This window comes from Heterodontus francisci, unplaced genomic scaffold, assembly GCF_036365525.1.
Source record: "Heterodontus francisci isolate sHetFra1 unplaced genomic scaffold, sHetFra1.hap1 HAP1_SCAFFOLD_58, whole genome shotgun sequence".
In the NCBI taxonomy this organism is placed as follows: Eukaryota; Metazoa; Chordata; class Chondrichthyes; order Heterodontiformes; family Heterodontidae; genus Heterodontus; species Heterodontus francisci.
In genome coordinates this window covers 418,556-490,644 of record NW_027142006.1, presented here as the reverse complement: position 1 = coordinate 490,644, position 72,089 = coordinate 418,556, and the positions used below count along the sequence as shown (strand labels likewise).

Below are 72,089 nucleotides of genomic sequence, written 5' to 3'. Positions count from 1 at the left end.
GATGTCATCGACGGGGCACTTGCTTTGCAATAACCTGTTCAGTGACGCTCAGTTGGGTTCCGCCAGGGCCATTCAGCTCCTGACCTCATTACAGCCTTGGTTCAAACAAGGACAAAAGAGCTGAACTCAAGAGTTGAGGTGAGAGTGTCTGCCCTTGACATCAAGGTAGCATTTGACTGAGTATGGCATCAAGGAGCCAGAGCAAAACTGGAGTCAATGGGAATCAAGAGGAAAACTCTCCACTGGTTGGAATCGTACCTAGCACAAAGGAAAATGGTTGTGATTGTTGGAGGTCAGTCATCTCAGCTCCAGGACATTACTGCTGGAGTTCCTCAGGGTAGTATCCTCGGCCCAACCTTCTTCACTACTTCATCAGTGACCTTCCTTCAATCATAAGGTCAGAAGTGGGGATGTTCACTGATGATTGCAAAATTTAGCACCATTCGCGACTCCTCAGATAGTGAAGCAGTCCATGTAGAAATGCAGCAAGACCTGGACAATATCCAGGCTTGGGCTGATAAGTGGCAAGTAACATTCGCGCCACACAAGTGCCAGGCAATGACCATCTCGAACAAGAGAGAATCTAACGATCTCCCATTGACATTCAACGGCATTACGATCACTGAATCCCCCACTATCAACTTCCTGGGGGTTCCCATTGACCAGAAACTGAACTGGAGTAGCCTTATAAATAGTGTGACTACATGAGCTGGTCAGAGGATAGGAATCATGCGGTGAGTAACTAACCTCCTGACTCCCCATTTACAAGGCACAAGTCTGGAGTGTGATGGAATACTATCCACTTGCCCGGATGGGTGCAGCTCCAACAACATTCAAGAAGCTCGACACCATCCAGGACAAAGCAACACGCTTGATTGGCACCCCGTCCACAACATTCACTCCCTTCACCACTGACGTACAGTGGCAGCAGTGTGTACCATCTACAAGATGCACTGCAACAATGCACCAAGGCTACTCAGGCAGCACCTTCCAAACCTGCATCCTCTACTGCCTAGAAGGACAAGGGCAGCAGATGCATGGGAATACCACCACCTGAAAGTTCTCCTCCAAGCTACACATCATCCTGACTTGGAACTATATCGCCATTCCTTCCTTCACTGTCGCTGGGTAAAAATCCTGGAACTCCCTTCCTAATAGCACTGTGGGTGTACCTACCCCACATGGACTTTAGTGGTTCAAGAAGGAAGCTCACCACCACCTTCTCATGGGCAATTAGGGATGGACAATTAATGCTGGCCTGGCTGGCGACGTCCACATCCCATGAAACAAATAAGTAAATACAATAACAGCTCATCTCAATTCCTAGTATTTCTAAATCGCACCAGTCCAACATAAGCTGAACAATTATTGCATGTTGTGATTGACGGTCTGGTCTGTAAACTGCACTGTATCACAGATTGCTGACATTTGCTAACTGGAAGTGAGAACTGCAAAATCGGGACAGTAGTTCACATAGTCTGTCAGTGTGAAAGAATCAGGCAATGTGAGGTAATAGAATTTGTCTGTAAATGTTACACTCATATTGCTTTATATTTTTATATTGAAAATAAAAGTAATCATTTCGTGAAAATAGTGACATGTTGTCCAAACTTTGGTAGCCAGTTGTTTTCGTCTTGCACTCAGCAGGGCAATCCACAAGAATATCAATTTAAGGGAAAACAACAACTTTCTTCTGTATGAGAAGAGAGTGCTGATTGGTTGGCAAGTGAACTCTGATTGGTCGAGGCATTGCCATTCAGAATGCATCAGTTTATGGTAACTGACAGATAACTGCCCAGCTTTGTTTGAAATTTAAACCAGGCAGCTTGACTCTGATTGGTCAAGCCATTGCCCTGTGGAATGAGCCAGTGAATGGCTATCACTTATTTTGTTTAGCTGAAACTGGCACAACATGTGTGCATGTTCTTTCTGTCTGCAAAGAACAGGGCCCTGTGTATTAATACATGTAGTTTACAGTACACACCAGTGCACCACACTGCGAGCCCTCCTGACAGTCTTAAATTGGTTGTCAGTGTAATTCTTAGCACACTGAGAATTATTTAGCAAATGTTGTCCTATTGTGGAATCACATCTCATGTTGGATACTGTGTTTTGAGTTTTGCAAGCACGGGTTGGTTGGGTAGGGCCCATTGCGAACAGCGGAAGGGACATGTTATTTGATACAATCCACCAGTTTTGGGATGTACGGTCTAGAAACCTAGCATCACACTGGTATTAAAATTCATATATCACGTTACTTCTTTGTGTGATAGGCAGGACGTCTCTTTTGCTTGACAGCAGCATCCTGTTAGTGGCGAACACCACACTTGTTGCTCCTGCATAGTAACAGCAGGAAACAGCTCGCTTCACCTGTTACTCAAATACTGGGGATATATTACCCTTCCAGGGTAATTTGAGGGAGACTGGGCACTTTTCAGGGCTCAAAATGACGTCCTTCAGCCCGTTTATAGGTTTGTGCGATACACAGTGAGAAATGATCTGATCAGTGTAGCCATTGTAATGCAGGATGTCTTTGATTCACCCTATTTCAGCATCAAGCTTGCATGGTGAGCAAATGGCTCAGCTCTATTTATGAGGTTGTCGATAAGACCAATCTTATAGCGTGTGGAACTGAAATAATCCCAACGCGTGTATTGACCAGTGAAGGTAGGTTTGCGGTAGACCGTGGTAGAAAACCCCTTAGCAGATTTCTCAACTAGTACATCAAGGAAAGGGAACTCATTTGACAGCTCCATTCCAAAGGTGAATTTGAGTGTCGGATGGAGCCCATGAAGACGTGCAAGGAAATTATTTCATGCAGCTGCGGATTCAAATTTAGCAAACGTATCATCTACATATTGGAAATATGCAAGAGGTCGGAGGTTAGGTGTCATTACCTTAAAAACAGGTTTGTCATGGAATCCAACAAAGATGTTTGTGAGAGCTGGGCCTAGAGGTGATCCCATGGCAACACCAGCGATACATGGTGTCAATAAAACTGAACCCAACTGTGCAAGTTGCCGAGTTCATAAGTTCAATGAATACTGATTCACACAATGGTGACGGGTCTAGATCACCATGATATAGCACTGCAGTGCAAATATCTATGGCTTCCTGAAGTGGTACATTGGTGAATAGGCTAGCAATGTCAAATGACACATGGACACGGCATTGCTATCGATATGCAAGTCCTGTATGGTCTTCGCAAATGTGAAGGAATCCTTCACTGTGCATGTGGAGAACTTGCTCAAAAACTGGTTGTAACAATTTGCCCAACCATTTGGCAAATTCATTTCAGGATACTATTTACATTACTTCAAATAAAGGAAACACAACGACACCAGGGATTGTGCACAACGCTGAAAGTTTCACAGCAAATAGTCAAGTGGGAAATGGATGAAATACAGAAAGAAAAAGCCTAAAATACTGAAAACACTCAGCCAGTCCGGAAACAACTGTGGAGAAGAGAAGCTCGGGGTAATGGTCCAGTTCTGTGACCCTTCTATAGACCTGAAACATTGCTCCTACCTTCCTCTCTACACAGATACAGCTGGAACTGCTGAGTGTTTCCAGAATCTTCTGTTATTATTCAGATTTCCAGTGTGTGCAGTATTTCTCTTTTTGAAAATAAAATATTCCCTGAGAGGAATGGAACGTTACATAAAAAATAGGAGTGGGCCATTCGGCCCATCGAAATAGCTCTGCCATTCAATAAGATCACAGCTGATTTTCTACATCAACTCCATCTTACCACACTAGCACAGATCCCTTGATTCCCTTAGTATCCAAAAACCTATCGATCTCTCTCTTGGATATACCCAACGAGCATCCACATCTCCAGAGTCACAGAGAGATACAGCACTGAAAAAGGCCCTTTGGCCCACCGAGTCTGTGCCGACCAACAACCACCCATTTATACTAATCCGACACGAATGCCATATTCCTACCACATCCCCACCGACCCTATATTTCCCTCCCACCTACCTAAACCAGGGACAATTTATCATGGCCAGTTTACCTACCAACAAGTCTTTTGGCTTGTGGGAAGAAACCGGAGCACCTGGAGAAAACCCACACAGACACAGGGAGAACTTGCAAACCCAACCGAGGCAGTACCCAGAATTGAACCCGGGTTGCTGGAGCTGTGAGGCTGCGGTGCTAACCACTGCGCCACTGTGCTGCCCATAATGTGTGATCTCAACAAGGCTCTGTCTAATTGCAGTCAAACTTCTTTATTCATATAAAAACTCTTCACAATGTTGAACGCAACTATTAACTGCCATTCTGCTCTAAGAAGAAGGACCCCAGCTTCACACACCCCAGACCCCTATTCTTTCCACATTAGCTGAATTCCTGCATTTCTGATACCATTCCAGTAAATCTCCTCTGCACCCTCTCTGAGGCCTTGACATTCCTGCTAAAGTGTGGAGCATGGAATTAGACACTGCGCTCCAACTGAGGCCTATAACCAATGAGATTTCTAAAGGTCCAGCGTAAATTCCTTGTCTGTGTCCCGTACTCCCATTTATGGTTTCTGACTCAATGTCGGCTCTGAGCTGTTGAAACTGCCTGAATAAATATTTCCACCCAACAAAGCGCTCGGAATGTGAGAAGGGACAAAGTGAGTGACCAAGTACATCAACTCCAAGGAAAACTCCACCATGTAGTGAAAACACTCGAAACACAACAGCTCTTTTAAGAGCCACCCACAATCGCTCTGAAAAAACTGCACCAACATCTCTCTAGAATTGGTTTATTTCATTGGTTTTAATGCTCAGTAACTCTCTGGAACTTTCTCACTGTCTTTGTGTTTTCTGTTTCAATCTGGTATGGTGATTCTGGGAAGATGAGTTTCACTGCCTGGGAGGATCGTTGTGGTTTTCCTGCAGAAACACAAAACAAAGTCTCTTTTCAGAGTCACCCACCGCCTCATAGGGACAGCAGTGACATGGGAACGGGAGCTGGGGTGTGTTTTATGCCGGAAATATCAGTTAATGATTTATGTTGTGCTCTCCTTATGTTCCAATCTCTGAATTGAGCCTTTCCACCGCACCAGGGTTATGGGGAGAGTTTTCATCGTTTCTTTTCTAAACGTACAGACGATGTTATAAAGTTGCTGATTTACCCAGATGGCGGATTCTCCCCTCACAGTGAAAAGTAACATCGCACCTTCACATCTGCCCATTGTTTTATAATTGAATAATTAGTCAAATTGAATTATTTGTGATGTTATTTCCCCCGAGACGGTGTTTCCTGCAGTGAAACTGATCAGTTTCAGCTCAGTCATTTCGGGACCTGGAATTCCTGCAGTTTGAACCCGCTGTAACCCCAGCCCACTTTTGATTGTTCACCCTCTTCTCAAAAAGGCAGAGACAGCACATGAGGAGGCCATTCGCCCCATTAAGTCCATGTCGTGTTTCCAATCTGTTCAGTCCCCGACTCAATCCCCAAATTCCTGCATAATCCCTTTGGGTCAAAATGACCGCGGCAGGACTCGAACCTGCAATCTTCTGATAACATCATAGAATATACCGAAGTCAGACGCCTTATCCATTAGGCCACACAGAAATTAGCTTAAACGAATGATTCAATCAGAGAATCTCGAAGCACAAAATACAAAAAATCATTGGTTCAACCTGTCAACCTGGGAGAATATTTGAATTTGTGAAAGCCGCCAATTTCACTGTGGAAAAGAAGTGATCGACTGGAAAAGTACATAAAAATCTATTTTCCCGTAGCGGTTTAAATAAACTTTTAAAACACAATTTTGCTTTTACCGACTCAAATTGCTGGTGCTATTTTATGAACAGCTTTATTTTGCCAATTTTTGTCAACTTCTTATCCGTAACTGACAGTAAAAGACTCCGTTCAGCAATCTTTCACGCGACAAATAACTCAAACTCGGTGTGGAAGCAATAAATTACAGACTATTGGTAATTCCCCTTCACACAGGCTTCAGGGGAACTGTGAGAAGCCACTGAAATAGTTGCTTCATCCTTTTAAAAGGTTCCCATTCTGTCCTGTTACTGACATGTTGGAATCAGATTTGTATTTAACAAGATATTTCTGTGAAAACAAAATCCTCAACAGACCAGCTGGGAATCTGGGAATCACTGTAGTAAAATAAAAGGCTTTTGATTGAGAAGACGGGACCTTCTCACCAGCAGCCGGGTTACATTCCCCTCACATCCTTACACAGTGAGCAGCTCTTTCCCTCGAGAAATGGACAGCAGCAGTTGGAAGTTCAGTAAAAGGATCGGTTCATTGAGACAAGTTTCTGACTGACATGTGGTGCTGAATATTAATACAAGAAGGTCCTGGAATGGGAAACAAGTGTCCAGAGTGGGGTCTGAAATCAGGACAGGGAAATGGCCAGCACTGACACAGATCATTTCATTATTACATTGATATCTGACTGTCTATAAGGAGAAGCGAGTTAAACACATGATGGTGAAAGGAATGGAAGATATCACTGGTTGTTCTGGATGAAGAGGGATAGACAGAGGTGTGGGTACAGCAGACTTCAGACAGTAATCAGCCCTTTCAGATACTGTGGGTGGATCTGAAAAGAGCCTTTGGGATAGGGAAAAAAGCTCTTTGTTTAAAAACACTCAAATAGCTACCTTGTAATTGGTCAGGTTACTAATGTTTTAGTTAGTGTAATTTATGAATAATTACTAATGAGAAAGTGCTGTTTGGACAGAGTGTAAAGCTGTGAGTTGATGTGTGAGGGACTTCACTGACTAGGGGAAAGAGGTGCTCTTTGGTCTCTTCTGCCTTTTCAGCCTCCATGGGACAGGGGAAGAAGCTGATCGGTGAGTAACTGGTAAATTATTCTACTTATTACACTTATTACACGAGCAATAATGAGTTTGTAAAGCTTAGTAATGGCAGGGCAGCTCGAAAAGTAAAAGTTCTAAATTGGGGGAAGGCAAATTTTACAAAACTGAGAGGTGATTTGGTGGATGTGGACTGGATACAACTACTTGAAGGAAACCCAAGGATGTTTTATCAGTCCATTAAGAGCAAGAGGATAACTAAGGAAAGGGTATGGCCTATCAGAGATGTACAAGGGAACTTCTGTGTGGATCCAGAAGATGTGGGCGGGGTTCTTAATGAGTTTTTTGTCTCTGCCTTCACAAAGGAGAGGGATGATGCAGACATTGTCGTAAAAGAAGAGGAGTGTGAAATATTAGATACGATAAGCATAATGAGAGTGGAAGTACTAGAGGGTCTGACATCCTTGAAAATGAATAAATCACCAGGGCCAGATGGTTTGCATCTGAGGTTGTTAAAGGAAGCCAGGGAGTAAATAGTGGATGCGCTGAGGATCATCTTCAAATCCTCACTGGATATGGGGGAGGTGCCGGAGGATTGGAGGTCTGCGAACGTTGTACTATTATTTTAAAAGGATGTGGTAAGTCTGACCTCAGTGGTGGGTAAATTATTCGAATCAATTCTGAGGGACAGGATAAAATACCACTTCGAAAGGCACGGATTAATCAGGGATAGTCAGCATGGATTTGTTAAGGGAAGGTCATGTCTCACTAACTTTATTGAGTTTTTTGAGGAAGTAACAAGGAACATTTATGAGGATAGTGCGCTGGATGTGGTTTACATGGATTTTAGTAAGGCATTTGATAAGGTCCACATGGCAGTCTGGTCAATAAAATGAAAGGCCATGGGATACAGGGGAATGTGGCAGGTTGGATCCAAAATTGACTCAGTGACAGGAAACAAAGGAGAGTAGTCAACGGATGTTTTTGCGAATGGAAAGCAGTTTTTAGTGGCGTTCCACAGGGCTCAGTGTTGGGTCCCTTGCTGTTTGTGGTGTATATTACCACACGGGCAGCACAGTGGCGCAGCGGTTAGCACCGCAGCCTCACAGCTCCAGCGACCCGGGTTCAATTCTGGGCACTGCCTGTGTGGAGTATGCAAGTTCTCCCTGTGTCTGTGTGGGTTTCCTCTGGGTGCTCTAGTTTCCTCCCACATGCCAAAGACTTGCTGGTTGATAGGTTAATTGGCCATTATAAATTGTTCCGACGAAGGTGGGAGGGAAATATAGGGACTGGTGGGGATGTGGTAGGAAAATGGAATTAGTGTAGGATTAGTATAACATGGATGGTTGATGGTCGGCACAAACTCGATGGGCCGAAGGGCCTGTTTCAGTGCTGTATCTCTTAAAAAAAAATTAATTATTTGGAATTAAATGTGGGAGCTATGATTGGGAAATTTGCTGATGACACAAAAATTGGCCGTGGAATTGTTGGTGAGGAGGATGGCTGTGGACTTCAGAATGATATGAATGGTTTAATTGAGTGGGCGGAAAAGTGGCAAATGGAATTCAATCTGGAGAAGTGTGAGGTAATGCATTTGGGGAGGGCAAACAAAGCAAGGGAATACACAATAAACGGGAAGATATTGAGATGGGTCGAAGAAGTGAGAGACTTTGGAGTGCATGTCCACAGGTCCCTGAAAGTGACAGGATCGGTAGATAGAGTGGTGAAGAAGGCATATGGAATGCTTTCCTTTCTTGGTCGACAAAAGCAGGGATGTAATGCGAGAACTGTTTAAAACGGTGGTTTGGCCACAGCTGGAGGATTGCGTACAGTTCTGTTCATCACATGACAGAAAGGACATAATTGCTGTGTAGAGAGTACAGAGGAGATTTACAAGAATGATGCTGTGGGTGGCTCTGAAAAGAACCTTTGGGTATTTGATAAAATCCTGGCAGATTGCCTTGCTTTTTGTGCCCGGAGCGCTGGTTTTCTTGGGCAGCAGCATGGCCTAGATATTAGGCAGCACCCAGCCCTGAGTGATGGTCACCCCTCCCAGCAGCTTGGTGAGCTCCTCGTCATTCTGGACAGCCAGCTGTAGGTGTCTGAGGATGTTGCGGGTCTTCCTGTTGTCCTGGGCCGCGTTACTGGCCAACTCGAGGATTTCAGCGGTCAGATACTCGAGCACAGCAGCCAGATAGACCGGGGCTCCGGCACCCACACGCTCAGCAAAGGTGCCCTTTCTCAGGAGCCTGTGAACACGGCCCACCGGGAACTGCAGTCCAGCCCGGGAGGAGCGAGACTTGGCCTTAGACCGAGCTTTCCCGCCGGTCTTTCCTTTTCCAGACTTTTCTTTTCCAAAAATATACTTGAGGACATTCCGTGCAGACCACTGCCTGATGGATTGGTGGTCAAAGGTGTTTTTCCACACAAACATTTCCACGAACGCACAGTCCAACTGGATGGAGCGTTCCGTGGCAATGTGACCAGATCCATCCTTCGCAACACCGGGGTCAGATAGAACCTCAGCACATAGTGACAGTTGGTGTTTGCATACTGGGGCTCTACGCACAGCTTGATGCAGCCACATACTAAGGCGGCCATCAGGTTGAGGGCGATGTTGAGTACATTTTTTCGCCTTCATCCAGAGGTTTGAACATCGTGTCCCTCCGGACCCTGTCCATTTTGCGTCTTCAGATAAAGCGGGAAATGGCTCGGGTGATCGCCACAGCACAGGAGTGAGGTATGGGCCAGACCTGTGCCACTTACAGCAACAACGTGAGCACCTTGCACCTGATGACCAGGTTCTTACCCATAATAGAGAGAGATCGCTGCTCCCACTTGCTCAGTTTATGTTGTACCCTGGCTGCTCGCTCCTCCCAGGTTTTGGTGCACGTCCCGGCCCTGACAAAGCATATCACCAGCACCTTCAGGTAGTCTGACCTGACGGTGAAGGGGACAAAGGATCGGTCAGCCCAGTTTCCAAGGAACATGGCCTCGCTTTTGTCATGGTTAACATTGGCTCCCGAATCCAGTTCGAACTGGTTGCAGATGCTCATCAGTCTGTGAATGGACAGCGGATCCGATCAGAATACTGCAACATCATCTATGTACAGGGAGGCTTTGACCTGAGTGACTCCACTGCCTGGGATTGTCACTCCTCTTATGCCCGCATCCTTCCAAATAGACTCAGCAAAGTGTTCGATACAGCAAACACACAAGGCAGGGGAAAGAGGACAGCCCTGTCTGACTCCAGATTTGATTGGAAACTTTCTGATTCCCACCCAATTGTTTGGACTGTACTACTGATGTTTGTGCAGAGCAGTTTGATCCAATTGCAGATTCCCTCCCCAAACCCCATTTTGGAGAGCACATCCATCATGTATGTGTGCGATATCCTGTCAAAAGCCTTCTCCTGGTCCAGGCTGATGAGGCAGGTGTCCACCCTCCTGACCCATACATAGGCGATCGTATCCCTGAGTAGCACGACACTATCAGAGATCTTCCTGCTGGGTACAGTACAGGTCTGATCAGGGTGAATCACCAACTCCAGAGCAGTCTTGACTCGACTGGCGATGACTTTGGACAGAATTTTGTAGTCTACATGAAGCAGTGAGATGGGCCGCCAATTTCTGATTTCTGCCTTCTCCCCCTTCTGCTTGTAGATGAGGGTGATGATGCCTTTCCTCATGGATTCTGACATGCTGCCGGCCAGGAGCGTACTCTCGTACACTTCCAGCAGGTCTGGGCTGACCCAGTCCCACAGGGCCGAATACAACTCAACTGGTAAGCCGTCGCTTCCGGGAGTTTTCTTCGTCTCAAATGACTTGATGGCCTTTGTCAGCTTGTCCAGAGTTAGCGGTTTGTCCAGATTCTCCTGCATGCTGTCATCTAAGACCTCTGTGATAGATGACAGGAAGGACTGGGAGGACGTGCTGTCCATAGACTTCACGTCTTACAGCCCAGCATTCAAGGATTTGCTAATCCTTAGTATGTCGGAGTGTGAAGTTGTGACCGAGCCATCCTCTTCCTTCAGGCTGCTGATCACAGAGCTCTCTCTGTGTACCTTTTGGAAGAAGAAACGCAAGCACGTCTCATCCTGCTCAATGGAGCAGACTCTGGACCGGAAGATGATCTTGGAGGCCTCCGTGGCAAAGAGCGAGGCCTGCTGGCTCTTCACCTCTTGGAGCACCTCCTTGACCTCGACACCCATCGACTGCAGCCGGAGCAGATTTTGCATTCTTTTCTGGAGTGCGGACATTTCCCTCTGTCTCTCTTACCCTCTGAACACCTTTGGAGATAAAGAACCTCTTGATGTTCTCCTTGATCGCTTCCCACCAGTGCACCGGATACTCAAAGAGGGTCTCACTGTTCTCCAACTTTTTCAATCTCTTTTGAGTTCCACAATGTTCTCTGGGGTTAGCAGTGTAGCATTGAGCTTCCATGTCCCCCTGCTAACCCGCTGGTCATCCTGTAAGTGACAGTCAACCAGTAAGAGGCAGTGGTCGGAGAAGAACACCGGCCTGACGTCGGTGGATCTGACCGTGAAAGCAGGGGACACATACAGGAAGTCAATCCTGGAACGGGCAGACCCGTCCGATCTTGACCAGGTGTATCTACGCTGCGCTCCGTCTGCAGGTTTGCTGAAGACATTGTGCAGTTTGGCATTTTATACTGTTTCCTTTAAGAATCTGGGGGTAGCGTCCAGTTTTCTGTCGTCACTGCCAGATCGTCCAGCTGCATCAATGATGCAGTTGAAGTCACCTCCAAGAATGACCGGCCTGGATGTCGCCAGCAGCAGTGGGAGTTGCTGGAGGATGGTCAGCGTCTCGCTGCATTGGACCGGGGCATATACGTTGCTTAACTGGAGCGGAGCATTGTTGTACATTACATCTGCTACGAGAAGGCGACCTCCCACCAGCATCTTAACTTCAGAGATGGTTAAATTGCCTCCCCACAGCAGAATACCCAGGCCGGAGGAACAGGAATCATTTCCTCTGGACCAGATCGATGGCCCGTGAGACCATTGCCTGTAAGTGCTGCGGTGCAGGATTCCACACTCCTGACAAAACAGTACGCCGGCTTTGACCTTTGCGAAGTCATCCAAGGTTGAAACACATCACGTGGTGGATTTAACACAATGCATGTTCATCGAAGCATTCTTTACATCCACTATCAAGTTGGGTGTTGCTTACCACACCAGGTGTCCTTGCTAGTCCCAGTCCTTGAGTATGTTCCTGCATTCCCATCGTGTCCGCAAGCTGTTTCACATTCGTTGAGCCCAGAAACCCCTCATGGTTATTCATGAGGGTTTTGTTCCACTGGGGTGACATCGGCAGTTGGGGGACGGGTCTTGTAGGCAGCAAGGCTTGGGTTGTCCTCTGCTGTTGGTGTCTTTCCCCTCGTTCCCTCCTCGAAGACATCACTGTTCCTGACTTCCCGGAGCTGGAGCTGGAGTGCGCAGGACACTTCGCTGCTCTCGGTCTCCCGGAGCTGGGGTGCACTGAGCATCTCCTTGGGTTCCATGCTTTTGGTTTGGGGTGCGCTGGGCGTGTCACAGCTTCCAGTGCCCCGGAGCTGGGGGGCTTTATCTTCCAGCTCCTTTGAGTTCTGCTGCTTCTTTTGGAGGTGCCATCGTTCCGGCCCTTCCTCGTGCAGTGAGGAGGAGCTGCTGTAGTCTGTCTCAGACGGTAGCCTCCTCTTGCCATTGGTTTGGGTGGTGACCTGTTCTTTTTTTGGAGCTTTTTACTTTGTGTTCTTCCTTTGTACCACCTGCCACTGACCTGTTTGTCCATCTGCTGCCTCCCCCTCCATTAATTCTGTCTGTGGAGGAGGAGTTTCCAGGCACGGAGTAGGTGTTGGGTCACTGGTTGCAGCTGCCTCCCCTTTCTTCTCTTTCTCAGATAGACTTTCATCGCTGTGGGGAGGATTGCTTGTTTCCCTCCCAGCACCAGACGTGTTCACCGTTCCTTAACCCAGACTTTCCTTGGTCCTTGCTGCCTGAGCATAACTGAGGCAGCGTTTGGGCAGGTTTTGTAGAGGTGGCCTGCCCCACCTCACAGGTTGCAGCACTTACTCTGTTTACAGTCCTTGGTGTGATGGCCTTCCTTCTTGCAGTTCTTGCAGACGACTGTGCTGCAGTTAGCTGCCACAAGACCAGATTTGCTGCAGGTACGACAAACTCTGGGCTGCTCCGCATAGACCATGAAGCCTCGACTTCCCCCGAAAGTGAAGCTGGAGGGAGGATGGATGATGGCTCCGTTGGCATTGACCTTCAAGGTCACCTTGACCTGCCGCTAACTGGTCCAATTCCCAAATGGGTCCTTGACATCAGTGCTGCTGCCGGCCACCTCGACATACCTGGTGAGGAAGGTGAGTACATCCACGACAGGAACATGGGGGTTGTAGAGGTGGCTTCTCACCACACGGTCACGTTGCGATGGCAGTGTGAAGAGCGGCTCCATTGTGAGGATCGACAGCGGCGCCTGGTTTCCCTTCTCCTTGAACACCTTCAGGAACTTGATGCATCCGCCATGTTCTTGGACGTCACGTCAAAATATCCACTGCTGGGGAAGTCCTGCAGGCAGAAGATGTTCGCAGCTTGGAATCCACAGCAATCAATAAGGATTTTCTTAATGAAGAAGGTACGATCAACCGGTGCATCTCCATCAATATCCTTCACTACCACCCGAACGGTGTTACACACTCCCTGGCCTGAAGTTACAGAATTGATTGCAGCCATTTTACTCAAAAACTTACCTGAGACAGGATCATGGTCTCTCCCCTGCTCCTCTTCCAGACATTTCCACAATCTCACAAATAATTTCACAAAGAGTGAAGAATTCCTCCTGCACTTCCCTGCTTTACCTTCTGGAGGAATGCAGTCCGGCTACTTCTGATTGATTACTGTCTGCTGAAGCTCATTGGCTGGTTCATGTCACCAATCAGGTAGCTGCTATTTCGCCGATCATCAAAGGGCAATGAGAAAATGGGGTGGAGATTGACAGCGGCAAATTGTCAGAGCTGAAACCCATTCAGAAATTTGAAAAGCCTGCCAAAATATTTGTGAAACAAGGAACAGCTGAAATATAATAAATAATATCGTCTGAAGAGTAAAATGTATTTCACTCTCTCCTGATATTGTGTTTCTCCTCATTGTCCGTCACAGATACCAGACTTACTTTCCTTCCGGGGGCGGAGCGGAGAGGAGTGGACCTGTGGGGAGAACACCGAGAGTGGAGCCGATAAATTGAACCCAAGGATTGCGGCCCAGTCACTCACCTTCCAGGAGAGGAGCGGACCTGTGGGGAGAACACCGAGAGTGGAGCCGATAAATTGAGCCTGAGGATCGCGGCCCAGTCACTCACCTTCCGGGAGAGGAGCGGAGAGCAGTCCAGGCACGCCGGAGTTTGAAAACAAAGTGAGCAGTGATGTCACAGGAAGGCTGCAAGGTGATTGGTTGGTGAGTGTCTGCTGTTAGGGAGTTACTCTAAATAGCTGGGTAAGTAACTAAAAGTAAAGGGAAAGGTCTACAGTTTTTTCAATAAAGGAGGTCGTGTTTTTTGGGGGAGAATCAAGGTCCCTAGTGTAAATAATTTAATTTTTGGGTAATTTAAGGGGATAAATTGAGGGTAAGTCATGGCAGGGCAGCTCAGCAATGTGGAGTGATCCTCCTGTGCAATGTGGGAAGTCAGGGAGACTTCCAGTATCCAGGGCGAACACGTGTGCAGGATGTGTCTCCAGCTGCAGCTACTCGAAATCCACGTTTCGGATCTGGAGCGGCGGCTGGAAATACTGTGGAGCATCTGCGAGGCTGAGATCATCATGGATAGCACGAAGAGGGAGGTGGTCACACCGCAGGTAAAGACTGCTCAGGTAGAAAGGGAATGGGTCACCACCAGGCAGAGTAGAAGAACTAGGCAGGTAGTGAAGGAGTCCCCTGGATCCATCTCCCTTTCAAACAGATTTTCCACTTTGAATACTGTTGGGGGAGATAGCTTCTCAGGGGAATGCAGCAAGAACCAAGTCTGTGGCACCACAGGTGGATCAGCTGCACAGGAGGGGCGGAAAAGGAGTAGAAGAGCTATAGTGATAGGGGATTCTATCGTAAGAGGTACAGATAGGCATTTCTGTGGCTGCAAACGTGAATCCAGGATGATATGTTGCCTCCCTGGTGCTAGGGTCAAGGATGTCACAAAGAGTGGCTGCAGGACAAGGGGGAGGGTGAACAGTCAGAGGTCATGGTACACATTGGCACCAATGACATAGGTAGAAAGAGGGATGAGGTCCTGCAACCAGAATTTAGGGAGCTAGATAGCAGATTAAAAAGCAGGACCTCAAAGGTTGTAATCTCTGGATTACTCCCAATGCCACATGCTAATGAGTATAGGAGTAAGAGGGTAGAGCAGATGAATGCTTGGCTGAGGATATGGTGCAGGAGGGAGGGCCTTAATTTCCTCGACCACTGGGTCTGTTTCTTATTCCTATCACAGAGACATGGTTGAGGGAGGGGCTGGATGGCAGCTCAGTATTCCAGGGTACAGAATCTACAGGCAAGACAGGTGAAGGGGTAAAAGAGGAGGTGGCATTGCACTGTTGATCAAGGAGTCAATTACTGCAGTAAGGAAGGATGATATCTTAGAAATTCCTCAAATGAGGCCATATGGGTAGAACTTAAAAACAAAAAGGGGACAATCACTTGGCTGGGAGTGTACTACAGGCCTCGAAACAGACAGGAAGAGATAGAGGAGAAAATATGTCGGCAAATCTCAGAGAGGTGTAAGAATCTTCTTCTTCTTTGGCCTCCTTGTCTCGAGAAACAATGGGTAAGCACCTGGAGGTGGTCAGTGGTTTGTGAAGCAGCGTCTGGAGTGGCTATAAAGGCCAATTCTGGAGTGATAGACTCTTCCACAGGTGCTGCAGATAAAATTGGTTGTCAGGGCTGTTACGCAGTTGGCTCCACCCTTGCGCTTCTGTCTTTTTTCCTGCCAACTGCGAAGTCTCTTCGACTCGCCACACTTTAGCCCCACCTTTATGGCTGCTCGCCAGCTCTGGCGATCACTGGCAACTGACTCCCACGACTTGTGATCAATGTCACAGGACTTCATATTGCGTTTGCAGACGTCTTTTAAGCGGAGACATGGACGGCCGGTGGGTCTGATACCAGTGATGAGCTCGCTGTACAATGTGTCCTTGGGGATCCTGCCATCTTCCATGCGGCTCACATGGCCAAGCCATCTCAAGTGCCACTGGCTCAGTAGGGTGTATATGCTGGGGTTGTGTTGGAGATATGGTTCTGCCAAATGATGCCAAGGATTCTCCGGAGGCTGCGAAGATGGAACGAATTGAGACGTCGCTCTTGGCTGACATACGTTGTCCAGGCCTCGCTGCCGCAGAGCAAGGTACTGAGGACACAGGCTTGATACACTTGGACTTTTGTGCTCTGTGTCAGTGTGCCATTTTCCCACACTCTCTTGGCCAGTCTGGACATAGCAGTGGAAGCCTTTCCCATGCACCTGTTGATTTCTGCATCGAGAGACAGGTTACTGGTGATAGTTGAGCCTAGGTAGGTGAACTCTTGAACCACTTCCAGAGCGTGGTCACCGATATTAATGGATGGAGCATTTCTGACATCCTGTCCCATGATGTTCTTTTTCTTGAGGCTGATGGTTAGGCCATATTCGTTGCAGGCAGCCGCAAACCTGTCGATGAGACTCTGCAGCCACTCTTCAGTGTGAGATATTAATGCAGCATCGTCAGCAAAGAGGAGTTCCCTGATGAGGACTTTCCGTACTTTGGTCTTCGCTCTTAGACGGGCAACCTGCCACCTGATCTTGTGTGGAGGAAAATTCCTTCTTCTGAAGGGTTGAATGTATGTGAGAGCAGCAGGGAGAAGAAGATCCCAAACAATGTAGGTGTGAGAACACAGCCCTGTTTCATGCCACTCAGGATAGGAAAGGGGTCTGATGAGGTGCCGTTATGCTAAATTGTGCCTTTCATATTGTCATGGAATGAGGTGATGATACTTAGCAGCTTTGGTGGACATCCAATCTTTTCTAGTAGTCTGAAGAGACCATGTCTGCTGACGAGGTCAAAGGCTTTGGTGAGATCTATGAAAGCAACGTAGAGGGGCATCTGTTGTTCACGGCATTTCTCCTGTAGCTGGTAAAGGGAGAACAGCATGTCAATGTTGGATCTCTCTGCTCGAAAGTTACACTGTGCCTCAGGGTAGACACGCTCAGCCAGCTTCTGGAGCCTGTTTAAAGCGACTCGAGTGAAGACTTTCCCCACTATCCTGAACAGGGAGATTCCACGGTAATTGTTGCAGTCACCACGGTCACCCTTGTTCTTATAGAGGGTGATGATATTGCCATCGCGCATGTCCTGTGGTACTGCTCCCTCGTCCCAGCACAGGCAAAACAGTCCGCAGAGTGCTGGAAGTATAGCAGGCTTGGTACTCTTGATTATTTCAGGGTAATGCTGTGCTTCCCAGGTGCTTTTCTGCTGGCGAGAGAATGAATGGCATCACTGAGTTCCGATTTTGTTGGCTGTACGTCCAGCTCATCCATGACTGGCAGAGACTGGGCTGCATTGAGGGCGGTCTCAGTGACAACATTTTCCCTGGAGTACAGTTCTAGGTAGTGCTCCACCCAGCAGTCCATTTACTTCCGTTGGTCAGTGATTATGTCCCCTGATTTAGATTTGAGGGGGGCGATCTTCTTGATGTTTGGCCCAAAAGCTCTCTTAATGCCATCATACATTCCTCTGATGTTTCCAGTGTCAGAGGCCAGCTGAATATGACTGCATAGGTGTTTCCAGTAGTCATTTGCACAGTGCCTGGCTGTTCTTTGTGCAGCGCTTCTGGCTGCTTTAAGAGCTACGGATGTTAACTCGCTGGGGGCTTTCTTGTATTTCAACAGTGCAATGCGCTTAGTGGCTATGAGAGGTTCCAGCTCTTCAAAGTGTGATTGAAACCAGTCTGCATTCTGCTTCACACGTTTGCCATAGGTGATCATAGCTGAGTCATAGATGGCATCTCTGATGTGGGCCCACTTGGTCTCTGCATCCCCTGTAGGAGTGTTTTGAAGGACTTTATCAAGTGAATTTAGAAACTTACGTAACAGCTGTGGATAAGAAATTCTGCTAGTGCTGATGCGCAGGCGGCCCTTCCGCTTGGAGTGATGCAGCTTCTTTGGTTTGAGTCTAACCTTGCTGCACACCACACACTGCACACCACACACATCCTTGTCCACTCAACACAGTATTAGACTGGCAGTAAAGTAAGCTTGTCTGCAGCTTGCTGTGAAATGGCATGAGACTGACATCTCTTGGTGTGAAATAGAACTGCAAGAGGGAAATCGATTGATAATAAAAAGCAAGGTGGGAGTGTGAGCTGCGAGGGGGATACAAAGGACCGGATTTTATTTGGTTCACTCCCCCCGAGATTCCGGCCCTGCTCCAATTCTGGTCTTTTGAGCATCGCTGATTTTTATCGCTCCACCGCTGGCAGCTGTGACATCAGCTGTCCAGGCCCGAAGCCTGAGATTTCCCTCCCTGAACTCTCTGCCTCTCGACCTCTCTTCCTTCCTTTAAAACACTCATGGAAGCTACTTCTGTGACCAAGCTTTTGGCCATCTGCTCTAATACGGTCTTGTGTGGCTTGGGGTCCAAATTTGCTTTCCGACACTCCTGTGAAGTGCCATGGGACGCTGTATTACGTTAAAGGTGCTCTATAAATTTACACACAAGTTGTTGTTGTTTTTGGTCTGGAATGTATTGCCTGAGAGAATGGTGGAAGGAGACTCAATCGTAAGGTTGAAAAGGGAATTTCGATAAATAGTTGAAAGGAAATGAAAGAGCTGCCACAGGCACGATGGGCCGCCCTGGTTGTAGATGTCGTCGTCGTCATCCTTCCTTCTACGTGAGATGATGGACTTGCAGCAAATTCATTGGTGATGGGATAGTTTCCCATGATGCACTTTGTCTGATAGCTGAAGAGGTCAATCTGTGAGAGGCAGGTTCTTCCACAAGTGACACATATGAGGTGGGATTATCAGGTGTTGCTGTTTTCCATGTCGGCACCTGCTGTCGAACTGCTGTAGTCACTGATTGTCATGGTGACGCACACACCAGTCCAGGGGTAATATCACCATTTCCCTCTGTTGTTGGCCAGTGTCTCCCATGTGTGAAAATCGATGTTTCGGGCCTTCATGTCCTGCTTGCAGGCATCCTTGAAGTGGGGCTTTGGGCATCCAACTGGTCTTCTGTCTCCGGCTACCTCCCCATACAGAATACCCTTGGGAATGTGTCATCTTCCATCCTGCAAACGTGCCTGAGCCAGCAAAGTCACCTCTGCTTGACGAGTGTGAGCATACTCGGGAGATTTGCTTTTGAAAGCATTGTTACATTTGTGATTTTGTCCAGTGTTTATTTGCGCAGTGTCTCACTGTCTCTTGCACAACTGCCTTGGCTAATTTCAAGTCATATAATGTTCTGGCTGCTGGTTTCATGTCGTGCGTCAGGTCGGTTCTGCTTTTTGCTTCAATAACAGATGTCATCTCTGCTGAGTAGGTGGGGAAGAGACAGTTGCCCACGTCCTTCTGGAATGTGTCTTTGCAAAGCAGGTGTGGAAAGAGATGCCGTAGTTTTTGTCGAGGTTCATCCCAAGCAGCTCTGTAACACAGGAGTCTGTGCTCCACGGGCTGTTCCCAGGGGCGCACACCGAGACAAACATCAACTGCTGCTGGAGGACCATCAATTTGGTGATAGACACTTTTTGGTCTGCCCGAAACTTGCTGGTCTTCCAGCGCAAAACGTTGTCCACGACCGAGTGTTGCAGACTGGCACATTCCAAGGTCCAGGACTACGTGCTGAGGGACACACTAAAGCTTGGGGTAGCCACTGCAAAGGCTCAATGTGGAAAGACCATTGTGTAAGGTCCTCCTGCCATAGTGAACTAAGGAACTGGACCCATGGGAAACCCATCGGGCTGCATACACCAAATATGGTTTTGCTGTAAAATGTACATGGCAGGCAAGTGGAATGGAAGGGTTGTGAGGCAACTCACTCCTGTATTGAAGAAAACTGATTTCTTTCACACTTATTGGAATGTCATAGAGTCATGGAGAGATACAGCACTAAAACAGGCCCTTCAGCCCACCGAGTCTGTGCTGACCACCAACCACCCATTTACAGTAATCCTACATTAATCCCATATTCCCTACCACATCCCCACCTTCCCTCAATTCTCCTACCACCTACCGACACTCGGGCAATGTACAATGGCCAATTTACCTATCAACCTGCAAGTCTTTGGCTGTGGGAGGAAACCAGAGCACCTGTCGGAAACCCACGCGGTCACAGGGAGAACTTGCAAACTCCACACAGGCAGTACCCAGAACCGAACCCGGGTCGCTGGAGCTGTGAGGCTGCAGTGTTTTTTTCCAGATTTTTATGAATAAAGTATATTTTGGAAAAACAAAATTCTTAATGAAGTAGGCGCAGTCGATGGGTGCAACTCCTTCACTATCTTTCACCGCCACCCTAACGGTGTTACACACCCCCTGGCCTGGAGCACTGGTGTTGGTTGCAGCCATTTTTACTTGACGCTTTCCTGGGACAAGTACTAAATCCTCAACTGACAGGGAAACCACCACCACGGTAGATCTCCAATCCCAAAGGGCGGAATGCCCTAAATACGGTGCTGAAACCACCTCCCACCCCCAAAAAAACACAAAAACAGCACCTGCATTATCAAATGCCACTGATCACGGTCTCTCCCCTGCCAGCTCAGTCCAAGCATTGAGGTGGAGAAGTGCGTACTTGGAGCTGCGAAGAAACGAGCACGAGTGTTTCTAGCAAAAAAGATTTGGGAGCAGAAACACTGTCCAGCAACAGCTAGTAAATTCTATTTTTGATTCATATAATCAGGGGTGAGCGCAAAAGCAGACCCCCAACTATCACAAATTCTGCAGTTGAGTATCCCACATTTGAAGACAACGCAGGCATCAGCAAATCCACAGTACAATAGGTTAGCCTCATCCTGGGAGAACTTTTTTCTTTATTTCCAAAATATACTTTATTCATAAAAATCTGCAAAAATTACATTCCCAAACAGTTTAAAACAGCATCAACTCAAAAATAACAAACAGTGCTAAGGGGATCAGTTTCCTTCCAGACAATCATGAGTTGCCTCACAACTCTTCCATTTCACGATTGTTATGCCAATTATAGTTTCACATTTACAGCAAAAGTAAATATCAACAAAACAGTTCGAGGGGTTTCCCATGGATCCAGCCCATCAGTCCAGCTTGGTGGGGGAACCTAACACTGTGGTCTTTCCCCATTGAGCCTTTGCTGCGGCTGCCCCAAGCTTTAGTGCGTCCCTCAGCACGTAGTCCTGGACCTTGGAATGTGACAGTCTGCAACATTCGGTGGTGGACAACTCTTTGCGCTGGAAGACCAGCAGGTTTCGGGCAGACCAAAGGGCGTCTTTCACCGAATTGATAGTCCTCCAGCAGCAGTTGATGTTTGTCTCAGTGTGCGTCCCTGGGAACAGCCCGGGGAGCACAGACTCCTGTGTTACAGAGCTGCTTGGGATGAACCATGACAAAAACCACTGCATCTCTTTCCACACCTGCTTTGCAAAGACACATTCCTGGAGGAGGTGGGCGACCATCTCTTCCCCACCACAGCCAACACGGGGGCACTGTGCGGAGGGGGCGAGACTTCGGGTGTGCATGAAGGATCTGACGGGGAGGGCCCTTCTCACCACCAGCCAAGCTACGTCTTGGTGTTTGTTTGAAAGTTCTGGTGATGAGGCATTGCGCCAAAAGACTTTGACGGTCTGCTCGGGGAACCATCCGACAGTATCCACCGTTTCCTTTTCCCGTAGCGCCTTGAGGACATTTCGTGCAGACCACTGCCTGATGGACCGGTGGTCAAAGGTGTTTTCCCGCAGAAACTGCTCCACGAAGGATAGATGGTACGGCACGTCCCAACTGCACGGAGCATTCCGCGGCAATGTGACCAGGCCCATCCTTCGCAACACCGGGGACAGATAGAACCTCAGCACGTAGTGACACTTGGAGTTTGCGTACTGGGGATCTACACACAGCTTGATGCAGCCGCACACGAAGGTGGTCATCAGGATGAGGGCCACGTTGGGTACATTTTTCCCGCCCTTGTCCAGAGATTTGAACATCGTGTCCCTCCGGACCCGGTCCATTTTAGATCCCCAGACGAAGCGGAAAATGGCTCGGGTGACTGCCACGGCGCAGGAGTGGGGTATGGGCCAGACCTGCGCCACGTCTGGCAGCAACGTGAGCGCCTCGCACCCGATGACCAGGTTCTTACCCACAATGGAGAGAGATCGCAGCCCCCACATTTCCAACTTTTGTCGTACCTTGCCTACTCGCTCCTCCCATGTTTTGGTGCACGCCCCGGCCCTTCCGAACCATATCCCCAGCACCTTCAGGTAATCTGACCTGACGGTGAAGGGGACAAAGGATCGGTCAGCCCAGTTCCCAAAGAACATGGCCTCGCTCTTGCCATGCTTAACTTTGGCTCCCGAGGCCAGTTCGAACTGGTCGCAGATGCTCATCAGTCTGCGCACGGACAGCGGATCCGAGCATAAAACGGCGACGTCATCCAAGTACAGGGAGGTTTTGACCTGAGTGCCTCCGCTGCCTGGGATTGTCACACCTCTTATGCTCGCATCCTTCCTAATAGACTCAGCAAAGGGTTCAATACAGCAAACAAACAAGACCGGGGACAGAGGGCAGCCCTGTCTGACTCCAGATTTGATCGGGAAACTTTCAGATTCCCACCCGTTGATTGAGACTGCGCTACTGATGTTTGTGTAGAGCAGTTGGATCCAATTGCAGATTCCCTCCCCAAACCCCATTTTGGAAAGCACGTCCATCATGTAGGTGTGCGATATCCTGTCAAAAGCCTTCTCCTGGTCCAGGCTGATGAGGCAGGTGTCCACCCTCCTGTCCCGTACGTAGGCGATCGTCTCCCTGAGTAGCGCGAGACTATCAGAGATCTTCCTGCCGGGTACAGTGCAGGTCTGATCGGGGTGAATCACCAACTCCAGAGCAGACTTGACTCGACTGGCTATGACTTTGGACAGAATCTTGTAATCAACATTAAGCAGTGAGATGGGCCGCCAATTTCTGATTTCTGCCCTCTCCCCCTTCTGCTTGTAAATGAGCGTGATGATGCCTTTTCTCATGGATTCTGACATGCTGCCGGCCAGGAGCATACTCTCGTATACTTCCAGCAGGTCCGGGCCAACCCAGTCCCACAGGGCCGAGTACAACTCGACCGGTAAGCCGTCGCTCCCGGGAGTTTTACTCGTCTCGAAAGGCTCGACGGCCTTTGTCAGCTCGTCCAGAGTTAGCGGCTTGTCCAGTCTCTCCCTCCTGCTGTCATCTAAGACCTCTGTGATAGATGACAGGAAGGACTGGGAGGCTCTGCTGTCTGTGGGCTTCGCGTCATACAGCCCAGCACAAAAGGATTTGCTGATCCTTAGTATGTCGGACAGCGAAGACGTTACCGAGCCATCTTCTTCCTTCAGGCTGCTGATAACAGAGCTCTCTCTGTGTACCTTTTGGAAGAAGTAACGCGAGCACGTCTCATCCTGCTCGATGGAGCGGACTCTGGACCGGAAGATGATCTTGGAGGCCTCCTTGGCAAAGAGCGAGGCCTGCTGGCTCTTCACCTCTTGGAGGTCCTCCTTGACCTTGACCCCCACCTTCTGAACACCTTTGCGGATGAAGAACCTCTTGATGTTCTCCTCAATCGCTTCCCACCAGTGAACTGGAGACTCAAAGAGGGGTTTCACGGTCCTCCAACCTTTGTAATCCCTTTTGAGTTCCTCAACGTTCTATGGGGTCAGCAGTGTAGCATTGAGTTTCCACGTCCCTCTGCCAACCTGCTGGACGTCCTGTAAGTGACAGTCGGCCAGTAAGAGGCAGTGGTCGGAGAAGAACACCGGCTTGACGTCGGTGGATCCGACCGTGACAGCACGAGACACAAACAGGAAGTCAATCCTGGAACGGGCAGACCCGTCCGATCTTGACCATGTGTATCTGCGCTGCGCTCTGTCTGCAGGTTTGCTGAAGACGTCGTGCAGTTTGGCATCTTTAACTGTTTCTATTAGGAATCTGGACGTAGCGTCCAGTTTGCTGTCATCACTGCCAGATCGTCCAGCCGCATCGATGATGCAGTTGAAGTCACCGCCTAGGATGACTGGCCTGGACGTCGCCAGCAGCAGTGGGAGCTGCTGGAAGACGATCAGCCGCTCGCTGCGTTGTCCCGGGGCGTACACGTTGATCAACCGGAGCGGAGCGTTGTTGTACATCACGTGTGCTACGAGGAGGCGGCCGCCCACCACCTCCTTAACTTCGGAGATGGTGAAGTTACCTCCCCGCAGCAGAATACCCAGGCTGGAGGAACGGCAGTCATTACCCCCCGACCAGATCGATGGCCCGTGGGACCACCATCGCGACCACTGCCTGTAGGTGCTGAGGTGTGGTATTCCACACTCCTGCAGAAACAGTAGGTCAGCTTTGACCTTGGCAAGGTAATCCAAGGTTGAAATACATCGCGTAGTAGATTTAATGCTACGCACATTAATGGAAGCAATTCTTACACCCATTTTTTACTAAAAATTAGTTGTTGCTTCCCATACCATTTGTCCTCGCTAGTCCCAGTCCTTCGGGATGTTCCTGCATACCCATCGTGTGCGCAAGCAGTTTCACGTTGATTGGGATCAGAAACCCCTCCTGATTTTTCATGCAGGGTTTGTTCCGCTCGGGTGACATCGGGGGGGTCTTGTAGGCAGAGAGCATTGGGTTGTCCTCAGCTGCTTCCATCTGTTCCTCCTCGAAAACATCACAGCTCCCAGTCTCCCGGAGCTCAGGTGCGCCAGACGTGTCTTTGCTCCCGGTGTCCCGGAGCTGAGATGCGTTGGCCACGTCGTTACGTGTGGGGCATTGGGGTTGGGCCACGCCGGGCCCATCACAGCTTCCAGTGCCCGGGGGCTGGGATGCTTTACCATCCATCTCGGAGTTCTGCCGCCTCTTTTGAAGGGGCTGACGTTCCAGCATTTCCCCGTCCAGTGAAGAGGAGTTGTTGCAGTCTGATTCAGAAGAGAGCCTCCTCTTGCCACTGGTTTGGGTGGTGGCTTTGGGATGTTTTTTCTTTGTGGTTTTCCTCTGGACCACTTGCCACTGACCTGTTTGTGTCGATAGGCTGACTGGAGGGGAAGCTATGTTGGATTTGGTGCTTGGCAACGAACAAGGCCAGGTGGCAGATCTCTCGGTGGGAGAGCATTTCGGTGATAGTGATCACAACTCCCTGACCTTTACTATCGTCATGGAGAGGGACAGGAGCAGACGGGATGGGAAAATATTTAATTGGGGGAGGGGGAATTACAATGCTATTAGGCAGGAACTGGGGTGCATAAATTGGGAACAGATGTTCTCAGGGAAATGCACGACAGAAATGTGGAGGTTGTTTAGGGAGCACTTGCTGCGACTGCTGGATAGACTCTATATCAGAAACTGATAGATCTGGACAAAAGCTGATTTTCACATAAAGTTGTTGACAGATATGTGGTGAAACTCACATTTTTTTTTATTTCCAAAATATACTTTATTCATAAAAATCTGTAAAAAGTACATTCCCAAACAGTTTAAAACAGCATCAAGTCAAAGAATACAAACAGTGCAAAGGTGATCAGTTACCTTCTGTACAATCATGAGTTGCCTCACAACCCTTCCATTTCATTGTCATGCCATATACATTTTTACATTTACAGCGCACAAAATTTCTCCGATACAGTTCGAGGGGTTTCCCATGGATCCAGCCCCTCAGTTCAGCTTGGTGGGGGGACCTTACACTGTGGTCTTTCCCCATTGAGCCTTTGCTGCGGCTGCCCCAAGCTTTAGTGCGTCCCTCAGCACGTAGTCCTGGACCTTGGAATGTGCCAGTCTGCAACATTCGGTGGTGGACAACTCTTTTCGCTGGAAGACCAGCAAGTTTCGGGCAGACCAAAGGGCGTATTTCACCGAATTGATAGTCCTCCAGCAGCAGTTGATGTTTGTCTCGGTGTGCGTCCCTGGGAATAGCCCGTAGAGCACAGACTCCTGTGCTACATAGCTGCTTGGGATGAACATCGACAAAAACCACTGCATCTCTTTCCACAAAGTTAACTCACATAGCAATAGCAGAAACAGTCACAAACCAAAAACTGAAACATACAGAGTAAAAACCCACATTCTCACACCAGAAATTCACGGCTACAAAGTGAAGCTGACTCTCTCCTCCCAGGCACTGACAGGTACAAAAGAAAACACGCACTAACATACCAGGAAATGAAATGTCGGAAATAAAACCTGATTATCATGTCAGAGATTGACATTAATGACAGTTGTGGTACCCAGAATGCTCTGCGCTCCAGAATTTGCCTTGTCTCTGATCAGGAGCAGGCGCGGTAGTGGCTGACCTCCATCTGCAGCTGGAGCGGAATATTCACAAAGTGCAGGGAGACCGCGCCCGTAGTGGGTGCACACAGCTGGAGCAGGGCGTCAAGGACACAATAGGATGGAACAATCCCGTTTGTGTCCCTGCGGGTGGCGGTGAAGCTTTTCCCTGTGAGGCGTCCCGAAACTGCCCGCCAGCAAGGTCAACTGGTCAGAGAGCGTCTGTAAATGGATAGGAATTGGGGATTGGGCAGGGAGCGTCTCTAAATGAATAAGATTTGGGGACTGGGCAAGGAGCGTCTGTAAATGGATAAGAATTGGGGATTTGGCAGGGAGCGTTTTTTTTATGCGTTCGTGGGATGTGGGCGTCGCTGGCTCGATCTCAGCTGCAGTAATGTGTCCAGTTCTGGGCACCAGGTTTCAGAAAGGACATCAAAGCTTTTGAGACAGTTCGGAGGAGATTTACGAGAATGATACCAGAGATGAGGGGTTTCAGTTCTCTGGACAGGGTGGTGAAGCTGGGATTGTTGGCCAAAAATGTCAAGGGGAGGTGAGGAGAGATCTTTTTACCCAGTAACTGATTCGGATTTGGAATGAATTGTCTGACAGGGTGCTGGAAACAGATTCAATTATAACTTTCATAAAGAAATTGGACAAATATTTAAAAGTGAATTTCTCCAGGACTATGGGGAAATAGGCAGGGGGTTGGACTAATTGCATCATTTTTTTCACAGATTCAGCACAGGCACAAAAGACCGATTGGCCTCCTTCTGTGCTGTATGATTCTATGAAATAGTGACAGTCAGGGCAAGTCTGTATAAGAAGGAGAAATGGAGACAGGTCAGGGAGAGCACATCACCAAAACTGGGAGATACTACATTGGACAGGGAGGGTCGGAGGGGGAGAGAGCACGTACATACAGTCAGAATCAGCACCTTCAGGGGAGGAGAGAGAGAGGAACCAGTGAGTGTAGAACTGAACCCAGCCAGAGTCAACCTGCTGAAACACCAGTGAGTTCACACTGGGGAGAGATCATTCACCTGCTCCGTGTGTGGGCAGGGGTTCACTCAGTCATCCAACCTCACTGAACATCAACTTGTTCACACTGATCAGAGACCTTTTCAATGTCCTGACTGTGAGAAGAGCTTGAAAAGCAGTAATGATCTGCTGAAACACCAACACATTCACTCTGGGGAGAGGCCGTTCCCCTGCCATGTGTGTGGGAAGGGATTCACTCAGTCATTCAATCTGCTGCAACATCAGCAAGTTCACATGTAACTGCAGGGGTTGGATTCTGCTGTTGTTGCTGCTATTCATCACTTTCAGAGACAAAGTTGAGTCTTACTTTATAACCAGTGTAGTCCAGAGCAAAAGCGTCTTCTTAATGTTGAGATAAACGGGAGAAGAAACCTGGAAGTGGCGGTGAGGATGGGGGAGGTGCTGCACCATCACTTTAATGGTGCACCCTCCCTCCCCCGGGTCCTTGCTGCACGTCCGCCAGGCCCAGTGGCTCTGATTGGGGTCCTGAGAGCCCCTGAGACTCGGTGCAGCTGAGGCTGCGCTCACCCCCGCTCAGCTCTGTTGTGATATTTAAAATACGAAAGGCCTGTCGGACTGAGAGCTGATCTGGAATTTAGAAAGCAGCATTACTGGAGGCTCATTGCTGCTCAGCACAATCTGACCCCCCGCTCCTGGGAATTGTTGATTCTACATCCTGTAGTTCAGTTCTTCACTTAACTAGAGGGGGAGATGTGTGAGCAGAAAAACAGAGCAAATTAAAAAACACAGCTGGACAGATGTGCAACAGGTCAATCTACTGTTACAATAACTCCATCACTGACTCCCTCCTGACAGTAACCAGCCCTTTCACAGAGACTGTGGGTGGCTCTGAAAAGAGCCTCTGGTTTATTAGATGTCATTTCGGCCGCTTTCCTTTTTCTGGGAGCTCTGAGCGCTGGTTTTCTTGGGCAGCAGCAAGGCCTGGATATCAGGCAGCACCCCGCCCTGAGCGATGGTCACGTCTCCCAGCAGCTTGATGAGCTCCTCGTTGTTGCGGACGGCCAGCTGCAGGTGTCTGGGGATGATGCGGGTCTTCTTCAACGTTCGACGGGCGGCACAGTGGCGCAGTGGTTAGCACTGCAGCCTCACAGCTCCAGCGGCCCGGGTTCAATCCTGCAACTGCCTGTGTGGAGTTTGCAAGTTCTCCCTGTGTCTGCATGAGTTTTCTCCGGGTGCTCTGGTTTCCTCCCACAAGCCAAAAGACTTGCAGGTTGGTAGGTAAATTGGCCATTATAAATTGTCACTCGCATAGGTAGGTGGTAGGGAATGTAGGGACAGGTGGGGATGTTTGGTGGGAATATGGGATTAGTGTAGGATTAGTATAAATGGGTTGTTGATGTTCGGCACAGACTCGGTGACCCGAAGGGCCTGTTTCAGTGCTGTATCTGGAAAACTAAAAACTTCTTGTTGTCCCGGGCCACGTTACCGGCCAGCTCGAGGATTTCAGCGGTCAGATACTCGAGCACAGCAGCCAGATAGACCGGGGCTCCGGCACCCACACGCTCAGCATAGTGACCCTTTCTCAGGAGCCTGTGATCATGGCCCACCAGGAACTGCAGTCCAGCCCGTGAGGAGCGAGACTTGGCCTTGGACCGAGCTTTATTGCCGGTCTTTCCTCTTCCAGACATTTCCACAATCTCACAAATACTTTCACAAAGAATGGATAATTTCTCAGCTTTTATCATAAGCATGAAGCAGTTAGGATGGCCGAGTGGTCTAAGGGGCTGTGTTCAGGTCGTAGTGTTTTCTGGAGGCGTGTGTTCAAATCCCACTTCTGCCAAGTTGTGTTTTGACTGAACTGGAGGGATTTGGGAGCAGCGGTGAAGGGAGAACATGGAAGAATATTGACAAGTAAAATGAAAATGGACCCAAAGATGTTTCTTCAATACATTAGAGTAAGAGGCAACTAAAGAAAGAGGAGTGCACTGAAAAGACCAAAAAAATCACAGTGATATTTGACATCTTGCCAGGATTGAGTGGCGCGTGCACGGGATGATGTCATTTTGCAGCGCCAACGTCATCACATTTCCGCAACAAATCCATCTTCGTGCATGCGTGATAAAGCGTCATTGGGTATCTAGCCACCCGATCCCCCCACCACTTGGCTGGAGGAAGTGGCTGAATGGGAGATTTTGAAGCTGTAGCTCTCCCCCCTCGGCAACTCACTCCAGGCCTCGACGATTCCCCCCCTCAGCCGCTCGCTCCAGACCTCGCTGCTCCCCCACCCCCCCACTCCCCTGGCCAGTTGTTCCTCGCTTCGCACCACCCCACTCTCTGGCCACTTGCTCCAGGCCGCGCCGCTTCCCTCCTCTCAGCCACTCACTCCTACGTCGCCCCGTCACCCCCTGAGGCCCTCCTGCTTCTACAGGTGGCGCCTGGTGAAGAAATGTGGGAGCGAGTGTCACGGCCAGAGCTAGCAGCTGTGGGCTGGGCTGGGACAGGATGGGGGGTGGGGGTGCGGAGAGCGAACAGCCAGAGTGCGGAATTTCGCCAGTAGGGAGGAGGGGGAGAAAGCGAGTTGCAGAGGGGGGGAGAGCGGTCAGTGAGGTGGGAGCTAGTAGCTGCGTTCGGGTGAAGTCAATCCTGGTCAGTTATATAAACAAATCACAATAACGAATTGGCAGCACATTTTATCCTCTGCCCGATTTTCCTTTCCATCGATCGGGGTGCTAATTCACTATCTTCCAATGGAAATTCAATCATAAAATTCCTTTTGTATTTAATAGGATTACTGAAATGTTAAATGGATCTGAGGATTACAGTTAGTATTAGGAAACGCACCAGAGTGAATTAGCACCCCAATCGATGGAAAGGAAAATCGGGGAAAGTATAAAATGTGCTGCCAATTCGTTATTGAGATGCGTTGAGTAATTCGATTCTGCCCAACACTGAAATTGGCGGCTTTTTTGAATTCAACCTTTCTGCCAGGACGACAATTTAAGCCAATGATTTGCTGTATTTTCTAATTCGAGGATCGGCAATTGGTTAAGACATGCGAATGGGAAGAGGGTGACCAATCAGAAGTGGGCTCTGGATAGAGAAGCAGAGTTAACGTTTCGGGTCAGTGACCCTTCTTCGGAACTGACCCGAAACGTTAACTCTGCTTCTCTTTCCACAGATGCTGAGTGAATCCGGCATTTCTTGTTTTTGTTTCAGATTTCCAGCATCCGCAGTATTTTGCTTCTATTTTAGTGGGCTCTGGATAGCGCGGGCTCAAACTGCGGGAATTCCAGGTCCCTGAATGATTGAGCTGAAACTGATTAGTTTCATAAACCCTGTCAGATTCAGTGCAGGAAACACCGTCTCGGGGGAAATAACATCACAAGTGGGTCTGGTTCCCGTGACCGATTCAACGGCTGCTGCAAAACTCCCGGATTCCCTCATTGCATCGAAATCATTTTGAAATTCTATGAAAACAATGAGTGATTCTGGAGGAGTGATGTGGCTTTTCATTGAGGGCATGTGTGGACGGGGGAAATAATTAAGTGTGGAGCCTCGGGCACTGTTTACACAGCCCGTTGAGAAAATCAAATCCACTGCACATCCTTGCTACAAATGAAATGTCAAATTTGGGGATTCTAGTTTTGTATCTCGAACACAGCACAGATTTATTCCAGACAGTTCGAAACAGCCTATCCCAGCTCCCGTTTCCAGGTCACTGCTCTCTCTGTGAGGCGGTGGGTGGCTCTTAGAAGAGCCTTTGTTGTGTTTGCTGGAAAGGGTCGAGTGTTCAGCCGCTGAATCCGCAGAGAGTGCGGCCCTGCCGTTTCAGAGCGTACACCACATCCGTGGCAGTGACCGTCTTGCGCTTGGCGTGTTCAGTGTAGGTGACCGCATCCCTGATCACATTCTCTAGTAAAACCTTCAACACCCCGCGAGTCTCCTCATAGATCAAACCCGAGATTCGCTTGACCCCGCCATGGCGAGCCAGGCGGCGGATTGCTGGTTTGGTGATGCCCTGGATATTATCACGAAGCACTTTGCGGTGCCGCTTTGCTCCGCCTTTGCCCAGTCCTTTCCCTCCTTTACCTCTGCCAGACTTTCTTTTATTAATTTCCAAAATATACTTTATTCATAAAAATCTGTAAAAAAAAATACATTACAAAACAGTTCCAAAAAGCACCAAGTCAAACAGTACAAACAGTGCAAAGGAGATCAGTTTCCTTCAATGCAGGAGTGAGTTGCCTCACAACCCTTCAATTTCATTGTCATGCCATGTACATTTTACAGCAAACCAATATTTTCTGGCTACAGTTCGAGTGGTTTCCCATGGATCCAGCCCCTCAGTTCAGCTTGGTGAGGGGACCTTACACAGTGGTATTTCCACATTGAGCCTTTGCTGCAGCTGTCCCAAGTTTTAGTGCGTCCCTCAGCATGTAGTCCTCGGCCTTGGAATGTGTCAGTCTGCAACATTCGGTCGTGGACATCTCTTTGCGCTGGAAGACCAGCAGGTTTCGGGCATACCAAAGAGCGTCCTTCAACGAATTGATAGTCCTCCAGCAACAGTTGATGTTTATCTCGGTGTGCGTCCCTGGGAACAGCCCATAGAGCACAGACTCCTGTGCAACAGAGCTGCTTGGGATGAACCTCGACAAAAACCACTGCATCTCTTCCACACCCGCTTTGCAAAGACACATTCCAGAAAGAGGTGGGCAACGTCTATTTTCCACCACAGCCACCTCGAGGGCCGCGTGTGGATGGGGTGAGACTTCGGGTGTGCAGGAAGGATCTGACAGGGAGGGCTCTTCTCACCATCAGCCAGGCTACATCTTGGTGCTTGTTTGAAAGTTCTGGTGATGAGGCATTCTGCCAAATGACTTTGCACTTCTGCTCAGGGGACCATCCGACAGGATCCACCATCTCCTTTTCCCGTAGGGCCTTGAGGATATTCCGTGCAGACCACTGCCTGATGGATTGGTGGTCAAAGGTGTTTTTCCACAGAAACTTTTCCATGAAGGATAGGCAGTACGGCACAGTCCAACTGGATGGAGCATTGCGCGGCAATATGACCAGGCCCATCCTTTGCAACACTGGGGACAGATGGAACCACAGCACGTAGTGACACTTGAAGTTTGCAAACTGGGGATCTACACACAGCTTGATGCAGCCGCACACAAAGGTAGCCATAAGGATGAAGGCGACGTTGGGTACATTTTTCCCGCCCTTATCCAGAGGTTTGAACATCGTGTCCCTCCGGACTCGGATCATTTTGGATCCCCAGATGAAGCGGAAAATGGCTCAGGTGATCACCACAGCGCAGGAATGCGGTATGGGCCAGACCTGCACCACGTACAACAATGTGAGCACCTCGCCCTTGATGACCAGGTTCTTACCCATAATGGAGAGAGATCGCTGCTCCCACATGCTCAGCTTATGTTGTACCCTGGCTACTCGCTACTTCCAGGTTTTGGTGCACGTCTCAGCCCTTCCAAACCATATCCCCAGCACCTTCAGGTAATCTGACCTAACGGTGAAGGGGACAAAGGATCGGTCAGCCGAGTTCCCAAAGAACATGGCCTCGCTCTTGCCGTGTTTAACATTGGCTCCCAAGGCCAGTTCGAGCTGGTCGTAGATGCTCATCACTCTGCGCACAGACAGTGGATCCGAGCATAAAACGGCGACGTCATCCATGTACAGGGAGGTTTTAACCTGAGTGCCTCCGCTGCCTGGGATTGTCACCCCTCTGATGCTCGCATTCTTCCTAATAGACTCAGCAAAGGGTTCAATACTGCAAACAAACAAGACAGGGGAGAGAGGGCAGCCCTGTCTGACTCCAGATTGGATCGGGAAACTTTCTGATTCCCACCCATTGATTGAGACTGCACTACTGATGTTTGTGTAGAGTAGTTTGATCCAATTGCAGATTCCCTCCCCAAACCCCATTTTGGAATGCACATCCATCATGTAAGTGTGCGATATCCTGTCAAAAGCCTTCTCCTGGTCCAGGCTGATGAGGCAGGTGTCCACCCTCCTGTCCCGTACATAGGTGATCATATCCCTGAGTAGCACAAAGCTATCAGAGATTGTTCTGCCTGGTATAGTATAGGTCTGATCAGGGTGAATCACCAACTCCAGAGGAGACTTGAATCGACTGGCTATGTCTTTTGACAGAATCTTGTAGTCAGCATGAAGCAGAAATTGGGCCACCAATTTCTGATTTCTGTCCTCTCCCCCTTCTGCTTGTCGATGAGGGTGATGATGCCTTTCCTCATGGATTCTAACATGCTGCCAGCCTGGAGCATACTCTTGTTTACTGGCAGACATGTTGATTCTTTCCTCAAATCAGTGCACAATAAAAGAGACTGATTCTGTCAGGCTCCTTTTTATACAGGCCACCTGGACCTGGCTGAGAAAGGCAGAGTGAGAGCAGGGAGGGGAGGAGACAAGAGTGAAGATTAAACAGAGAGCTAGATGGAGGAGACACCCAGAGTGACAGACAGAGAGAGAACGGCCCCTCATCTTTCAGCTCCACCTCCAGTTTCCTCCGGGCTGCCAATTTCAAACACTTTATTAACAGTCGAACCGAAACCCAGCTCTCCACACAAACCCTTCCAGACTCGGCCTTCATAGTCAAGGCTTTCCAGAAAGCCTGAGCTTTTAAATATGGTCCCGATGCAATTAACACTCAGTAATATTCCCACCTAAACACAGTCCATTCTATACTAAGAAACCTCCTCAGTAACATCACCATTTCCTCACACATCCGCTTCCAGCAGTTCACAGCACCTTACTGCAGCTGTTTGGGGAATCTCCTGTGTTAAGATTGGAGTTGGAAAGCGGCCTTTACCCGGCAGTGTTATTGTCTCACACTGAATCTGCCAGACATCCTGTTCTCTTTATTGCGAGAGAGAAAGCACGGATTTAGGAAATGTTCATTTGAAATGATCTCTATTGAGAACGAGCCCGGCCGTGGGACAGGTATTCCAGTGCAAAGAGCTGTCCATGACCGAGTGTTGCAGACTGGCACATTGCAACGTCCAAGACTATGTGCTGTGGGACGGCATTAAAGCTTGGGGAAGCCACCATGGAGACTCAATGGGGAAAGGCTGCAGTCTGAGGCCCCAGTAGGCCATAGGACAGTGAGGGGCTGGAACCCGTGAAAAACCCCTCGGACTGTTTGCACCAGAGAATGTTTGATTTGTAATGTAAATACTGTAAATATAACCTGTGCAGGCAGGGATAGTGAGATACATCATGTACATTATTGAAGGAAAATGATCTGTATTGTACCTTATGTAATATTAAATTTGAACTGCTTTGCAATGTAATTGCACAAATTATATGAAGAAAATACATATTGTGCAAAAGAAAGCAGCTTTCCTGTCAACACACACCTTGTCTCAGGGCACAACTTTCCTGTGATCTTGTCATACCCAACTTCGCTCTATATCTTCTGACACACACACTTTATAGTCTGTCATTTCCAAAAACAAGCATTCTGAAATCAAAAGACCTTTTGTTTATTTCTCCTTTCTTTTCATTTCTCCTCTATTCTTCTCAATCACTCCCTTCAACAGTCCTATTCAGATCAAGGTGGAATGTGAATCGTGTCACAACTCACCTGACACTATTATTACCCTTCTTTTCTCTTGTCTCATTCAATGGGAAAGTTTTATTCACCAGTCTGTTGCTGTTTTACACTCTTGCCATACCATCTGGTATTGCATCCATCTGAATTCTGTGCTTTCATGGCCTTATATTTCTTTTCCACTTCTGGATGATTTGTTTGCTTCAGTTCCATTCAACCAGGCTGGACCACAGGGAAGCTTAGAACCTTTGCCTTGGATGGGTCCACGTTGATCCATTACATTCAGAATCACCTCCTTGAAATAACTCCATAGTACAACTGCAGTAACCACACAGCATCTGCTTCAAACACTCCTCCACATTTTATCTGTTCTGACCGTCAACACCTCCAGCTCTTTTGTTTAAGTGGAACCCATCAGGTGTGTATAGGCTCCTTCTATTCTGAAAGCTGTAGCACTGGTTCAGGGAATTCAGCCCTGTTTCTCTACTCGAAAGGATCAGCCATGCTTGATCTGCCTCGTATTTTGCTTTTATTGCAACGTTACAAGACCTCCAATCCTCTGGCACCACACCTGTATCCAGTGAGGGATTGGAAAATGATGGTCAGACCTTCCACTATTTCTTCCCTGGCTTCTTTCAACAGCCTGGGGTACATTTCAACTGGTCCTGATGATTTATCCACATTCAACGATGCTCATCCCATTCAGACTTCCTCTCTCCTTAAGTTATCACGTCCAATACTTCACACTCCTCCTCCTTAATAACAATATCTGCATCACCCTCTCATTCGGGAAAACAGTAAAGTATTCATTCAGGATATTGGCAACATCTTCCACCCCGATACAAAGGTTACATTTTTGATCTTTTATGTGCCCTGCTGTTTGCTCAGTTGCCTCTGACTCTCATGTTTTGTTGCAACATCTTTGGGTCCATTGTTACTTTGTTTGTCCATGTTCTTTCCTGCTTTCTCTTTGCTCTTCACCGCTGCTCCCAAACGCCTCAAGTGCAGTCAAAACGCAACTTGTCAGAAGTGGGATTCGAGCCCACGCCTCCAATGGAGACTGCAACCTAAACGCAGCGCCTTGGACCGCTCGGCCATCCTGACTGCCGGCGATGTATTATCAATGCTAAGGAAATTATTCATTCTTTGTGAAAGTATTTGTGAGATTGTGGAAATGTCTGGAAGAGGAAAGACCGGCGGGAAAGCTCGGGCCAAGGCCAAGTCTCGCTCCTCCCGGGCTAGACTGCAGTTCCCGGTGGGCCGTGTTCACAGGCTCCTGAGAAAGGGTAACTATGCTGAGCGTGTGGGTGCCGGAGCCCCGGTCTTTCTGGCTGCTGTGCTCGAGTATCTGATCGCTGAAATCCTCGAGCTGGCCGGCAACGCGGCCCGGGACAACAAGAAGAACCGCTTAAAATAAAAGCAAAATACTGCAGATGCTGGAAATCTGAAACAAAAACAAGAAATGCTGGATTCACTCAGCAGGTCCGGCAGCATCTGTAGAAAGAGAAGCAGAGTTAACGTTTCGGGTCAGTGACCCTTCTTAAGAACCGCATCATCTCCAGATACCTGCAGCTGGCCGTCCGCAACGACGAGGAGCTCAACAAGCTGCTGGGAGGGGAGACCATCGCTCAGGGCGGGGTGCTGCCTAATATCCAGGCCGTGCTGCTGCCCAAGAAAACCAGCGCTCAGAGCTCCCAGAAAAAGTAAAGCGGCCAAAATGTCATCTAATAAACCAAAGGCTCTTTTCAGAGCCACCCACAGTCTCTGTGAAAGGGCTGGTTACTGTCAGGAGGGAATCAGAGATGGAGTTATTGGAACAGTGGATTGACCTGTTTCACATCTGTCCAGGTGTGTTTTCAGTTCCCTCTCTGGATTTCGCTCTGTTTCTCTGCTCACACATCTCCCCCTCTAGTTAAGTGAAGAACTGAACTACAGGGTGTCAGAATCAACAATTTAATAAATCCCGCTGCCTTCGATTTGATAAATCCCGAGATTATCCCGGTACATTAACGGGAACTGGTTCGGAGCTGATGAATTAATTTAATAATGGAAGTGTCCGGGTTAATTCTCTGTTTTTCATTTGGACAGTTTGAATTGTGTTTTTATTTCTCTCCGGTGATCTGAGCGCCGCTTCGCAATGAGAATCTGCTCCCGGAACAGAGTAAATGCAGGAAGGAAGAGGCCATTCTCGGGCTGTGTGTCTCTCTCCTAACCTGATCTGTTTAGACCGCACTGTTCCCAGAGGACGGTATCAGTGAGAGTTGTTCACACACAGGAGCTGAGTCCATTGCAGCGCTTTAATATGTGCCTTCCCCCCGGCCCTCCCTATTCTCCGGACACAGAGCTGTCTGTTCCCCGCGGCGGCGGGATAGGGTCGGTGATTCTCTCCCCGCAGTGTCAGGGTCTGCAGCCCCGGGGAACTGGCGGTTTCAGTCAGAGTGACCGAGCTAACTTACATATCCTGTGTACTGATCTCCAATGGATTCAAATATTAGTGAACTCATTGGGTAATGTTTGTAAATAACCCTCATGTGAACAGACACGGCTCCATTAATGCCTTCCAAATAAAACTGGGATCCATTTCTTTTCCCCAAATGCCAGCTAACGGATCCCAGGAGCGGGGTTGAGATTGTGCTGAGCAGCAATGAGTCTCCGGTAATGCTGCTTTCTAAATTCCAGACCAGCTCTCAGTCCGACAGGCCTTTCGGGAAAGTGATGTGACAAAACAGAAACCATGTGACCGCCCCTTCAATCTAATGGGTTTGATGATGAACAGAGATGGCAGCTCTTTCCTTTGCTGATTTGGTGGCTCTGAAAAGAGCCCTTTTTACACTTGTTACTGAAGCTGGGTTTAAGGTGCGTTCCCCGCGGATGCGGCGGGCCAGCTGGATGTCTTTGGCCATGATGGACCGGGATCATTCTGGTGAATCTGCTCATTTTCCGACAGAAGCATCAGTCGCTGTTTGAACTGTTTAAAGTCAGGGGTGTATTAGCAGCCAGAAAGTGAAGGGCAGTTCATTGCTCCCTGCAGCATTATCCGCCTCTTTCAGGAGAAAGGATCAGAAACCGCTCGTTTCTGTCAGTCCCCGAGAAGCCTGTGAGAAGCGGTTAGTCGCTAATTTGTTCCTTTTACAGAGAGGAAGCTGATATTTGTCCCGTTTTAAATTGCTGAACCGGACCTTCCTCCCGCCGCTTACAGTTAACAGATTGACAAATTAAAACGATTCCTAAAATCGCGTCAGGATTTTGTGACGGTAAATACTGTAAAACAGAACATAAAATGAGAGGTTTTAAAATTGTTGCCTGAAAATTAAAATTTTCCATCACTTCAATTCCTTCCTGCTCTGGAATTGCTGGGCTTTTTCCAATTGGAAAATCTAAGCCAATGAGAACTTCTATTTACTTATATGTGATTCTCCTATTGGTTAAGAATTGGATTGAGAAGCGGGTGACCAATCAGAGACAGAGTCAAACTGCGGGGATTCCAGGCCCCCAGTAACTGAGCTGAAACTGTTCAGATTGACAAACCCTGGCAGTAGCTTCACACATTGGACACTTCACACTGAGTCATTCAAGGAATGGTGTGAGAGAAGCTTCAGATCCTGTCATTACTCTCTGACTCATTATTCATCTAGAACCAAACAATTAGTAAATGTGAAGCAGTGAAGAGACTTTTCACTCTCACTGCAGAATGTGTCATCTGGGGAAATAAGGAACTATTATTTTCGGAGATTCCAGGTTCATTCCTCCCTGAACAAATCCATTCCTCACATTCCCGATCACAGCCTATCCCAGCTCCTGTTGTCACCCGACTCCAGCTGAATTGGAGAAACTCATGTGTTGGGGTTTGAGTTGTGAGGTGGGGTTTCTCCGCCAGTGTTCCTGTCTTACAGACTCTCCCTCTGAATTTGTGAACTGAGACTGTACCGAACACATCTCCAGTTAGAGTGAGGGCCGGATATCCCTCTGTTTTATTGCAGAGAGTGGGGAAAGGGCTGGGTGGAGGGGAGTCACCAGGGATCCTGGATTTACTCCAAATCATTTCCATGTGGAATCTGCAGGCGGGGCCGGGACAGGGATCATTTGATCAGGGGATCAGCTCTTTCCTGAGAGATGTGGGTGGCTCTGAGAAGAGCCTTTGTGTTCAGATGTTTCCAAGTTTCCCGCGCTCTTTCACTTCTTTCCAGACCCTGCTTTCTGAGACTTCGCTGCTTTCGGCTTGACCTTGCTCTTCCATGTCTGCACTTTCTTCAGCGCCTTTCCGCCCGCCGCACTCTTGCCTTTTTTGACCTTCTTCGCAGGAGACTTTTTCTGAAGCGCTGCTTTCTTCACCACCTTATTTGGCGTTGCCACCGCCTTGCTGCTCGTTTTCTTGGCTGTTACCTTCTTTGTTGTCACTTTCACGTCTGCTGGTTTCTTCACTAAAGATTTTTTGTCTGCTGGTTTCTTCACTGAAGATTTCTTGTGTGCTGGTTTCTTCACCTTCTTTCCCACTTTTCCCTAGGTTTTCCTTCTTGCTGATTTTGAAGGAGGCGGAGGCTCCCTGTCCCTTGCTCTGCACCAGGGAGCCTTTGTTCACATTCCTCTTGACACTTTGCTTGATCTGGGTTTTGAGCTTCTCCTGAGCGGTGGCAGACCTGCAAGGAATCAACTACCAGCTAGCGTATAAAGAGAGACCAAGGCTCAGGGCCTTCAGTTACCTGGAGGGGAGTCGGAGAGGCAGCGGATCCTGTGAGGAACCACGATCCAGGAAGGATGAGAAGGTCATTGTCAGGGTACAGAGGAGATTAAGTTAAAGATTTACCAGTTTATAAGCAAGCGCAGAGCCAAGGAACGGTGCTGGGGCAGATCAAATAATAGGAAGCTGTGATCAGTTGGAAGGCAAGAGTGATTAAATGACAGAAGAGATGATGGTGCAAGGCAAAAGTCAGGGAAAGAAAAAGTAACATTTTGTAAGCACAGATCCCAGGAGTGGGGTTTGAACCCACGCAGACACATGTCTATTGGATCTTAAGTCCAACGCCTTAACCACTCGGCCATACTGGTACCTTAGCCAACAACTGAAAATGAAATTTAATGTGATACGGGTGCTATCTGACCTTTCACAATGTAAAGTTATGACTCCTCTCCCATGCTGAATTGGACCCTTCATTATTTATGAACCTCAATCGGATCACCCCTCAGTCTAGGTTTCTCTAAGGTGTAGGGTCCCAACTCTTTTAGTCTAACTTGATAACCAAGATGTCTTATACTGTGAATTCGTCGAATGTCTCTCCTCTGTACCCTTTCCAAAGCCTCAATATCACCCATCATGTGAGGAGACCAAGACTGGATACAATATTCCAAGTGAGTCCTGACCAAGGTTTCATAAAAGGACAAATTCGGGACATCTCAGATACTGAAGGAGTCCATGTCCAGAAGCAGCAAGACCTGGACAACATTCAGACTTGGGCTGCTAAGTGGCAAGTAACATTCACACCACATAAGTACCAGGCAATGACCATCTCCAACAAGAGAGAATGTAACCATCTCCCTTTGACGTTCAACAGCATTACCATCGCTGAATCCCCCCACCATCAACATCCTGGGGGTTACCATTGACAAAAGCTTAACTGGACCATTCATATACATACTCTGGCTACAAGAGTAAATCAGATAGTGGGAATTCTGTGATGAGTAACTCAGCTCAAGGCACATGGTGAAATGCTCATTAGGAGAGCTGGAGAAATGGACTGGTCAGGTGGGCAGAAAAGTGGCAAATGGAATTCAACTTGGAGAAGTGTGAGGTGATGCCTTTGGTGAGGTCAAACACAGCAAAGGAAGACACAATTAATGGGTGAATGCTGAGAGGTGTAGAGGAAGTGAGGGACCTTGAAGTGAATGTCCACAAATCCCTGAAAGTAGCAGGATAGGTTGATAAGTTGGTTGAGAAGGCTTATGGAATCCTTTCCTTTATTAGCCAATGTATAGAATATAAGAGCAGGGAGGTTATGCTGGAACTGTATAAATCATAAGTTAGGCCACAACTTGAGTTCTGTGTGCAGTTCTGGTCACCTGATTCCAGAAAGGATGTAATTGCACTAGAGAGGTTACAGAGGAGATTTATGAGGATGTTGCCAGGACTGGAAAAATGCAGCTATGAGGAAAGATTGGATAGACTGGGGTTGTTCTCCTTGGAATAGAAGAGGCTGAGGGGAGATTTGATTGAAATGTACAAAATTGTGAGGGGTCTGGATAGAATGGATGGGAAGGGTCTATTTACCTTAGTAGGGAGGTCAGTGACTAGGGGGCATAGATTTAAAGTGATGTGTTGAACAATTAGAGGGGAGATGAGAAAAGGTTTTTTCACCCAGAGGGCTGTGGGAGTCTGGAACTCACTGCCTGTAAGGGTAGCTGAGGCAGAAACCCTCAACTCATTTAAAAGGAGTCTGGATGTGCACCTCAAGTACCTGAACCTGCAGGGCTACGGTCCAAATGCTGGACAATGGGATTCAGCTGGGTGGCTCGTTTTTTGGCCTGCCTATGCTGTAAACTTTCTATGTTCTATGATTCTATGCAGACACAATGAGCCCAATGGCCTCCTTCTCCACTGTAATAATTTTGTGATTTTTGACTCTCCAAAACTTGTCAACCATCTACAAGGCACAAACCAGGATGAGTGCAGCACCAACAATACTCTGGAAACTCGACACTGTTCAGGACAAAGCAGCCACCTTGATTGTCACCCCATTCACCACCTGAAACATTCACTCCCTTCACCACTGACGCACAGTGGCAGTAGTGTGTACCATCTACCAGATGCACTGCTGCAACTCACCAAGGCTCCGCAGACAGCACCTTCCAAACCGAAGACCTCCACCACCTTGAAGGACAAGGGCTGCAGATGCATGGAAACACCACCATGTGCAAGCACCCCTCCAAGTCACACACCATCTGATCTGCAAATATATCGCTGTTCATTCACTGATGCTGGGTCAAAATCCTGGATCTCCCTTCCTAACAGCACTGTGGGTGTACCTACACCACATGGAGTGCAGCAATTCGAGAAGGGAGCTCACTGCCACCTTGTCAAGGACAATTAGGGATGGGTAACAAATTCTGGACTTGCCAGTGTCGCTCACATCCCATGAAAGAATATGCCTCATTTTATACTCAATTGTCCTCTGAATGCAGCCCAACCCTCTATTTGCTCCAACTATCACTTCACAGCATTGCTGCTGTACCTTTAGAGATCTGTGCACTAGAACATCCAGATCTCTGCTCAAAATTATTTTCTTTTTTCCACCTACTTTAATGTTTTTCCCTGAAGGGTGTATGAATGTTGAGCATTCGCCCTGTCCACATGAATAACACTGCACTTACCCAAATTAAACATCATTTACCAGTCATGAACCCAATCTCCCAACACATTAAGATCAGCCTGGAACAGTCGAGTATCGTCTACAGTCTGAACACTCGCACAGATCTTCAAATCATCTGTCAATTTACAGATGGTGCCCCCTACACCTACATCCAGATCATTAATAAAAATAGTAAAGAGCAACAGTCCCAACACCGATCCCTGTGGGACACCACTGGTAACTGGTCTCCAATCAGATCCAGATCCATCTGCAACTACTTTCTGCCTACGTCCTGCCAGTCAGTTCCCAATCCAGATCAATATATTACCACTGATGCAAGGGACTTTAATCTTATAGAGAAGCCTCTTGTGTGGAACCTTATCAAAATCTTTTGGATGAGATCAGCTAATTGAACACAGGCTGGGGATGAGGCCTAGGCCTGTCCTGCTCTGTGTGTGGGTCTCAGGACCACACAAGGTGAGATCAGCTCACTGAGCACAGGCCCATCCTGCTCTATATAGTGCTCAGTACCTCACCAAATGAGAATAACTAACACACCACAGGCCATGGAGCCTCGGCCCATCCTTCCCTGATTGCGGTTCAGTGCCAACAAGGTCAGATTAGCTAATTCAGCACAGGCCGGAGATGGAAGCTGGATCTTTCCTGCTCTCGGGGCTCCGTACCATACCAGGTGCGCTGAAGTAAAATACCACAGGCCGGGGATGGAGCCTGACATTTCCCTGTTCTGTGTGGGGCTCTGTACAACAATGTGTGAGAAGAACTATCATCCCTCAGGCTGAGGAAGGAGCCTGGGCCCATTCTGTTCTGTGTGGCTCCTACCACACTGAGTGGGATCAGTTAACTCAACACAGGCCATGAATACAACCAGGCCCTTTCCTGCTCCGTGTGGCTCAGTATCACACCAGGTGGCATCAGCTAACACAGCACAGGCTGGGGCTGGAGCCTGGGCCCTCTCTGCTCTGTGGGCTCAGTAACAACCCGTAAGATGAACTTTTTTCAAAAGACTTCAGTGTATTTATCTCTGTCCAACACTCTGAGGCAGCTTTCTGTGTTTATAAAGAGTGTAATTTATTGACTGGTCTCTTGGATCAAACAGGGTAACAGACAGAGGTCTGTGTGCAAAGGGTTTGGAGGTGAGCTCTGATTCCTAACACTTTCTGGACTGTGAGGAATAAAGAATGAATGAGAGAGAGAGAATGTGGGAGAAGGGATGATGGAAGAATTTGTCCGTGAACCTGATTAAAAGTGGCTCAAACGCAAGATAATATTAAGATATCAAGAGCAGAACATTAACATAATCTGAGTTCCGCGATCTGGTCGGGTCCCATTCCCCTGAAGTGAGGAATGAACGGGTGGGGAAATTCCACCTGGAGTTATATTTGTCTCCAATGAAGATGAGTTCACAGTGAGGATGGAATAGCTCAGTTGGGAGAACACTAGATTGAAGAACCAGAATACAATCCCTGGTTTCATCAGTTTTAATTTGGTGTCTCCATCAGTTTAAGTAGAGAGAATCAGAGGGGAGATTTTCCACTCCTGACCCCATGGGCTGAATTTTAAACTAACGGTGCGGCTCTCGGCAGAGACACCGTGAGTGGGTGTCGTCACCACACGAGTGAAATGTGGCCGGCCGACCCCGATCACGGAGCAGCTGACCAATTAATGAAGGGGAGGCGTGGGGCCCATGTAAACAAGGACCAGAGGTAGGGAACGAGGCACCGATGGCACCGACATCTGACACAACGGCAGGTGCTGGCACCATATTGAAAGGACTGCCAGACCTGTATTCACTGCTGCCTGGTTTAAAGGAGTGTCTTCCTGAGAGCCCTCTGCTGTCCCAGAACCCGTTCTGCTGCCGCTGCTGTCCCAGAACCCGTTCTGCTGCCTCTGCTGCCCCAGGTCCCGTTCTGCAGCCTCTGCTGTCCCAGAACCCGTTCTGCTGCCTCTGCTGCCCCATGTCCCGTTCTGCTGTCCCAGGACCCGTTCTGCTGCCCCAAGACCCATTCTGCTGCCTCTGATGCCCCAGGACCCGTTCTGCTGCATCTGCTGTCCCAGAACCCGTTCTGCTGCCTCTGCTACCCCAGGTCCCGTTCTGCTGTCCCAGGACCCGTTCTGCTGCCCCAAGACCCATTCTGCTGCCTCTGCTGCTCCAGGACCCGTTCTGCTGCCCCAAGACCCGTTCTGCTGCCTCTGATGCCCCAGGACCCGTTCTGCTGCCCCAAGACCCGTTCTGCTGCCTCTGATGCCCCAGGACCCGTTCTGCTGCCCCAGGACCCGTTCTGCTGCCTCTGCTGCTCCAGAACCCGTTCTGCGGCCCCAGGACCCGGTCTGCTGCCTCTGCTGCCCCAGGACCCGTTCTGCTGCCTCTGCTGCCCCAGAACCCGTTCTGTTGCCTCTGCTGCCCCAGGGCCCGTTCTGCTGCCCCAGGACCCGTTCTGCTGCCTCTGCTGCTCCAGGACCCGTTCTGCTGCATGTGCTGCCCCAGGACCTGTTCTGCTGCCTCCGCTACCCCAGGACCTGTTCTGCTGCATCTGCTGCCCCAGGACCTGTTCTGCTGCCTCCGCTGCCCCAGGACCCGTTCTGCTGCCTCTGCTGCTCCAGGACCCGTTCTGCTGCATCTGCTGCCCCAGGACCTGTTCTGCTGCCTCCGCTACCCCAGGACCTGTTCTGCTGCATCTGCTGCCCCAGGACCTGTTCTGCTGCCTCCGCTGCCCCAGGACCTGTTCTGCTGCATCTGCTGCCCCAGGACCTGTTCTGCTGCCTCTGCTGCCCAGGACCCATTCTGCTGTCCCAGGACCCGTTCTGTGTCACTGATGCCCCAGGACCCGTTCTGCTGTCACTGATGCCCCAGGACCCGTTCTGCTGTCTCTGCTGCCTGATAGGTAAGGAGCTGAATGCGAGCCTGCAGTGACCATGGTCCAATAGTTTAGCGATGCCTTCCTGCAGGTTCGCCTCCAGGTGACAACAGATAGGTGGAAGATCCTCTTCCCCAGGGATGGGAGGTGGAGACCTGTCCACCTGACCAAGCAAAGCTGCTTTGAGATAGTAGGTGAAGTCAGCAGCCGTGGAGTCACCCCCAAGACATGGATCCAGTGCAAGAAGTGGGTCAATGACCGGATCCGGGCTGCTCAGGCGCAAACTCAAAACACTTTGGACCCTTTGGACATTGCGCATGGCAGAGTGAGAGGGAGTGTTTGGTGGAAAGGGAGTGACCACCCAGTCATGTGTATTGGGGAATGGCAGCAGGACATGCTGCCTGGGGCTTGGCTGCATCTCGGTGGGAGGTGCACGTCAGTCATTGTATAAACTCACACAGTCCCTCGAGAGGGGCCACATGCAGGAGGAATATGTGTGTCCACATCATGGACTGCTGGACTATCACCATCAGAGATATTGGGTTTGTCCCCGCTGGGAGACTAACTTTGTTGATCATAGTGGCTGCAGGAGAAGACAGCCCACAATCGGAAAGAGCATGTCAAGACTGGCAGTGGATGCCTTATCTCCATGTCCTCATCCCGATGGAGGAGGAGGCCATGGAACAGGCCGGGCAGCAAAGCAGCTGCTCCATAGCTGATGGAGAGACAGGGACACCTACCTAAGAGAGTGAATGAACATCTCCTGGGGCACAAGGCTGCATCTGCTGCAAAGGAGCCACACTGCTCATCTGTTCACCACTGCATCAATGGAGCTGCACAGTAGGGGTGGTTGGAATGTCACGATGGGCAGACCCTAACCCTTCAATGTCCCTGTTTTCACATGCAGGCGAGGATGAAAGACAAGAGCGAAGAGCTGGAGAGACTGGGGGACAGCCAGACACCTCTGAGGAGGAGGAGGGAGCCTCAGAGGGTGCACCGTCACATCATTCCCCTGCACCCTCCACCAGCACAGAAACCCTCACTCGGTGGGTATCCACTCGCTGTTAGATTTGGGCACACAAGCTGGTGAGCACGTCACAGACAGGCCCGGGCAGATGACGGAGGCAGTGACAGCCGAGGCCACTGGCAGTTGGAAGTCTGTGGGAGGCCAGGCCCATGCTGAGTCCCAGGCTGATGACGTGCCTCTGGTGTCACCAGCAACACGGGAAATGCTGAAGCTGCAGCAAGAGGTCAGGCAACATCTGGCAGAGTTGCCGGAGGTTATGTGTACCCAAGTTCGGATGATGGAGGAGTCCATCCAGGCCTTGCATGATGTACTGTCTCTGATGGGGGTGTGTCTGGCTTCCTTCCTTGAGAGATTGGTGACTCTGATGGAGAGCCAGATCCAGCCGACCAATCAGTGGCTGCCGGAGATCTGTGCAGACCTGCACTCCATCGCTTTGTCCATGAGCTCCATCCAGCGGTAACAAGGCGAGAGGGGGGAACGAGGCACCTGAACTCTTCACCAGGTCCACGTCCCTCTCAGGTCAGCAGCGAGTTACAAGTGTGTCTTATAAGGGGGAGGAGCAGCTGGCTGCTACATCTGGGGTCTCCTCTCAGGGTGCTCCTGGTGTGGACAGTAGCTCCAAAGCCCCTCTGCCAGTGACACAAGTGATGCCAGTGCCTGCCTCCATCACCCTCAATGACAGAGGGGGGTCCCTGTACCTGTGCAGGAGGCCCTCAGTGTGCCGGGGCCCTCCAGGCCTCAGGCAGCAAGAGGACGGCCACCAATGTCATCCCAAGCCATGGGGCAGCAAGGTCAGCAGCCTGTCTCCACCTCAGCTGACAGAGCAGGGGGAGCACCACGTAGGAGCACGCGGAAAAGATTTCAGAAGAGCACCTAGATTCACTGAGGGGTTCACGGTGAATGTACATTCCAGATGGATAGGGTTGCGTTTGTTGTCACACGGAAGAAAGAAATGATGTTCTCTCACTATGTCTCCTTCCTATTGTTGATGCCCTTTGGGACTTCATTTAAACCGTTCCTCCCAAGGGGCTGGAAGTGAGGGACCAAGCCCTGAGTTCACAAAGCTTCGGCCTTGTCACTGTGCGATGTGTACCTGGACGCTGCAGTACAGAAGGAAGGAGGCGACAACAGGGCTGTTTAAAGCTAAGACTTTATTGCTGTGGTTCCAGAAGGTGGTAAGGCTCAAAGGAAACTTGAATGTATAAGGGTGTCTCATGTCTCCCTTGTGGGCCCCTTTCCTGCTGTGCCTGAGGTTCTTCATCTGGCACTGCATGGGCAGCATCCTCCTCCACATCCTCATCATCAGAGGAGACATCACACTGCACGATATCCTCACTAGTCAACACCTCACCCCTCTGTAATGCCAGATTGTGCTGTGCACAGCAAACCACCACGATATGCGAGACCCTCGCCGGGACATACTGAAGGGCTCCACTGGATCGATCTAGGCACCTGAATCTCATCTTCAGGAGACCAATGGCCTCCTTGATGGTCGCTCGGGTTGACCCGCAGCAGGTGTTGCACCTCTCCTCTGCATCCGTGCGTGGGTTCCTCACAGACGTCAGTAGTCATGTCCTCAGTGGGTAGCCCTTGTCTCCAAGGATCCATCTCTGAAAGCGGATGGGGCCGCGCAAAGGTTCTGGCACCTGGGAGTGCCTTGGTATGCAGGCGTTGTGGCTGCTTCCCGGGATTTGTGCACACACCTATGGGATCCATTTGCAGTGGTCGCAGACCAATTGCACACTGAGTAAGTGGAAGCCCTTCCTGTTGAAGGCTGCTGGCTGGTCTGCAGGAGCCTTGATGGTCACATGGGTGCAGTAATGACACCCTACACCTGGTGGAATCCAGCGATGGCCCCAAATCCTATAGCTCTCTCAGCTTGACTGTTTGGATCAATGTGCACATAGTCACCGGCCCTCCTGAACAGGACATTGGTGACCTCGTTGATGCACTGATTCACCACAGACTGTGAGATTCCACACATATCTCCAGTGGATCCCCGCAATGATCTGGTGGTGAAGAAGTTCAGTGGCACGGTGACCTTCAGTGACACTGGCATCAGGTGCCCACCAAGTCGCATGGGGCACAGCTGCATCATGGCAGTGAGATCAGTGACGACCTCCGTGGAGAGGTGCAGTCTGCGGAGACACTGTCACTCGGACATCTGCAGGTTGTTGAACCTCGGCTGACGTGTTCCTCTGCCTCCTTCTCCAGCCTCCTGTTCGAGGCTGGCCTTCCTGTGGGCCCCCAAGCTGCTGTGGTGCCCCTGCTGGTGCCTGCGCCTCCCTCCCTTCCTCTCTACTCCTCCTCCTCCTCCTCAATGGGAGCCACGAATGAGGCCCATGACAGGTTGCCCCTCCCTGAGTGCAAGGCCTTCACAGTAAACAACACCCAGCCACATTTACCTCATTTGTCATCCTCAATGAAGTGGGACTGCCCCAATGGCACCCTGGTGTTGTTCCCTCTGCAGAGCTGGCCAAAAGACTTGCAGGTTGATAGGTAAATTGGCCATTATAAATTGTCACTAGTATAGGTAGGTGGTAGGGAAATATAGGAACAGGTTTGTTGGGAATATGGGATTAGCGTAGGAATAGTATAAAAAATGGGTGGTTGATGTTCGGCACAGACTCGGTGGGCCGAAGGGCCTGTTTCAGTGCTGTATATCTAATCTAATCAATTGGCCCCCACTCCTGACAGTGTTTCCCGATGCCCTTTCCCCCTCCACCCTTGCTGCCAAGTGACGCTGCCTCACCCGATAGCTTCCCAGTGAAGCCAACACTCAGCTCCCACCTCCCAGTTGCCTCCTTTAACCAGGCGAGGCTCTGAAGCCTCGTGGTTCCCGTGTGCTATTAGTTCAATTGGATCCAGTGAATAAAATTGCTGACAATTGGATTCATAAATACTTTAAATGCCTTCTTGCCGTGTGGATGTGCGAAGTCTGCCCTCCATGTCAGCCGCCGACAGAAAAATCCGGTCCAACGTCTTCCATCCCTATTTTATACTCCCCCCCTCCCCCTCCCCGGCCTCCATTCCCGTCTCCAACGGTCCCTTAAAATTCTGGCCCATGTCTCTAAGACTAATGGGAGTGAAACCACATCTGCTCCTTCGACTGAACAGGGAGAGCTGCTCTCTCTGTGTTTAAAGTGAATGAATCTGATCTTTACCTTGTCTGACTGGAACGTTCACTGTCTGGAAATGTCTGTTTGAAAATGTTTTCCTGTTATATTAATGGAGCAGAGGAGCAGATGTGAGGTACTGTTGAACAGAGAGGTTTGGAAGTGGGTGAAGGGGTGGAATGACGGTGTAAGTGAGAGGTGCAGTGAGTTGGCCATTCTCAATAGAGTGTCAGGAATGAAGGTCAGAGGAACAGACCAGGCTGGAAACACAGAAAGAGCGAGGAGAATCTGGTGTGAAAAACAGAGATTAAACAATAGGCTTGTTCAGTTGGTTTGGGTCTGGTGTTTAGAATACCCGGAATCTGGGTTCACTTCCCTTCCAACTCAGCGAATTGTATCAACATTATGTTCGTAAAACCAGAGAATGATACCCAAAGAAGGAGACCATTTGGTCCATTGTGTCAGTGCTGTCTCCTGTAATCTGTACATTTTTCCTTCCAGTATTTATCCCAATTGCTTTTCAAAGTTACTACTGAAGCTGCTTTCAAGTCCTGATCAGACAGTGCATTCCAGATCACAACACATCACTGTATAAAAAATCATTCCTCATTTCGCCTCTGGTTCTTTTCTCAATCACCTGATAAATACATCCTCTGGTTACTGACCTTTTTGCCACTGGAAACAATTTCTCCTTATTTAACTTATTAAAAACCTTCTTGATGATGTCACAGACTAGACTGCCAGTAAAACTGAAGCCCATGGAATAAAAGGGACAATGACAGCATGCATATGAAGTTTGCAGACTGATAGGAACATAGGAGCAGGAGTAGGCCATTCAGCCCGTCGAGCCCACCCTGCCATTCAATATGATGATGACTGATTGTCCACTTCAATGCCTTTTTCCCACACTATCTCCATATCCCCTATGTCATTTGTATTTAGAAATCTGTCAATCTCTGCTTTAAACATACTCAATGACTGAGCTTCCACAGCCCTCTGAGGTAGAGAATTCCAAAGATTCACAACCCACTGAGTAAAGAAATTTCTCCTCATCTCTGTCCGAAGTGGCTTTCCCCTTACGTTGAAATTGTGTCCCCTGGTTTTAGACTCCTCAACCCGGGGAAACATCTTAGCTTCATCTACCTGTCTATCCCTTTAAATATTTTGTAAGTTTCAATGAGATCACCTCTCATTCTTCAAAACTCTGGAGAATACAGGCCCAGTTTCCCCAATCTCTCTTCATTTGACAGTCCCGCCATCCCGGGAACAAGTCTGGTGAACCTTCGTTGCACTCCCTCTATGGCAATGATATCCTTCCGAAGGTAAGGGGAACAAAACTTCACACAGTATTCCAAAGTGCAGACCAACCAAGGTTATATACAATTGAAGCAAGGCTTCACTACTCCTGTCCTCAAATCCTCTTGCATATCCTCTAACATATCATTAGCCTTCCTAATTGCTTGCTGCACCTGCATGTTAGCTTTCAGTCACTTATTGACAAGGACACCCAGGCCCCTTTGTACATTCACACTCTTACCATTTAACAAATAATCTGCACATCTGTTTCTCCTACCAAAGTGGATAACCTCACATTTTTACACATTATATTTCATGTGCCACTTTCTTGTCCACTCACTAAGTCTGTCCAAATTCACTTGAAGCCGCTTTGCAACTTCCTCACAACACACATTCCCACCTAGTTTTGTGTCATCTGCAAACTTGGAAATACTACATTTGGTCCCCGCATCCAAATCATGTGAACAGCTGGGTCACAGTGTGGTGGTGAACAGTTGTATTTCTGTCTGGAGGAAGGTTTACAGTGGGTTCCCCATGGTTCCTCATAACTTCAGTTATGTGCAGACACTGGAAAAGCTGGGGTTGTTCTCCTTCGGAGCAGAGCAAGTTCAGAACAACTTTGACAGAGTTAGAATCAAGGAATCAAATGGTTACAGTACAGAAGGAGACCATACAGTCCATCATGTCCATGACAGCTCTTTGCAAGAGCAAATCAGCTAATTCCACTCCTCTGCCCTTTCATTGTAGCCCTGCAAATTTTCTCGATTCAGGTGTTTATCCAATTCCCTTTTGAAAGCCACGATTGAATCTGCCTCCAGCACACTCTCAGGCAGTGTATTCCAGATCCGAACCACTCACTCTGTCCCACACCCCGGTACCATTGCAGAAAATCTTTTCTGTTCATTTCATCCCTCATAAATAATTGAAATGAAATGTTTATTAGGAAATGCACAACATAAAAAGGAGAGAGAAATAAATGCTGAGCAAAATAGAAGTCAATGTTTGGAAGGTAAAAAGAGCAAAAGATGTAACTTTTATTCTGGATGAATGAGAGGAATATATCACACTTTGGAGATTTTGTAAGAGGATTTACTGATAAACCTGGGATTTGAGAGGAAGCTGCTTCATGGTTTACAGAACAAATTCAGCCCCTGGGGTGGAGCCAACAGCTGCACCGTCCAATAACAGACAGGCCGGGGACACTGTCTCAGGCCTAGTGAGCTCAGTCGATGAAAGCATGAAACTCTGAATCTCAAGTTTTTGAGTTTGAGCCCACGGTGGGTGTTTTCTATTTCCTTTTTAGGCTGATATTACAGGCGTTATCCAGCTCTGAATTCCTCGGCAGAGAGTTCAAGGAGTGTTTGAAATGAGATTCAACAGCAGTATGAGAAAGTCTCTCCTTGATTCAGGACTCTGACCTCTCTGCAGCATCTCGCTGCTGAAGATTGAACTTTTTCTCATTTCATTCTCAGCTCAGGGTCAGTGTGGATCACTGGGACTTCTGGCTGTCTCCCACTTCACAATCCATCAGTGCTGAGTAATCAATGGGGAATATTACTCACATGTTGTAATGTTTTATAAATACTTGAATGTATTTCACACTGTGTCCAACAGTGTGAATCTCCACTGGTATATCAGCTCACCAACACTTCAACAGAACATTCACATAATGTGAGCTCTGACATCTGTTCAGATCCCATTCCCAAGACCTGGAAAGTGGGATTGGGCTGGATCGCTCTTTTTCAGCTGGCACAGACACGATTGCTAAATGGTCTCATTCTGTGCCATAAATGTTCTCCATTTTCTATGTTCTATGAAGTGAGGTGTGATTGGGAGGGCAATTCCACCAGGGTTATATTTTATACCAAAAGAATGACACAAGGGATACTTCACATTTTTATTCATTCATTCATGCGATGTGGGCATCGCTGGCTAGGCCAGCATTTATTGCCCATCCCTAATTTCCCATGAGAAGGTGGTGGTGAACTGCCTTCTTGAACCGCTGCAATCCATGTGGGGTAGGTACACCCACAGTGCTGTGAGAAAGGGAGTTCCAGGATTTTGACCCAGCGACAGTGAAGGAACGGCGATATAGTTCCAAGTCAGGATGGTGTGTGGCTTGGAGGGGAACTTGCAGGTGGTGGTATCCCCTGTATTTGCTGCCCTTGCCCTTCTAGGTGGGAAAGGTCACTGGTTTGGAAGGTGCTGTCTCAGGAGTCTTGGTGCATTGCTGCAGTGCATCTTGTAGACGGTACACACTGCTGCCACTGTGTGCCGATGATGGAGGGAGTGAATGTTTGTAGATGGGGTGCTAATCAAGTGGGCTGCTTTGTCCTGGACGGTGTTGAGATTCTTGAGTTGGAATTGCACCCATCCAGGCAAGTGGAGAGTATTCCATCACACTCTTGACTTGTGAATTGCAGATGGTGGACAGGCTTTGGGGAGTCAGGAGTCATGGATGAGTGAGAGGAGTATATCACACTTTGGGGCTTTTATAAGAGGATTTATTGATAAATCTGGGATTTGAGAGGAAGCTGCTTCATGGTTTACAGAACAAATTCAGCCCCTGGGGTGGAGCCAACAGCTGCACTGTAATTACTCACCTCAGGATTCCAAGCCTCTGACCTGCTCTTGTGGTCACATTATTTGTATGGCTACCCATGGTAACCTCCATGATGTTGATGGTGGGGGATTCAGTGATTGTAGTGCTATTGACTGTCAAGGGGAGATAGTTAGATTCTCTCTTGTTGGAGATGGTCATTGCCTGGCACTTGTGTGGTGCGAATGTTACTTGCCACTTATCATCCCAAGCCTGTGAGACTGAAATAGCTAAGTTGGGAGTGTGTTGGACTGAAGATCCCTGGTTCAATCTGGGGTTTTGGCAGTTCTCCTTTATTCTGCATCGCCCTTTGGTTTTGACTCTTGAGCTGCACAATTTACACTGAAATTATTTACCCAACTCTGAAGGTTGGATTGGAATAGAGAGATATCAATGATGGGAAATATTTACATTGTCAGCTTCAGCTTATTCTCTATCTCCTTGTGTCCTTTTCCTCAGTTTTTGAATCTTTCGGGGCCGGGTGAACATTTGATTTGCTGCATTTGTCCCAAACTGAAGCCTTTTCCACATCTCTGGGCGGTCAGACTTGCTCTGTCTGTTTTTGCTGCTCGTGACCATTAACGAGAAAGGCCACGAGTTCAATGTTTATCAGCAAATGGAAGATAATTGGAAAGAATTCTGTGTTACTCCAGACCAGTGACAAAGATGCAATGGATGTTATTCAAAATAAATTCCCTTTGACATTTTATGTAAACTTGTTTGCATCTAAAAGTTGGATTTTAAGTGTTACAAAAATGTGTCAAATTAATGACTGACCATGTGACAGCGCACATGGGGATCAAATCCACAGCCTTGTTGTTATCAACACTGCGTCCTAACCAACTGAACTAAGCGGCCGATAGACAGAGCCAGGTATGGGTTTGAGCCGCACGCTGTGCGGTTTGTGTTTTATTTCTCACACTGGGTGACAGAGCGATTGTGCAAACAATGGACACATCACATCCCCGAAACATTGTTCTGATAGAAAACAGTGTGAAATAAGAACTGCGCATGGAAATGGAACGGAACCAGAAATCAGGATTTTAATCTATTAAAGTTGATCTTGAAATTCTACCATGCACGAACATTCCAAGAGAACGAACTCTCTTCTGATATAAAATCCAGGAACATGAGCTGCTGGAAAACATAACTGAGCCTGACGTGATTTGAACACACAACCTTCTGATCTGGAGTCAGACACGCTACCGTTGCGCCACAAGCTCACACATAAAGCAAAGTCTTCCATTCCTGACAGATTTACTTCTTGTTCAGATTCAGTGATTGAAATTAATTCAATCCTCATCTGACCTCCGCTCTGGAAAGGCCTGCCACCCGACCTGAACCCGACGGGACCCGACGACCTGTGTCGGGTCCGGGTCGTGTTGGGTCGCTCTTCCGGGTCTGGCTTTCGGGCTCGGGTCAGGTCGGGCCAGGTTCGGGTCGGGCTGGGTCCAGGTCGGGCTGAGTCCGTGTCGGACACACACAGTAAGTATTACATTTAACTCTGCTGGGAAGTTGAGTTTAATAAGTGTCAAAAGTTGAAAAGCCAACCTAAGCTGGGAGTCCGGGTCATCAAGGAGGGAAACTCTGAGTCTGCTCAGTGAGCAAGTGAGCATCTCTATGACGTCATTGCGCTCATGCTGCAGCTTCCTGTAGATTCGGAATCGGGAGGTAGATAAAGTGAACATTCCAGTGGTCGGGGAAGGCTCGGGTTAGTTTGGGCGTGGGAATAAATGGAGATACTCGGGCCGGGTCGGGCTCGGGTCCAATGTGGTTCTGTCAGGTTCCTGACCTGAGCAGGCCTTTACCGCTCTGTCAGTTCAGTGCCTTATTTAAACTATTACTTGGAGTTCTGTATTACAGGGTCTCGGCTGTTTAAGTGTTTCCCAGACCCACTACTCTGATTAATCAGACATTTTGCTGTTAACTGCTGCTGCTACAATTGAAATGTAAAAAAGAATTTCCAGTGACCTGCAACCAATGGACAAATACATTTCAGAAAGTTAAAGCTCATTCACCAATCCACAAATGTGTTTCTCTGCTTATATTTATAAACAACTCCTACTCTCCAGTATGAGAACTATACAATCACTCCAGTTATTTGAAAGTTAGTATAAGATGTTCCAGTTCATCAATTTTAAAACTGCAGCAGGTATTTTCCAGAAAACTTCTCTGTTGGAACCTCAGTCCCATTTAGATTGAAAGTGGACAATTAATGTATTCACTTGTTCATTGTGGACAGGTGTCTGACTTGGAATAAATCTCATTAACTTTCAATGAGGTGGCAGTATTTCTGTGCTCCCATTTTACACAGTCTGTCCTGTTCATGCACCATGTTTTTATTCTCCTCTCCCATTCTCCACAGGATACAGATTGCAAGCATCATCAATCTAGCTGTTGAAAAGCATTGGAAGAATCTGGTCACACAGGTATTGAAACATTCATTTTCTGCCATTTTCCAAGTTGGTTGCTTTAAACACAGTGCGATGTGCAATCATCTTGAAAAGAGATTCTCTTCAATATCCAATACAAACTGAATTACAAACCTGACAGACAAACACAGGAGAACAAGTGACTAGTGAACACAAACCTCATGGTGCTCATTTTCAGATTTATTGCAGTCATCCGACAAAACAAGTGCAAGAATATTCCAGTGAAATGATTTGGAAAGTAGGGGTGACTTTTGTTGGTGCCTTTCTTTGCTCTGTTGGTGAAACTTTCTTGCACCTGACTCCTGTTCATGTCTCTGTTTCCTCTATTGAATGAGGAAGGAGGGATTTGATCAGAAATCAACTGGATTGTGTACCTTTGAGAGGGAATTTCTGCACCATCAGGGCTGGAAACAGGAGTGAGTGAAAGACAATGTGTGGAGTTTGATTTTGTACAGAGGGAGAGCAAATCTAACAGGACTGTGAGATATTGGCCTGGATTTTACAGCCCCAATAGCGGTGAATTCTGAGACTTTCACTGCTATTGAGGGTCTGAACAGCACTGCAACTGCTGGTACATGCACACACTAACACCAGCATCTGGAAGCTGTGGTGGTGAGAAATGTGCTTAGAAGGAGCCTCTGATCATAATCGCACCAGCCCACTCTTTAAAGTGACAGGGACATGTAGTTCAGCAATTTGGGCTCATTGCCCACAATGTACCCTGATTTTTACCTGGGTTGGATTAAAGCCGGTACCAACAGGCTCAGGGGTGCTCGGGAAGGACTTTTCTGTTGACACAACAGCTCCACTATTCCAAGAAGACACCGGCAGCAGCAGTTGTCAACTTTCAGAGGGAGTTCAGACATTTTAAATGTTGTATTTTATTTCTTAATTGCATGTAACTTTTTAGCATCGCCTGATCAGAGTTCTTAAATTTACATCTGACTTTTTATTAACAAGATTGAAGTGCTTTTAAATGATCTCTAAATGTATATGACTTTTTATCAAGATTTACTTGGCTTCTTTGTAAAGAATCTTGAGCAAGATTGAAGTGACTTTTAAAAACTACATCTTATCCTTTAAAATCCTGCTTCCATGTAGATGACATTGGAAGATGGCTTCAGAATAACTTAGACTATCTTTCTAACAGGTACTGCAACAGCTTAAGACCTACTTTTCTGCAAAAGCTGGTGAATTACCTTCCGGGAGCGGAGAGGAGCGGAGCGGAGCAGACCTAAATGGACCGATATGAGGAGAACGCCGAGAGCGGAGCCTATAAATCCAATCCGAGGATCGAGGCCCAGCTCTTACCTTCCAGGAGTGGAGTGGAGCTCTTCCAGTGTGCTGGAGTTTTGAAAAAAAAGAAGCCAACTGTGATGTCAGAGGAGGGCTGCAAGGTGATTGGTTGGTGAGTCACTGCTGTTAGTGTATTTAAATATCTTAAAGAAAAGGGCAAAGTTTTTTTACTTGAAAAAAAAACCTCTGCTGATAAGATGAGTACTACGAAAGTGTTTTTTTTTATTCAGTGTAGCTTATGAAGGACTTTAGATTGTAGTGGGTAGAACAAGGCCCTTAGTGTCATTAGTATTTTTTAATTAAGGGAGTAACTAATTAATCTAAGGGTAAGTCATGGCAGGAGAGCTCAGCCCCGTGATATGCTCCTCCTGCGCTATGTGGGGATTCAGGAACCCTCCCAGTCTCCATGACGACCATGTGTGCAGGAAGTGTATCCAGCTGCAGCTCCTGGCTACTCGCATTATGGAGCTTGAACTGCAGGTGGTTTCACTGTGGAGCATCCACGAAGCTGAGGGCGTCATGGATAGCATGTTTAGTGAGGTGGTCGCACTGCAGGTAATGGATGCACAGGCAGAAAAGGGATGGGTGACCACCAGATGGAATAGTAGGAGCAGGCAGGTAGTGCAGGAGTCCCCTGTGGCCATCCCCCTCTCAAACAGATACACCGCTTTGGTTCCTGTTGGGGGGAAGACCTCCCAGGGGAAAAGAGCAACAGCGCGGTCCGTGGCACCACGGAGGGCTCTGCTGCACAGCAGGGGAGGAAAAGGGGAGGAAGAGCTATTGTGATAGGGGATTCTATCATAAGTGGTGCAGATAGGCGTTTCTGTGGCCACAAACGAGACTCCAGGATGGTATGTTGCCTCCCTAATACTCGGGTCAAGGATGTTTCGGAGCAGCTGCCGGAAATTCTGAAAGGGGAGGGTGTGCAGCCAGAGATCATGGTCCATATTGGTACGAACGACATAGGCAGGAAGAGAGATGAGGTTCTGCAAAGTGAATATAGGGAGTTAGGCAGAAGGTTAAAGAGCAGGACCTCTAGGGTTATAATCTCAGGATTACTCCCTGTGACACGTGCTAGTGCGGGTAGGAATAGGAGGATTAGGCAAATGAATGCATTGCTGAAGACTGGCGTAGGCGGGAGGGCTTCAGGTACTTGGATCATTGGGATCTCTTCTGGTGCAGAGGTGACCTGTACAAGAGGGACGGGTTGCATCTGAACTGGAAGGGGACCAATATCCTTGTATGGAGATTTTATAGTAATACTCTGGAGGGTTTAAACTAGTCTTGCAGCGGGGGTGGGACCAAAATTAGTAGGCTCTCCGATGAGATAGTTGAGGCAAATGGAGAGGTTAAAGCAAGCAAGTCCAGTAGGCAGGCCAGGCAGGGGCAGGACAGGGAGCGTGGAAGGTCTGGTGGGCTAAACCGCATTTACTTTAATGCAAGTATCCTTACAGGTAAGGCAGATGAACTCAGAGCATGGATCGGTACATGGGAATGTGGTATTGTAGCTATTACGGAAACGTGGTTGAGGGATGGGCAGGACTGGCAGCTCAATGTTCCGCGGTACCGATCCTTCCGGCGTGACAGAGGTGGAGGTAAGAGAGGAGGGGGAGTTGCACTATTGATTAGGGAGGGCATCACGGCAGTACTTAGAGAGGATATTCCGGGGTGAATGTCCAGTGAGGCCATACTGGTAGAACTTAGAAATAATAAAAGGGTGATCCCTTTGATGGGATTATACTAAAGGCCCCCCAATAGTCAGAGGGAAGTGGAGGAGCATATATGTAGGGAAATCACAGATAGGTATAGGAATTATAGGGTTGTAATAGTAGGTGATTTTAACTTCCCTAATATTGACTGGGACTGCCTTAGTGCTAAGGGATCAGATGGGGAAGAATTTGTTCAGTGAGTCCAGGATAGATTTCTGAAGCAGTACGTGTATGGCCCGACTAGAGAAGGGGCTACACTCGATCTCCTCTTAGGAAATGAGGATGGGCAGGTGGTTGATATGGCAGTGGGGGAGCACTTTGGGACCAGTGACCATAACTCTATTAGCTTCAAGATAGTTATGAAAAAGAATAAGACTGGTCCTCAGGTTGAAGTCCTAAATTGGGGGAAGGCTAATTTCCATGGCATCAGACAGGAACTCTCAAAAGTTGAATGGGAGAGGCTGTTTACAGGTAAAGGGACTTCTGGCAAGTGGGAGGCTTTTAAAAGTGAGATAGGAAGAGTTCAGGGCCAGCATGTTCCTGTTAGATGGAAGGGCAAGGCTGGCAAGTTTAGGGAATCTTGGTTGACGAGGGATATTGAGGGTCTGGTCAGGACAAAGAAGGAGGCATACGTCAGGTATAGGCAGCTGGGATCGAGCGAGTCCCTCGAGAAGTATAGGGGATATAGGAGTATACTTAAGAAGGAAATTAGGAGGGCGAAAAGGGGCCATGAGATTTCCCTGGCAGATAAGATAAAGGAGAATCCTAAAAGATTCTATAAGTGTATTAAGAGTAAAAGGGTAGCTAGGGAGAGAGTAGGTCCCCTTAAGGATCAGTGTGGCAATCTATGTGTGAAGCCACGCGAAATGGGCGAGGTCTTAAATGAATATTTCTCGTCTGTATTTACCGTGGAGAAGGTCATGGAAGCTAGTGAGTTCAAGGGAGGGAACAGCGATATCCTGCAGCATATCAACATTACAAAGGAGGAGGTGTTGGAGGTTTTGAAGCGCATTAAGGTGGATAAATCCCCAGGGCCTGATCAGATGTATGCTAGGATGCTATGGGAAGCAAGGGAGGAGATTGCTGGGGCGCTGGCAGAGATTTTTGAATCATCGTTAGCCACGGGTGAGGTACCGGAAGACTGGAGGATAGCTAATTTGTTAATTAATAAATTAAATAACAAATCATGTCGCCTCTTTCTCTTCTAAACTCTGGCGGAGACAAGCCTAGCTTGTCCAATCTTTCCTCGTAAGACAGCCCACCCATTCCATGTATTAGTCTCGTAAACGTTCTCTGTACTACCTCCAATGCATTTACATCCTTCCGCAAATAAGGAGACCAGTACAGTACTCAGTACTGCAGAAGAGGTCTCACCAATGTCCTGTATAGCTGAAGCATAATCTCCCTACTATTGTATTCAATTCCCATGGTGATAAATTATAACATTCTATTAGCTTTCCTAATTACGTGCTGGACATACATACTAACCTTTTGCAATTCATGCCCTCGGACACCCAGATCCCTCTGCATCTCAGAGCTCTGCAATCTCTCACCATTTAGATAATATGCTTTTTTATTCTTCCTGCCATAGTGGACAATTTCCGACTTTCCCACATTATACTCCATTTGCCAGGTCTTTGCCCAATCACTTAACCTATCTATATCCTTTTGTAGCCCCCTTATGTCCTCTTCACAACCTACTTTCCTACCTATCTTTGTGATCAGCAAATTTAGCAACAATACCTTCGGTCCCTTCATCTAAGTCATTTATATAAATTGTAAAAAGTTGAGGCCCCAGCACAGATCCCTGTGGCACACCACTCGTTACTTCTTGCCAACCAGAAAATGACCCATTTATGCTGGCTCTCTGTTTCCTGTCAGCTAGCCAATCTTCTATCCATGCCAATATGTTATCCCCGACACCATGAGCTTTTATTTTCTGCAATAACCTTTGATATGGCACCTTATCCTTCTGGAAATCGAAATACAATACATCCACTGGTTCCCCTTTATCCACAGCACATGTAACTCCCTCAAAGAACTCCAATAAATTGGTTAAACATGATTTCCCTTTCAAAAAACCATGTTGACTCTGCCTGATTACCTTAATTTTTTCTAAATGCCCTGCTATAACATCCTCTGTAATAGCTCCAAACATTTTCCCTCAGACAAATGTTAAGCTAACTGGCCTGTCGTTTCCTGCTTTCTGTCTGCCTCCCTTTTTGAATAAATGAGTTACATTCACTCTTTTCCAATCTAACGGAACCTTCTCGAATCTAGGGAATTTTGGAATATTAAAACCAGCGCATCAACTATCTCACTAGCCAATTCAGGACCTGGCGACTTGTCAACCCGCAGCTCCAACAATTTGTTTAGTACCACTTCCCTGGTGATTGTAATTTTCTTGAGTTCCTCCATCCCTTCAATTTCCTGATATACGGCTAACACTGGGATGTTATTTGTATACTCAATAGTGAAGACCGATGCAAAGTATCTGTTCAATTCATCTGCCATCTCTTAATTATCCATTATTAATTCCCCAGACACACTTTCTATTGGACCAACAGTCGCTTTGTTAACTCTTTTCTTTTTAAAATATCTATCGAAACTCTTACTAGTTGTCTTGAAATTTCTTGCGAGCTTTCTCTCATACTCTAATTTTACCTTCCTTATCAATCTTTTAGTCATTCTTTGCTGGTTTTTTTTATATTCTGTCCAATCTTCTGACCTGCCTCCCACCTTTGCACAATTATAGGCTTTTTCTTTAAGTTTGATAGTATCTTTAACTGTTTTCGTGAACCATGGATGGTGAGTCCCACCTTTGGAACTTTTCTTTCTCGTTGAAATGTATCTATTCTGTGTATTCTGAAATTTCTCCTTAAATGTCTGCCACTGCATCTCTATTGACTTATCCCTTAACCTAATTTGCCAGTTCACTTTAGCTAGCTCTGCTTTCATGACCTTATAATTGCCCTTATTTAAATTTAAAATACTAGTCTGGGACCCACTCTCCTCTCCCTCAAACTTAATGTAAAATTCAATCATATTGTAATTGCTACTACCTAGGGGCACCTTAACTATGAGGTCATTAATTAATCCTATCTCGTTGCACAATGCCAGGTCTAGTATAGCCTGCTCTCTGGTTGGCTCCAGAATGTATTGTTCCAAGAAATTATCCCCAAAACATTCTATGTATTCCTCATCTAGGCTGCATCTGCCCATCTGAATTTTCCAATCTATATGTAGATTAAAATCCCCCATAATTATCACAGTACCTTTCTGACAAGCTGCCATTATTTCTTCCTTTATATCCCATCCGACAGTGTGGTTAATGTTAGGTGGCCTGTACACCACTCCCACAAGTGACTTCTTGCCTTTATGATTTCTCATTTGTACTCAAACTGCTTCTGCATCCTGATCTCCAGAACTCAGGTCATCCCTCTCTATTACGCTAATACCATCATTAATTAACAGAGCTACCCCGCCACCTTTTCCTAGCTTCCTGTCCTTCCAAAATGCCATGTCACCTCCAATATTCACATCCCAATCTATGTCGCCCTGCAGCCATGTCTCTGTAATGACTATCAGATCGTACTTATTTATTCTATTTGTGCTCCCAGTTCATCTGTTTTGTTTCAAATGCTCCATGCATTCAGATACAGAGCATTTAGTTTTGTCCTTTTATTATTTTTGTCACCTCTAGCCTTATCTGTCGATTTACTCTTAGATTTGTACATTCTGTCCCTTCCTGTCACAGTCTGTTTATCATTTCCCATATTTATACCTTTCTCTCTTGCCTTGTCTCTCCTCCTTGATTCACCATATCTTCCCAAATTTGATCCCTTGCCCCCACTATTCAGTTTAAAACCGTCTCTACTTCCCTCGTTATGTGGCTCGCTAGAACACCGGCACCAGCACGGTTCAGGTGTAGACAGTCCCAACGGTATAGCCACCTCTTTCCCCAGTACTGGTGCCAATGCCCCACGAACCAGAACCCACTACTACCACACCAGTCTTTCAGCCGCACATTACTTTCTCTAATCTTATTTGTCCTATGCCAATTTGCACATGGCTCAGGTAATAATCCAGAGATGATTAACTTTGAGGTTCTGCTTCTTAATTTGGTGCCTAGTTCCTCATACTGACTTTGCAGAACCTCTATCCTTGTCCTGCCTATGTCTTTGGGACCGACATAGACCACGACGACTGGATACTCCCCCTCCCATTGTATGTTTCGCTCCAGCCCTGAGCAGATGTCCTGAATCCTGGCACCGGCAGGCAACACAGCCATCTGGACTCTTGCTTTTGCTGCAGAGAACAGAGTCAATCCACCTTACTATACTGTCCCCTACTACCACTACATTCCTTTTTTCTCCCTCTTTGAGCCGCAAACACTTACTGCAGACGTGTTTGCCCTGGATCACACTGGCATCCAGGAACTCCCACATGCTGCAGCTGTGACACATCACCTGTCCTGTCATCCTTAACGTGTTTCAATTAACTACTTAAATATTTTATTCAATTATTCATTTTATTGCACATTTTATTAAACTTACCACTAGTTTGTTTACTATTTTAAACGTAAGGACTAAAATGGATCTTAATCACTTACCAGATGCGCATCAAGCAGGTCGGTTCTTCCAAACCAATCAACTACCTGCTTGCCTGTGATGTCACAGCTTACCAGATCCTCACCAAACAGCTCCTTCCACTGCACCAAAGAAAGAACCAAATCCTGCATCCTCACCCCAGCGGCTCTCTGTTTCCCTGCTCTCTCTCTCCATTGTGACGTCACTCCTCGATTTTTTTTCCCCTGCTCTGCTCCTCTCTCTCTCGCTCTGTCTCCGAGTCTGTGCTTTTGGCGCATTTCTTCATTTATTGTTCCGTTGTGCTCCTCTGTTTCTGGTCCAAAATCTGACTCTGGTGGGACTTGAACCCACAACCTTTGAACATCGTCTCAATCATTATTTAGAAGCCCAACACGCTATCCATTGCGCCACAGAGCCTCACACACTTTTGTTAACATCACTAAGGCCTTTGATCTTGTCAGCAGAGACGGCCTCTTCAAACTGCAATGGAACACAGGCTGCCCTCCTGACCTCTTGGGCATTATCTCTTCTTTCAACGAGAACATGCACAGTTCCATCAGTTACAATGGAGCAACATCAGACGTTTTCAAGATCAGCAGGGGGGTAAAGCAGGGCTGCGCGCTGGCGCCAACTCTCTTAGGAACAGAGGAACATAGGAGTAAGCATTTCAGCCCGTCGAGCCTGCTCTGTCATTCAATTCGATCATGGCTGATCACCTACCTCAAAGCCCCTTTCCCATGCTATCCCCATATCCCTTGATGTCATGAGTATCAAGATTTCTATCAATTTCTGTCTTGAACATGCTCAATGATTGAGCTGCCACAGCCCTCTGGGGCACAGTATTCCAATGATTCACCACCGTCTGAGTGAAGAAATTCCACCCATCTCAGTTTTAAATGGCCTACTCCTTATTCTGAGACGATGTCCTTTGGTTTTAGACTCACCAACCAGGGCAAACATCCTGTCTACATCCACACTGTCACGCCCTGTAAGAATTTTGTCAGTTTCAATCAGATCACCTCTCATTCTTCGAAACTTTAAGGAATACAGGCCTAGTTTCCTCATAAGACAATCCCACCATCCCAGGGATTAGTCTGGCGACATAAAAACAAGAAATGCTGGAACCACTCAGCAGGTCTGGCAGCATCTGTGAAAAGAGAAGCACAGTTAACGTTTCAGGTCAGTGACCCATCTTCGGAACTGACATATATTAGAAAAGTCACAGGTTATAAGCAAGTGGGGTGGGGGTGGTGCAAGAGATAACAAAGGAGAAGGTGTAGATTGGACAAGGCCACATAGCTGACCAAAAGGTCATGCAGCAAAGGCAAACAATATGTTAATGGTGTGTTGAAAGACAAAGCATTAGTACAGATTAGATGTTAATGGACTGAATATTGAACAGCAGGAAGTACAAACCTGAAAAAAACAGTAGGTAAGCAAACTGAACAAACTGAGATGAAATGAAATAAATGCAAAAAAAAGATTAGTCTGTTGACCCTCTGTTTCACACCCCCCTTTGGCAAGTGTATCCTTCATAAGATGAGGAGGCTAAACTGTACACAATATTCCAGTGCGGATTCACCAAGGCTCGAGACAATTGCAGCAAGACATCTTTACTCCTGTACTCATGACCCCTCGTGTGGGTACAACATACCATTTGCCTTCCTAATTGATTGCTGCACCTGCACAAGAGCTTTTAGTGTCTCAGGAACAAGGACACCCAGGTCCCTTTGGACATCGACACTTCCCAACCTCTCACCATTGAAGAAATACTCTGTCTTTCTGTTTATTCTACCAAAGTGAATAACTTCACACTTATTCACATTATATTCCATGTTCTTGCCCATTCACTTAGCCTCTCCAGGTCCCCTGGAAGCCTATCTGCATCCTCCTCACAACTCACACTTCATCGAGCTTTGTGTCATCTGCAAACTTGGAAATATTACATTTAATCCCCACATCCAAATCATTTATATAGGTTGTTAACAGCTGTGGCTCCAACACTGATCCTTGCAGTACCCCAATAGTAACAGCCTGCCATCCTGAGAAGGACCCGTTATTCCTGCTCTCTGTTTTCGGTCTGTTAACCAATTCTCAATCCATATCAGCATATTATCCCCAAGCCTATGTGCTCTAATTTTGTTTACTCACCTCCTGTGTGGGACCTTACCAAAGGAAAATACAAATACCACACATCCACTGGTTCTCCTTTATCTGTTCTATAGGTAACATCCTCAAAAATCTCAACAGGTTTTTCAAACCTGTTTTCCTTTTCATAAATCTATGTTGACTCTGCCCAATCATGTCATCATTTTCGAACTGTCTAGTTATCACATCCTTTATAATTGGCATATTCTTCTCCATGCTGCTATTGTACACTTTCAATTACTCACATATAGGTGTTCACCTGCACATCAGAGCTGACGACAAGCTGTTCAACTTGGCAAGACTGTGCGCCAAGACCAAAGTGGGTAAATTCCTAGTCTGTGAGTTGCTATTTGCTGATGATGCTGTGCTGACATCCCATAATGAAGTTCAGTCACAGCAGCTTGTAGATCGGTTCTCCCTGGCCTGCAAAGAGTTTGGACTGACAATCAGCATCAGGAAGATGAAAGTTACGGGCCAGGACGTAGAGACTCCACTTTCCATCAACATCGACAACCTCACTTTGGAGGTTGTCAACAGCTTCACATACCTTCAATCAACAATCACCAGCAATCTGGCCCTTGATGCTGAAATCAGCACCAGGATTGCCAATGCTGCAGCTGTCATGTCAAAGTTGAGAAGACAAGTGTGAACCGACAGCAAACTGACCGAAAATACAAAGCTCCACGTGTACCAGGCTTGTGTTCTCAGCACCCTCCTTTATAGTAGAGAAGCATCAACAACTTATACAAGCCAAAAAAAGCGGCTGAACAGCTTCCACCTCCACTGCCTCAGATGGATACTGGGCATCTCCTGGCAGGACAGAGTGCCGAATGCGGAAGTACACCAGCGTGCAGGGATCCGCAGCATGTTTGCCCTCTTGAGTCAGCGGTGACTCTGTTGACTGGGCCAAATGGATGACGGTCACATTGCCAAAAACATGCTCTATGGTGAGCTTGCTATCAGCATGAGGTCAACAGGTCAGGGAAAAAAATCAAGTCCTTTGGAGAGGTTTGAGTTAACTCAGGAGAGTGGGCATGGATTTATCAATGGGAGTTCATGCTTGACGAATCTAACTGCATTTGTTGATAAACTATCTGAGAATACTGATGAAGGGAATGCAGTGGATGTTGTTTATATGGATATTACGAAAGCATTTTATAAAGTACCACATAAAAGGGTGGTTAAAAAAATTGGGGTTCATGGATTAGGAGGGTCAGTGTCCAGTTGGATAGTAAATTGTTTTAAAGACTGAAAACAGCGAGTCATATTAAATGGTTCTTGGTCAGACCGGAGGATAGTCGACAGTGGTGTTCCCCAAGGGTCAGTGCCAGAACCACTGCTTTTTTTGCTGAAGGTAAGTGACTTGGATCTTGGAATACAGAGTAGAATCTCAAAATATGCCGATGACACCAAACATGGAGGAGTGGCAAACAGTGAGGATGATATGAACTGCCTGCAACAGGACAGTGATAGGCTAGCAGAATGGGCAGACAGGTGGCAGATGGAATTTAATAGTGACAAGTGTGAGGTGATGTATTTTGGCAAAAGGAATAGGGAGAGGCAATATATACTTAATGGCACAGTTATAAAGAGTGTGCTGGAATAGAGGGACTTGGGGTTCATGTGTACCGATCTTTGAAGGTTACAAGACATATTGCGAGAGTGGTTAGCAAAGCATATGGGATCTTGGGCTTTATAAATAGAGGCATTGAGTACAAAAGCAGGGTTGTTATATTGAATCATTATAAAACTCTGGTTAGGCTCCAATTGGAGTGTTGCTTCTAGTTCTGCTCAGCAGACATTAGAAAGAATGTGAGGGTCCTTGAGAGGATGCAGAGGCGATTTACCAGAATGGATCCAGGGATGGGAGTTTTTAGTTACAAGGTTAGGTTGGAAAAGCTAGGATTATTCTGCCTTTCTCAAAGGAGATTGAGTGGAGAATTGATAGAGCTGTATAACACCTCGAGAGAACAGGCCATCCGAGACTGGGTATTGTGTAATGAGAAAGGATTAGTTAACAATCTTGTTGTGTGGGGTCCCTTGGGGAAGTGCGCCCATAATATGATAAAATTCTTCATTAAGATGGAGAGTGAGAGAGTTGATTCCGAGACTCGGGTCCTGAATCTAAACAAAGAAAACTATGAAGGTATGAGGCGGGAGTTGGCTATGATGGATTGGGGAACGTTACTTAAAGGGTTGACAGTGGATAGGCAATGGCTAGCATTTAAAGAGTGCATGGATGAATTACAACAATTGTTCATTCCTGTCTGTGCAAAAGTAAAACAGGAAGGGTGGCTCAACTGTGGCTTACAAAAGAAATTAAGGAAAGTATTAGATCCAAGGAGGAGAAATATAAAATGGCCAGAACAAGCAGCAAACCTGAAGATTGTGAGCAGTTTGGAATTTAGCAGAGGAGGACAAAAGGATTGATTAAGAAGGGGGAAATAGAGTATGAGAGTAAGCCAGCAGAGAACATAAAAACTGACTGTAAAAGCTTCTATAGATATGTGTAGAGAAAAAGATTAGTGAAGACAAATGTGGGCCCCTTACAGTCAGAAACGGGGGAATTTATAATGGGGAACAAAGAAATGGCAGACCAATTAAATACATACTTTGGATCTGTCTTCACAAAGGAGGATACAAATTATCTCCCAGAAATGTTGGGGAACATAGGGCCGAGTGAGAAGGAGGAACTGTGTGAAATCAGTATTAGTAGGGAATGTTTGGGAAATTGATGGGATTGAAGGCCGATAAATCTCCAGGGCCTGATAATCTACATCCCAGAGTACTTAAATAGCAGATGCATTTCTGGTCTTTTTTCAAAATTCTATCGACTCTGGAACAGTTCCAATGGATTGGACGGTAGTTAATGTAACTCCACTATTTAAAAAAAGAGGCAGAAAGAAAACAGCGAATTATATACCGGTTACCCTGACATCCGTCGTGGGGAAAATGCTGGAGTCCATTATAAAAGATGTAATAGCAGAGTGCAATAATAACTCGTCTCCACTCCTAGTATTTCTAAATCCCACACATTCACTATAATGTGAACAATTATTTCCTGTTGTGTCTCTCTCAGATTTGTAAACTTCACTGTATTGGAGTGAGGTGACATCTACTGGCGGGAAGCAAGAACTGCAATCAAGCAGCAGAAACTCCGCAGTCTGTCAGGGTTAAAGAAACATTGCAATGTGAGGAGACAGCGAAGTGGTTTGATTGGGTAGATGGAGACATGATTCCACTTGTGGTGGTGTCTGAAGCAAAGGCCAGAAATACAAAATTGTCATTAATAAAAGAAATGAGGAGTTCATGAAAAATGTAGTAACGTAGTGAATGGTTAGAATGTGGATAGAATAGAAAGTGAGATTGGATGGACAGAAGCAGTCTGAAAGGATGGCTGAAACAAAAGGCGAGTGCCCTGAAACGTTAACTGTGTTTCTCACAGCACAGATGCTGCCAGAGCTGCTGAACATTTCCAGCTCTTTCTGTTTTTATTTCAGCATTTGCAGGATGTTGCTTTGATCTGAAAAAAAAATGGATGATTGGCTGGGGGGTTCCAGTGAAATTCCACAGCAGCTAATAAAGCCTGACTTGTCAGTGGCTCGTTGGTCTAGGGGTATGATTCTCGCTTTGGGAGTATGGTTAATTAACATGCGAGAGATCCCGGGTTCAAGTCCTGGACGAGCCCTGGTCTGCTGGCATTTTTAGAATAAGGTTATCTATTGGTTCAGCCTTGCAGAAAGTGGAATTGACTTCCACACGGAGCTGGCTTGAGGACCAGACAACTGGATTCAAAGAGGTTGTCGACAAAATTGTAATTAACTAAATGGACAGATAGCCAAGTGGGAACATCAAGTTGTTGCTGCAATTGTGACCTGACTCCAAAAACAACAGGACTGGGTTCTGGACTGGAATGGAATGGAATTCTTCAGTGTTTCTGTTGTTTGGCTTGCATTGACTCATCGATTTTCTTGTTTTTCACTTTGTCGATGCCTTTGAATAATTGTGGATCCTTCTTCAGGGTGTCTTCTTTCACCAGGTAGTTCTGACCTCTGATGATGTTGATTGTAATCAGCTTCAATTCGCTGATAGTTTTGGAAGTGAGCAGATTTCCTTTGCTTGAGTCGACAACATGGAACTCAGTCTGACATGTGGACCCATGGGAGGATTTGAATGCCACCCCTGCGTTGGAGCTGCATCCATCCAATAAGAGACCGAGTAGAAGTGACAGTTCTGTCAGTCGAATATGAGACTTTTAATGGCAGGGTTGTGAGTTTGAGTGCCATTCTGTTTTTCCCTTTTGTAAGGCTTCATGAGCAGAGAGTACAGGGAGTGTTTGAAATGAGCAAGTCTCGCTTTGATTCAGGACTCTTACCTCTCAGCAGCATCTCACTATGAAAGATTGAATTTGATCTCATTTCATTCTCAGCTCGGGGTCTGTGCGGCTCAGTGGCACTTCTGGCTGTCTCCCGCTTCACAATCCATCACTACTGAGAAAGCAATGGGGAATATTACTCACATGTTGTGTTCTTTAATTTTTTGGAAAACTTCAATGTATGTATTTTCTTCCAAAACAAGGACACCAAGCCGCTGCAAATGCAGGGCTGAAATAGCTCAGTTGGGAGAGTGTTAGATCGGAGATTTAAAGGTCCCTGGTTCACTCCCGGGTTTTAGCAATTTTGCTTCCTTATGCGTCCCTTGCCTTGGTTCTGATTTTCCAGTTGCACAATTTACTTTGAGATTATTTCCCAAGCACCATTGGATTGAATTTGAGAAACAACACAGAGTCATTTACAACACAGAAGGTGGTCATTTGGCCTATCACGTCCATGCTGGCTCTCCCCGGAGCAATCTAGTCAGTTCCACTCACCAGCTCGATCCCTTTCCTCCTGCAAGTTTCTTTCCTTCAAGTATCCATCCAATTTCCTTTTCAAATCATTGATTGTCTCTGCTTCCACCACACTCGTGGGCAAAGACATTGCCACCCACAACATAAAAAATTCCACCTCATCAAGGGTGGGAAATACTTACATGTTCTATATTTGCTTATTCTCTATTTCTATGAGAATAGACTGGCAGTCAACATGAAAGGAAACCCAAAAATCTTCGTGCAGCATGTAAATGATAAGTGGGTAGTAAGAGGTTGAGTCGCGCCTATTAGGGACAAAAAGGATAATATAAGCTTAGAGGTGCAGGGCAATGTTAATCTACTTAATGAGTACTTTGCATCAGTGATCACTAAGGAAGTGGATTTTGACAAAATATCAGTTGAAGTGAAGAAAGTAGAGTCAATGGAGAGGGTACAAATTGAGAGAGGGAGGTACTAAAAAGGCTGGCTGTGCTTAGGGAAGATAAATCACCTGGTCCGGATGGCTCACATCCCAGGTTGCGAAAGGAAATGCGGATGCAGATAACGGAAGGGCTTGCTATAATCTTCCAATCTTCCCTGGATACAGGGGAGGTGCCAGAGGATTAAACAGTGGCAAATGCGACACCCTTATTCAAGAAAGGGTGTAAGGACAGTCCGGGTAACTACAGGCTAGTTAGATTAACAGCAGCGGTGGGTAAGGTTTTAGAAAGAATAATCAGGGTAAAAAATCAACAGTCACTTGGAGAGGTTCGAGTTAATTAAGGAGTGTGAGCATGGATTTATAAATGGGAGTTCATGCTTGACTAATCTAACTGCATTTTTTGATGAACTAACAGAGCAGCTTGATGAAGGGAATGCAGTGGATGTTGTTTGTATGGATTTTAAGGAAGCGTTTGACAAGGTACCACATAAAAGGGCGGTTAACAAAATTGAGGTTCGTGGTACAGGAGGGTCAGTGTCCAATTGGATAGAAAATTGGTTTAAGGACAGAAAACAGCGAGTCTTATTAAATGGTTCTTTGTCAGACTGGAGGATAGTTGACAGTGGTGTTCCCCAAGGGTCAGTGCTAGAACCACTGTTTTTTTTGCTCAAGGTAAGTGACTTGGATCTTGGAATACAGAGTAGAATCTCAAAATATGCCGATGACACCAAACCTGGAGGAGCGGCAAACAGTGAAGATGATATGAACTGCCTGCAACAGGACAGTGATAGGCTAGCAGAATGAGCAGACAGGTGGCAGATGGAATTTAATAGTGACAAGTGTGAGGTGATGTATTTTGGCATAAGGAATAGGGAGAGGCAATATATACTTAATGGCACAGTTCTAAATAGTGTTCTGGAATAGAGGGACTTGGGGTTCATGTGCATCAATCTTTGAAGGAGGCAAGTCATATTGCGAGAGTGGTTCGCAAAGCATATGGGATCTTGGGCTTTATAAATAGAGGCATTGAGTACAAAAGCAGGGAAGTTATGCTGAACCATTATAAAACTCTGGTTAGGCCCCAATTGGAGTGTGGCTTCCAGTTCTGCTCAGCAGACTTTAGAAAGAATGCGAGGGTCCTTGAGAGGACGCAGAGGCGATTTACCAGAATGGATCCAGGGATGGGGGATTTTAGTTACAAGGTTAGGTTGGAAAAGCTAGGATTATTCTGCCTTTCTCAAAGGAGATTGAGTGGAGAATTGATAGAGGTGTATAACACCTCTAGAGAACAGGCCATCCTGGACTGGGTATTGTGTAATGAGAAAGGATTAGTTAACAATCTTGTTGTGTGGGGGCCCTTGGGGAAGTGCGCCCATAATATGATAAAATTCTTCATTAAGATGGAGAGTGAGAGAGTTGATTCCGAGACTCGGGTCTTGAATCTAAACAAAGAGAACGATGAAGGTATGAGGCGGGAGTTGGCTATGATAGATTGGGGAACGTTACTTATAGGGTTG

The 72,089-nt window shown here is 47.4% G+C and overlaps 5 non-coding genes across 5 annotated transcripts; 1 reads left to right on the top strand and 4 right to left on the bottom strand.

Annotated features, from left to right (window-relative positions):
* Positions 1–35,874: 35,874 nt before the first annotated feature.
* On the bottom strand, positions 35,875–35,957 carry trnal-uag (transfer RNA leucine (anticodon UAG)). The gene has a single exon. It is a non-coding gene; the product is annotated as a tRNA-Leu (tRNA).
* Positions 35,958–39,816: 3,859 nt separating this feature from the next.
* trnal-uaa (transfer RNA leucine (anticodon UAA)) lies at positions 39,817–39,899 on the bottom strand. The gene has a single exon. It is a non-coding gene; the product is annotated as a tRNA-Leu (tRNA).
* A 14,359-nt stretch (positions 39,900–54,258) lies between these two features.
* trnaw-cca (transfer RNA tryptophan (anticodon CCA)) lies at positions 54,259–54,330 on the bottom strand. Its single transcript has one exon. It is a non-coding gene; the product is annotated as a tRNA-Trp (tRNA).
* Positions 54,331–63,459: 9,129 nt separating this feature from the next.
* On the bottom strand, positions 63,460–63,550 carry trnar-ucu (transfer RNA arginine (anticodon UCU)). Its single transcript is given in 2 exon segments — positions 63,460–63,495; positions 63,514–63,550. It is a non-coding gene; the product is annotated as a tRNA-Arg (tRNA).
* A 6,334-nt stretch (positions 63,551–69,884) lies between these two features.
* On the top strand, positions 69,885–69,957 carry trnas-gga (transfer RNA serine (anticodon GGA)). The gene has a single exon. It is a non-coding gene; the product is annotated as a tRNA-Ser (tRNA).
* The last annotated feature ends 2,132 nt before the right edge of the window (positions 69,958–72,089 follow it).